This window comes from Gobius niger, assembly GCF_951799975.1.
Source record: "Gobius niger genome assembly, chromosome: 9".
Classification (NCBI taxonomy): Eukaryota; Metazoa; Chordata; class Actinopteri; order Gobiiformes; family Gobiidae; genus Gobius; species Gobius niger.
The window spans coordinates 35,296,422-35,368,510 of record NC_136860.1 but is presented as its reverse complement, the minus strand read 5'-3'; the positions used below and the strand labels follow the sequence as shown (position 1 = coordinate 35,368,510).

The window sequence follows — 72,089 nt, the reverse complement described above, 5'->3', positions numbered from 1 at the left end:
GAAAAAGTGGCAAAAATGTCACAAAAATGTCAAAAAGAAATTGACAAAAAAATTACAAAAAATTACCAAAATGTGATAAAAAATTGACCAAAAAAAAGACAAATATGTGACAAAAAATGTCAAAAAAATGTCAAAAAAATGGATGAAAAAATGGATGAAAAAATTACAAAAAATTACAAAAATGTGATAAAAATTGACAAAAAAATGACAAACATGTGACAAAAAAGGTCAAAAAATGGATGGAAAAATTGACGAAAAAATTACAAAAAAGTGATGAAAAATTGATGAAAAAGTGGCAAAAATATCACAAAAATGTCAAAAAGAAATTGACAAAAAAAATTACAAAAAATTACAAAAATGTGACAAAAAAATGGTCAAAAACTTGATTAAAAAAATGACGAAAAAATGAAAAAAAGAATGACAAAAATCTGATTAAAAAATGACCAAAAAAATACAAAAAAGGTGTTGAGAAGAGTTGAAAAGAGTTGAATACCCAACAAAAAAATGATGGAGAAAAAAAAATCTGATTCAGGCGGGAGTTAAGAGGTTAAAGATAAGAAAAAAACAGCTAAAATATTCTCTGCATATACCGTGTAAGGTCAGTATATTGTGCATCGTACTTTCCTGCATCTCAATCGCGTTTCCACATTATTCCAGTGCAAATATGCGCCGGGAGCGTGAACTTCAGAGCATGAACAGCTGAAGGAGTGATCTCAGGAGGCCTCACTCCCACTGGCTCTGATCTGCTGCCAAGAGAACAACACACAGACGCCATTTTGGGTCGGTTTCCTGAGCTCTGTATCATCAGGAGCCAGAAGGCAGAGCGTGTGAAAACCCCCCACTCGACCACACGGACCACGGTGAAAGTGATGGTGCTGATGAGAGGAGGTCAGTGCTTTTACCACAGGGGCAGATCTTTGAGTGGACACCAGGACTGCCCCCTGCATGTCGTTCATCGGTTTAACAAACTTTCACAATGGCCACTGTTTTCCCTGATGTGCTTTTTCTTCTGCAAATGGGAAATAAACTGTATCTGAATCAGTCTTTAGGGCTTAATGTAAGTTTATACTCGAAAAATAAGGCAATCAGTCCTGAGTGTTTCAAAGTAATTAACACTTACAAGATTTAACTCTATATTTGTTATAGTTTGGCAATATTTCTTGACTAAAATTGGTCCTCGCTCCCTTCTAGACATGTGCCTAGTTTTACACTTAACTCATTGACTGCCAATGACGCCTATAGACGTCAATTAGGTTTTTCAATGGGAACAGCTGCAGCAAAGCCTTGAGCATGTCTGGTGTTAAAATCTTAGATGTGGTGTCTTATGCTGCCACCTAGTGACTCAATAAAAGAACTACAACTCCTTTTATTGAGGCACTAGGTGGCAGCATTGCTCTTTCGTTTTCTCATCTTTTTGGTCAGAAAACAACATTTTGGGTGATTTCACCTGTTTTCTACGGACGATTACTTAAGAATGGAAAGAGGTACAAACTTTTTTGGGGGTGAAAGAAGAGAGTCTAATCTTTTTCTTTTGGTGGGTTTAATGTTGACATAGACTAGGGATGCACCGATACCAGTATCGGTATCACAACCACACAACCACATCGCTTGGGGGAAAATCTATAAAACTAATACACAACCTATTTTCTTATTACAAAAGAAAGCAATCAGAGTGATCAGCAGTGCAGAATACCTTTGCTCCAGCAAATCCACTTTTTATCAGATTAAATATCTTAAAATATGCAAAAATGTGCTGCAAACATCTTCATTTACATCACTCAAAAAGATAATTGCCCCGAACAGACACTTTCCACTTATTTTTTTTTTCTTCTTCTAAATTTTAGCCAATCTTAAAATATTTTTTTCTCTTTTTTTACCCAGTCTCCCCCCAAATTTTACTTAATTCTTTTAATTCTCCCCCTTTTTTTTTGTAGTTTTCCCCCCATTTTTTCCACTTGTTTCCCACATTTGTATTGTATATTATTGTACATTTTCTATCTTCCAAACAGCACTTTTGATATGATGATAGATGATATATGACCCCCCTCTGTTTGCCTCTCGATGTTCCCAGAGCCCCGCCCCCCCCCTCTCTCCTCGGGACAGTGCGGTCGGGACAGTGCGGTCGGGACAGTGCAGTCACACACTGCGGGTCTCTGAGTTCACTCTCCGTCCTGCAGCCTGATCTTCCGGTGTTTGCTCTCAGCTGTTTCCTCCCCCGTGATCCCTTCCTCCGTCCCCATTGTTTTGAGTCGGGTTCGTGGTGGATCTTTCTGGGCCAAAGCCATCTGGACTTCCTCTGAATCTGCATTACCAGGACTGTCCTCCTCCCAGAGCTGAGCCTGGACTTCCTCTGAATCTGCCTTACCAGGACTGTCCTCCTCCCAGAGCTGAGCCTGGACTTCCTCTGAATCTGCCTTACCAGGACCGTCCTCCTCCCAGTGCTGAGCCTGGACTTCCTCTGAATCTGCATTACCAGGACCGTCCTCCTCCCAGAGCTGAGCCTGATCTTCCTCTGAATCTGCCTTACCAGGACCGTCCTCCTCCCAGAGCTGAGCCTGATCTTCCTCTGAATCTGCCTTACCAGGACTGTCCTCCTCCCAGAGCTGAGCCTGATCTTCCTCTGAATCTGCCTTACCAGGACCGTCCTCCTCCCAGTGCTGAGCCTGATCTTCCTCTGAATCTGCATTACCAGGACCGTCCTCCTCCCAGAGCTGAGCCTGATCTTCCTCTGAATCTGCCTTACCAGGACTGTCCTCCTCCCAGAGCTGAGCCTGATCTTCCTCTGAATCTGCCTTACCAGGACTGTCCTCCTCCCAGTGCTGAGCCTGATCTTCCTCTGAATCTGCATTACCAGGACTGTCCTCCTCCCAGTGCTGAGCCTGATCTTCCTCTGAATCTGCATTACCAGGACTGTCCTCCTCCCAGAGCTGAGCCTGGACTTCCTCTGAATCTGCATTACCACAGGACTGTCCTCCTCCCAGAGCTGAGCCTGGACTTCCTCTGAATCTGCGTTACCAGGACCGTCCTCCTCCCAGAGCTGAGCCTGGACTTCCTCTGAATCTGCATTACCAGGACTGTCCTCCTCCCAGAGCTGAGCCTGGACTTCCTCTGAATCTGCATTACCAGGGCTGTCCTCCTCCCAGAGCTGAGCCTGATCAGTGAAGTTATAATAAAACTCATTAAGTGTTTCTGATCCTTCGAGCGAATACCAGTTTTTTAGTAGATTTTTTTGTCAGACAGACCACATTTCAGATCTCATTTAAAGTAGAATGAATCACCCGCCTTCAATACACTTTTCTTTCTTTAATATCGCTCCATGTGAGAAGATGGATCCTGTTTCACCATTTACTGAGCAACATTACACCTAAGCATCCTGTGGTCATTCATATATTCCATTTTAACTGTACTGTAATTTTATGTTATGTCAGGACCCCAGGAAGACACTGCAAAAAGTGCCCTACTGAAAACAAGGAAAAAAATTCTGCCAATGGGGTGAGCATTTTTTTCTTGCTAAGAATTCTTATTTCAATAATGTTTTTCTTACCATAAAACAAGAAAGAAACACTAAATTTAAGCAAATAAATAACTAGAATTAAGCAAAATGTCCTCAGGAAATGGAATAATTTAAGGAAAACATTCTTATTTAGTGAAAAATGGTGGATATTTGACTTAAATGTTGCTTGATTTAAGCAAAATGTTCTTAATAAATACTAATATTTAAGGAAAGTATTGCCGGCGCCCGGATCTTCATGATGTGGAGCCAGGCTGATGGTCAGAATCACCTGCTGGAGAATTCACCTATTGTACATGTTTTTAGTGGTAGACACAGGGAGAACATGCTCCACACAGAAAGGCCCCGTCCTGGTGGGAATCGAACCCAGGACCTTCGAGCTGTGAAGCTGAGGCTCTAACCGCTGTGCCACCGAGCCGCCCACTTTAAAGAATGGAATGTTTTATCATCTGTGAGAAGCAGGTCTTACATTAACCCCCAGATTCCACATTCTCCGTGCTCGCCCCGCTCCGCTCCGTTCCACTCCGCCCCGACCTCCGCAGCAAATGCGTTGCAATGTTGAACGTTCAGAAACATTCCACATCGTCCACTCCGCTCCGAGGGGCCTACGTCGCCTCTCCGCCTCTCCGCCTCGCCACGATAAAAATACGGATCAACCCTATTTTCAGGTCCGTCTGCGCCGCGTCAGCTCCGGCCGGATCAAGCTCCACAGTTCAGACCGCACCAAACGGGAAAGAGAACGACAACAATATCCGTATTTTCAAAGTAATTACCCTCCGAGCGGACTTTATTTTAACGAAAATGTCACTATTTCACACAAAGTGACCTCGATAATTCCCTCTGGGGAGTTTGTTATCACAAAAACAATCACACGACCCGATTAAGCTTCTGTTGCTTTCGTTCACGTAACTTTTTTTCTGCCTCTCTCTCCCTCGCGCATGAGGGCGGCACAGGCTTCATGCTTCAACGCGGTATAGCTCGCATGCTCATTAATAGTTGTTTATTTTTTTATTGGGAGTTTTATTTCTCAAAGTCGTTGCTTTGTGCGCGTGCTCCTCGTGGAGCTGGAGCACTGGCGGAGAGGACCGGGGCGGACTGAAGCGGAGACAGTGGGCGTTGATGTCGCAGCCGTTCGGAGTCGGGGCGGAGCGGAGTGGAGCTGAGCGCACAGGCGGATGATGTGGAATCCCGGGGTAAGAGTTGTTGATCTTAGAATATTTTTTCTTATTTTAGGAAAAACTTTGTCTAAAACTGAAGAAGATTCAAAAAGTTTTTCTTTCTTGTTACAAGAAAAATGATCATGTTTTTAGCAAATTTATCTGAACAAGAAATGGCCAGATTTTATTTCCTAAAACAAGATTTTTTTTCTCAAGAAAACTTTGCTCGGCAAAACATTATTACTTTTTAGGGGAAAAAAAGGAACTTATTTCTTAAAGTAAGACATTTTTTACTTGCTTAGAATCCACTTTTTGCAGTGCACTAGTACAAGCCAATCCCCTCACTTTTATATTCAACCTGCTGCCAAAACAATAAACGCTGCTGACGAAGCCTCCTACACTTCGACTGCAGAGTACAGACGACAGCTCAAAAACCTTCCTCTTCAAACCACTTAAAGGAAACACATGTGTTAAAGAAGAACCACACAACACGGTACATCAGGGAAATGCAACTTTAATGAACTCAAAACTATTTACATCAACAGCATCGTCCAAACAAACACAAAATTCAGCTTTTTAAAAAGTACAAAATAAAATATACATGGCTTGTAATTACAGGTTTGTACAGCGGCAGCTACAGTTTAGAAAAGCAAAGGCACTTTATCGAGAGCGAGCCGACGACGTGAGGAACATTGTGAATGATTCTGAGGATTTTGAAGACGTTTTTATTTGGCGTAGGAGATTTCAGTAGCTTTCTGTGCTTCTCGGCAATCTTGCAAAATAAATAACAAGCTGGTGTTGAAATAAAACAGCCTAAATGCTCATTATTAGGCAGTGTTTATAATCTCAGGATAAAATTGGCGATGAAAACAAAATCGTAGTGAAGAAAACGCAGCTCTGTCTCATATCGGCCATGTGCTTATAAAGGGTTAAAGTGGACACGTCAGGCAAAACTAATCCTCGGACAAAGCTTCAATTAAGCTGTTTCTTCTTCTACAGTTTCAGCGCCTCGTTCTGTACACTGCAAAAAGTATTTAACTAGATCAGTATAAACATCTCAATTTGAGCATAATAATCCAAATTTTAGTTGTTTTGACTGGTTAAGAAGTTCTTGGTCATTTGTCCCAGATTATTTCACTTGTTCTGAGATGTTTCTGACTCGTTTCAATACATTTCGTCCTTATTTCAGGTCATTTTCTTTGCCAATGGGGTAAGAAAATTGGTCTTATCTCATTGGCAATTTGACTTTCTTATTTCAAGCGAGATTTACCCTAGAACTGGTCTGAAATGTCCTCAAACAAGCAAAGCAAACTTGGTCCGATCAGGAAAAGTGTCTAAATGAGTGAAAACCGCTCAAGATACAAAAGAAGAAGAAGAACAAGATACATTTCCTCAATTCAAGTCATTTAAGCCAATGCTTGATATTCACTTTTTGCAGTGTACTTCCTGTTTACACTCGCCTCATTGTTGTTCAAACCCAAAAATCCCATATAATCGATTCTGAGCCGCTCTGTGCTCGAAGTGTGTTTATCTCTTACTGCTGCTTATTTATAAAGAAAACCATTTAATTCTTACAGAGACATATTTTCAAATTCTAAAACGTAAAAATCAAAGCTGAGACTCCAAAATGAATCCATATTTATGACATGTCCACTTTAAATGTTGCTTTCGCTTTAGACGAACGCGGAAACTCACACAGAGGCCTCGCGTTTGACTGGACAACTTTATGCTTTTACTTTTTTTGGAAACAAAGCTTTTGAAAATGATCAGAGTTGGATGTTACGCATTTGTCGCAGCCTCGTTCTTTTACAAAGCTGATGTCATGTGTTTTTGTTGGATGTAACTGCAGATCTTGAGTATCTGCAGTTTCAGTTTAGTGGTAAGTGATGATGACGCATGTTTGGGTGAGGCACACGTATGACACACGCCACTGAGGCCGCGCTGTTTTGGGGATTTAGCTGTAGAGCGTCAACAATCCAGACCATTTTTCATGATATTTGTATCACCACAGCGTATTCTCTGTTATAGCTGTGGACACAGGCTGTGGCTCGTTTGAAAGGTGAGAATCTCAGCTTTCTGTGGGAGAAAACAGTTTAATTCTTCGTGCCTCGGTTCCTGAGAAATCCAAAGCTAAACAGAGGCTAGTTTTGATCACAATCGCTGATTTTTTTTCTAGATTCGGAGATAATTAGTGTTTTATGCCAGTGGTTCTCAACCTTCTGCAGCTGCGACCCCCATTACAACAGTTGATTAGGATCGTGACCCCCGCCTGGGTCAGACCATGGGAAAAACAGGGACATTAACCTATATAATTCTTAAAAAAACAATGGCTAAAAAATAAATAAATCAAATTTAGAACATATAATAGCACCCTGGTAAAATAGCATGTATGCTACAATACCATAATAGATACAGACGGCATCTCGTCATAGAAGGGGGCGTGGCTTCGCCGAGGGGGAAAATAGAATCTTTTGGGAAACACATTTTTCCCTCTTTTTAGCCATTTTCTGGTGTAATATAAACATAATTATCACATAAATAAAGTCAAGTGTAAATCGGGCCCAAAGGTTTATCTTATCTTATATGGATATTTTCTCACAGCAGATTGTTCAGTAGAAGTGAAAAAATGGCAGTTGTAGCTAGCGCTAGCTAACCATTAGCATTAGCCCGATGCTAACATGTAGCATCAAGTTAGCATTCTCCGTTATTTATGTATTTATGGGCTGTTGAACCACTTCGCTCCTCCCCATGTCTTTGTACACTGCAAAAAGTAATTACTAGATCAGTATAAACATCTCAATTTGAGCATAATAATTCAAATTTTAGTTGTTTTGACTAGTTAAATTGTTCTTGGGCATTTGTCCTAGATTATTTCACTTGTTCTGAGATGTTTCTGACTCGTTTCGATACATTTCGTCCTTATTTCAGGTCATTTTCTTTGCCAATGGGGTAAGAAAATTGGTCTTATCTCATTGGCAATTTGACTTTCTTATTTCAAGCGAGATTTACCCTAGAACTGGTCTGAAATGTCCTCAAACAAGCAAAGCAAACTTGGTCCGATCAGGAAAAGTGTCTAAATGAGTGAAAAACGCTCAAAACAAGAAACATTTCCTCAATTCAAGTCATTTAAGACAATGCTTGATATTTACTTTTTGTAGTGTATCTTTATTCAGTAGAAACTATATTCATAATTCAGCGTTTGTTACAGTCGTTTTTGAATAATTAGAGAAAGATTACATTTCTTCAAAATTGTTTTCCCCCCTAACTGTTTTCAAACATGACCATATATGGGTGATTCCAGAGATGCCGTCTGTATCTATAATAATATATATTTTTATCTATATGCTGGCGACCCCCCAAATCTGTCTCGCGACCCCCAGGTTGAGAACCCCTGTATTATGCAACACTCTCCTTTCGGATTAACTCCTCTCTCCTCTCTGGACTGACACTAACGTTGTGTGAAAAGGCAAATGCCTAAATATCTCAGTTTCAAGTCCATTTTCAAATTGTTTTTTGTTTTGAAACAGCTCATGATCGCGTGTGCGTTTAAACAGCCTGGCTCTCGGATTGAAGACTTTAACAGGATGTTTCTCGTCCTTGGACCGATTTTAACCTTTTAAAAACTCAGAGAAATGTTAAAATCTCAACAGTTTCCATGTGAAGCCGCTCTGCTTTGTCAAACACGTCCAGACAGTGAGACAGAAGTGTCGGGTTTACAGCTGCAACACCACGCCTCCTCAGACTAAAAAATAAAATTCAAAATTGACCAAAATGTGACCAAATCTTGAGGCTCTTACAGCGTGAACATAAAGTATTTACCAAAATTAACAAAAACATACATTAGTTTTGCAGCTTAAGGCGAGACACTGCAGGTGAACAGGGAAAAAAACATAAATGTAGAGATTTCAATGTGAAACTTTTGCTGAACATCACAGATATGAATATGAGAAAAAAATGTGTTGCATTTTTTCTGTCATTTTATGTTTTCACAAAAAAATAAGGCATTTTGAGCATTAACGAAAATCAAAATAATGAATTGGCTTGTTGCACAATGTGGCTACGCTAGTTCCTCTGAGCTGAAGCTGTGGGCGCTAGCACTTCCTGTTCGTGTTCATCTCCATTAAGATTAGCTTAAAAGATTGAATTCCTGGTAGACGATCACTTACTGCAGGTTCACGAGTTGCTGTGCAGCGTAAATATTTCCGTAGAGGAGACGTTTATGTTCATAAGGATCAGTGAGTTTGTCTTGAAGATAAACGCTAACATTAATTTCATGCATTATAGTGCCTTTAATCCATTTTTTATAGCATGTTAGCCTTTAGCTTCAAGACAAACTATCAATCCCACAACATAATCTTTAGAAAATATGATTATTATTCCAGGAAAAGAAAACAGACAGGAAGTACAGGTGCTCACAAGTTCAGGTCAGAGGAACTAGCGTAGCCACACAGTGCAACAAGACAATTTGGCTTGTTGCACAATGTGGCTACGCTAGTTCCTCTAACCTGAAGTTGTGGGCGCTAGCACTTCCTGTTCGTGTTCATTTCCATTAAGATTAGCTTAAAAGATTGAACTCCTGATAGACGATCACTTACTGCAGGTTCACGAGTTGCTGTACAGTGTAAATATTTCCGTAGAGGAGACGTTTATGTTTATAGGGATCTGTGAGTTTGTCTTGAAGCTAAAGGCTAACATTAATTTCATGCATTATACAGTTTGAAATAGTGCCTTTAATCCATTTTTTATAGCATGTTAGCCTTTAGCTTCAAGACAAACTATCAATCCCACAACATAATCTTTAGAAAATATGATTATTATTCCAGGAAAAGAAAACAGACAGGAAGTACAGGTGCTCACAAGTTCAGGTCAGAGGAACTTGGCTTGTTGCACGGTGTGGCTACGCTAGTTCCTCTAACCTGAAGTTGTGGGCGCTAGCACTTCCTGTTCTTATTAATTTCCATTCAAATTAGCTTAGACTTGTTCGAATCATCGTAATTCCTAAAGATTCTGTGGTGGACCGTGAGTTCCTGGTAGACGATCACCTCCTGCAGGTGAACGAGTCGCTGTACAGTGTAAATATTTCCGTAGAGGAGACGTCTATGTTTATAAGGATCTGTGAGTTTGTCTTGAAGCTAAAGGCTAACATTCATTTCATGTATTATACAATTTAAAATAGTGCCTTTTATTCATTTTTTTAATAGCATGTTAGCCTTTAGCTTCAAGACAAACTATCAATCCCACAACATAATCTTTAGAAAATATGATTATTATTCCAGGAAAAGAAAACAGACAGGAAGTACAGGTGCTCACAAGTTCAGGTCAGAGGAACTAGCGTAGCCACACCGTGCAACAAGACAATAGAGTTCGGGAATGTCCACAGTTACCATGGAGATCCGCCATCTTTGCAGCTGTTAGCATACATTTCCATAGACTAACATTAGCTAAAAACAGTATAAAAAGTGGACAAAAAAACAATGGAACGACTCCGTTAGCTGCTGAGATACTGCTGGTAAATACATCTAACACACTGTGGTCTCCAAGTGTTTTAATGTGAACAATAACTCCAGTATTTTAACTTTTAAAAACTAAACATTAGTTTACAATGGCTGCTAATCCCATAATGCTTAGCGATATGACGTCACATTCCCGAACTCTATTGAGCCAGATTAAATGTTATGGTTTTATTTTACTGACATATTAGTAACTATGTTTTTTTCAGAGGGGATTTTGGATATTTGGTTTAGTTTTTCAATGAACATAAAGCGTTTTCCAAAATTTAACAAAAAACATAAATAACAATAAAAGATAAAACTCTATTGGCATAAGTTACATTGACTTCAATATCAAGTTGTCAAGGCAACGAGCACCTGAAACCATCTCAAATAAATGGTTCTTTTATGTAAAAAATCATAAAAACTTGGCGCCTACGAACAATTACAGGCCTTGTACCAAATGTTTCCAATTTTCAAACTAAAAGAACTGGAGCTCGATCACTTCAAATCACTAGCTGTGGTTGAAACGTGTTGCTAATTCATTCCTTATATCTTTTATCGAGCAAAGTGTCTTTTTCTGGTTTGTTGTCTGCGTAAACAATACAGCACCTTTCACTTTAGAACGAGAATACGATTCGATTTGTAATTCAGTGAAAAGACAGAACATGAAAGCAAACATGAACAGAAGATGATGACGTTGACTCTCATGCAGCCCTGCTTTGTTTGCTCCGAGTACAGACTTTAAAACGTTTCTTTCATCCCTGTTTGACTCCAGCTTCAGAGACACTGTGACATTTAGATGTTGAAGTGCGCGGAAAGGTCCCTGGTTCAGTCTGAGCCACAACATTATGACCATCTGCTGATAATGAACCCGTCAAACAAAGATCTTATAATGATAAAACTCTGGATAGGACATGGGTAAAGTAAGATGCTGGCGGCCATCTTGTGACTGGCCCTTCTAACCCAGTGTGATCAAACTGGAAACGCCACTTATTCCCTCGATACTGTTTTGTATCTATTTTGAGTAATTTCACGACTCTTTGATAAATGTGACTGATCTTAACTGACCATATCTCTAATTTGTGTCCATTTGTGAAACCCGGAAAACTAGAATATCGTTCACAAGTTCATTTTTTTCTGTAATTCAACTTAAAGCAGTACTAAGTAACGTGTTTACCTTAATAAATCCTTTTCCGTAGTCCCTGTGGGGGTAATACAAGTGTTTATGGGATGATTGGAGGGTCTTTCATCTCCCCCTGGTGTCTCTGGCCCTAAAACAATTGCAACTTGACTGCCACCGGACCGGAGCCACCAATACACACTAATGGAATCCCGAAGAAGAAGAGCAGGCAAAGCTAACTGCGGGCTAGTGTCACTTAAACAGTATTTGCAGCAAAGTTTGGGTGAAAAATTATCTCAAATGTGTGATTGGATGAACAATATCCCTCTGTCCCTTTGTCTTTTCTGTCAGCGTAGGATTTACTCTCACGGACGATTAATAAGTAAAAAAATCGCAACTTGCTACGACACCTGCAGTCGCGTTTATGGCCTCTAGGGGCAAGAATTACTTAGTTCTGCTTTAAACTGTGAAACTAATATATGATATAGACTCATTACATGCAAAGTAACATATGCCAAGCCTTTGTTTGTTATAATTTTGATGATTATGGCTAACAGTGCCCTTGATTTCTAATTGAGTTTTTCAAGCTGAGCCATAATAATCAAAATGATAACAAATACAGGCTATACATATCTCACTTTGCTTGTAATGAGTCCATCATATATTAATTTCACAGTTTAAGTTTAATTACAGAAATGAATGCACTTTTTAACGATATTCAAATTTTCCGAGTCTCACCTGGATTTTCCTTTGTCAAACACTTCAAATCATTCAGTTCCACTTATATCAAATATAACGTTTGTTTCCTGCTATTTGAGTATTTGAGCAAACGTAATTGACTCCAAATCAAAACGGCGCCGGCCAAGACGTGACTTCCTGTTTCGATCCAGCACGCCAAAATAAAAGCACACAGCTCGTCTCATTGATCAGTTCAGCAGGTACTTACAACACTACAAGAATATAATTAAAGGGGGGTATTATGCAAAATGGACTTTTTCAAGCTTTACATCATGTTATTCTGTCACTCCCTCATTAAAAACATGGCTGAAGTGTTGCCTTGGCACATTCACGTATTTCTGAGTAATCTGTAAAAACTCTGATGGCGGCCATTTTAGGGATAGGTTTGCCTGAGTCCTCCTAGGAACGCCCCCACCTCCTGGAGACGCCTCCGAGCTTTCGTCACCAGCCGAGTAACCAACCACTGCTCCTCAGCAGAACCCCCTCCCCACTGATGCCACAGACAGCGTGTGGAGGGGGCGTGTCGGAAAGGGTCAGAGGTTTTGTCCCATTTCGTCATTTTTTCTTCAATTTTTTAATCCATTTTTTTGTCAATTTTTTATCAAATTTTTGTCATATTTGTGTAAATTTTTTGTCACATTTTGTCAGATTTTTTTGTCATTTTTTGTCAATTTTTTATCAATTTTTTGTCATATTTTCGTTATTTTTTTGTCAATTTTTTATCAAATTTTTGTCATATTTTTGTAATTTTTTTTGTCACATTTTGTCACATTTTTGCCACTTTTTCATACATTTTTCGTCACTTTTTTGTCACATTTCCATCATTGTTTTTGTCTCAGTTTTGTTGCTCTTTTTGCATCTTTTTTTCCAGAATGATTGGGGTAAAGCCAAACTGAAGAAAATGTGCTCGGTTCAGGTGGGAGTTAAGGGGTTAAAGAGACAGAGGCCTATTTCAAGACATTCACGGCAGCCATTTTGAGAGAGACATTTTATACAAGGCAGTTATTCTAATTTACTGCATTTACAGACCAACAGAAGGTTTGTCATCCTTGTAGTGAGATATAGACTGGTGCTGTGGGACTGAAAAAAGCAGAACACCCCCTCTTTAAATAAACACATTTGAAGTGTTTTGTCTGTTAATAGTTAGGCAGAAAGAAAGTTGAACTAATGAATAAGATAGTGCTTTTATTTTGGCTTTTGTGCTGGATTGAAACAGGAAGCCACTTCTCGGGCGGCGTTGAGTCAATTGAGAACAAGCTCAGCAATGTTCATTATGTTTTCTATCTTGATGTGTGGCAAAGGTAAAGAACACATTACACATTCAGTGATCGATACCGCTTTATCCAGCCCACCAGTTGCACTTTAAAAATCTCTCCCCACCACGTGCATCATACCTCACCAATCCTCTCCTACACCTACTTTCACATTCACTCCGCTCGATCACATCGAGGCCGGAGCCAATTTGGCCCAACAAAACCTGGCCGCCTTTTACGCAGAAGCTGAAATCCACTTAGTCGAGCTTTTGGTTTGCACGCCTTTTCTCTATCACCAAATGTAGGGCGGCTCGATGTTCGTGTCAGGCTTCGAAAGAGGTCATCGTAATGCGCTTCCTTTGCAAAGTCTTGAAAGCTGGATCTTGTTTATAAAGAAAATGGGAAACAATGAACGAATGTAGCCCCCGGAGAGTAATGAGATAAAATGGTCACGCCGCCAAAGTGATGTTTTGAAGAGATATAAGAAAGCCGTGATGTCAGAATTTCTTGCTTGAATCCAAGGCATCGACGTCCTTTAGTGGAAAAAGCCACTCGCCCGCCTGTGGAGAGAAGAAAAAAACATTATATGGTTTTGGGGAGGAGTATGCTTTACTTTTAGGCACTTCTAATAAATACATTTACTTTTTAGGAAAACTAAACATGATCAGTGGATTGAAAAATAGATGTTCAGTATGTTCAAAGCCATACTGTATTATTTTGCCTAAACCCCTTAACTCCCACCTGAACCGAGCACATTTTCTCCAGTTTGGCTTTACCCCCAGTCCAAAAGCTTCTGGAAAAAAGGTGTGAAAATAGTGACAAAACTGAGACGAAAACAAGGATGAAGATGTGACAAAAATGTCACAAGAAATTGACGAAAAAATGACAAAAATGTGATATAAATTTGACCAGAAAATTAAAAAAAATTGACGAAAAAAAGGCAAAAAAATGACAAATATGTGATAAAAATATGACAAAAAATTGACAAGAAAATGACAAAAATTTGACGTAAAAAAAAATGACAAAAATGTGATAAAAAATGAGTTGAATACCCACAAAAAAATGATGGAAAAAAAATGTGATGACGTGAGGAAAAAGATCCTCTTGGTTCAGGCGGGAGTTAAGAGGTTAAACACTCGATGTAAAATGTGCTATATTTAGCTCATATCTTGAAAAATGTCGAAAGATAAAACCTCAAATCCACAGCCTTCAGAGCTGCTCGTTTAGTGAGAGGGAGAAGGGGCTGTATTTTATGTCCAATACATTAGAAATTCCAGTTCTGTCATATTTCAGCCAGTTTTGTGCGAGTTTGACTGTTGATGCCTGAAATCTATATCACGATATAAAAAAGAAATATCACGATAACGACATATTTGACGATATAATTGACAATGGACAAATTACTTCCCAGCCTTACGTCTATTAGGAAGATTAATTCAGTGATATTATGATTTTTTAAGGGCAGTGTTGTTTTTGGCCCTTTTAGTTTTAGTCTTTTGGACGAAAATGCTTTTAGGTTTAGTCACATTTTAGTCATTTCAAAATGTGACAGTTTTAGTCACGTTTTAGTCAGACGAAAATTAAAAAGGTTTTTGTCAAGTTTTCGTCTGTTTCCTTATAAGAAGTTATAATTAATTTCGATAAGTCTTGGAAATTGGGATAAATAATAGCTGCTATTGGCTTTTGACAAACAGATGACACCACGATCGGCACTGGCAGAAGTGTCGGCCGACTGTGAACAGGACTTTTCCCAAAGCGCCCGCTCTCCTTGTCCTCTGATCGTCGCTTCCAGATTTTTATTTTATTTTTTTACCAACAGCGCTGTCTGCACACACGTAGCCGACCTCAACGTGCTTTCTGCGCTCAGACACCCCGGTATTGAAAACTGTTCTGAGAAACAATAAAGTCCCTGTGACCTGGATGTCAGATGCTCTGAGGAGGATGTGGGCGAGCAGTGACCGCACGCCACGGGGAGAGAGAGAGAAAGAAAGAGGCGCCGCTGCCCGGGCGCATCATGAGCAGCACGGCGCCGCTCCGTGTCACGTTTACCGTGTGTTCTCTCACTCTGCGATCTGACCAAAAACTTTCTCCCATTTTTGTCTCGTCTCATTAACGTAAACTCGCAAACGTCTCGTCATGTTCTCGTCCCCAAAGAGCTACTTTTAGCTCGTCATCGTTACGTTATCGTCATTAAAAAAAGGGGCGTCAACGAAAAGATATCGTTTTCATCTTAGTTGACGAAAACAACACTGTTTAAGGGCATATTAATTTCCTCGCAAATATAATTTACTCAAGCAGTTTGCACCCTTCATTTCAGTATTTTCTTCCCCCTACATGTTCCAGCCATGTCCTAATGTGTAGAATGAGCTCAGACCTGTTCACCACAACTGCCTCTAAAATCCTGTGGCCCAGCCCTACTGGTAACCATGACAATAGGGTGACCAGTGAGGCTGGGTACTGAAAGAAAAAGTTTATATTTGCGGTCTGCATGGCGCCTTTACTTTCGAGCACAGTGGCCTCGAGGACGCCACAGGATCAATCGTTTTCTAGGATTCCTGGTGAGAGGGTCCGTCAGCCGTGAAAACCTTCAGAGCAATTGATCCTGAATCATCTGAGGAGGCCACAGGGACAAAGTAAACGCTCCATACTGACCACCTACAGCAGGGGGGGGCAGGTTTGCATGGTGGACGGCTGATTTTCTTCATTTTAAAAAGACCAAGGGCCGGACCTGCCAATTTTAGCCCCATTTTCTACAAATGCCAGCGTTGTAAATATTCTTCGTCTAAAGCTGAAGAAGATTCAAAAAGTTTTTCTTTCTTGTTACAAGAAAAATGAGCATGTTTTTAGCAAATATATCTGAACAAGAAATGGCCAGATTTTATTTCCTAAAATAAGATTTTTTTTCTCAAGAAAACTTTGCTCAGTGAGACATTATTACTTTTTAGGGAAAAAAGGAACTTATTTCTTAAAGTAAGACATTTTTTACTTGCGTAGAATCCACTGTTTGCAGTGTGAGTGTACCTCCTCACCTGCTCCTCGGTCATAGCGGCGTCTCCCTCTTGTACAGCGCCGCACTGGTGGGACCCTCGAACTGCAGCTTGATGGCCTGCTTCAGATTCAGCTGCGGGTCTTTCGTCGAAATCGTGAACAGCGAGTCGTCCGGGAAGGCACTGTGGGGGCTGAAGCTGTAGCGGGACGGGCTCATGATGTCCTTCTCCGGCACGCTCTCCCACGCATTGCTATACGGGTATCCTATGGGAGGGTTGTCTATGTTTGTAGTGGGACTATCCTGCCCTGGCGTCATCCCCAAAGAGGCCATGACTGAGTTCCACTTCCCCCCAGTGTAGGGCATCTTCATCTCTTGGGGCAGCTTTTGATAATCCACGCTCTTTTTGGGCTGGTCCGACTGATGGACTATCGCCGTGACTTTGCACATAGAAGACGGAGGGCTGCCTTTCTGCCTCCTCTTGGTGCTTCCCTGTATGCTCCCCAAAGTGGAAGCGGGATAGGGTAAGGTAGAGGGGCGGCTCCGTGCCCTGGGGAGCGAGTGCTGCTGGATCTGCTGGATGAAGCTAATGCTGTCGGCCGGGACGGTTTGAACGGTGGCGAGGGAGTGGCAGGTCGAGGACGTCTGCGAGCTTTGGATGGAGTGAAAGCGCTCCGCCGTCGACCCGGGGGAGGACAGGGAGGAGGAGGAGGTCGCGCCGCCGCCTACATCGACGCGACTGTCCGCCCCGTTGAATTCCGGGATCGCCGAGAAGCCGGCGGACGGCAGCTTGATCGGGGAGACCGTCCGAGAGCGGAGCACGAGTCCGACGTACGGTTTCGCGCCGTAGCTTTCGAGCAGCCGGATGATGTTGGCGTGTCCGTGCTTGGCGGCGACTTTCATCGGAGTCCTGTTGTATTTGTCCGCGTGCTCCGGGTTCGCGCCTTTCTCCAGGAGCATAGCCACGATGTTGACGTGCCCCTCTTGCGCCGCTATGCTCAGCGCCGTCGCCCTCTGGTTGCAACACAAGTCTTTGACGAGTCCTTGGGTGTCTAAAAGCCTGCGCCCCACTTGAGCGTGTCCGGTCCAGGCTACGGAGTGAAGCGGCGGTCTCCCCTCCGAATCTTGGGCGTTCGGATTGGCGGAGTGTTGCAGTAGCAGGTTCACCATGTCCGCGGAGCCTTGCCAAGACGCCACATGCAAGGCAGTTCTCCCCTCGGCGTCCCGCGACTCTAACGGGACCCCTCCTTTCTCTAGCAGTAGCGTGGCCATGTCCAGTCGCGCCTCTAAAGCTAGCAGGTACAGCAGCGGACGCCCCTCTGCGTCCCGCACGTCCGTGTCTGCCCCGCGGCGCATGAGCAGCTCCGCCACCTCCGTCTGTTCCTCCAGCAGGGCGGCGCTCAACGCGGAGTGCCCGTCGTACGCCCGTTGATCGATGGGGCAGCGTCTGTCCAAGAGCAGGCGAACCGTCGAAACGTGCCCCTCTTGCGCCGCCAAAATCAAAGCGGTCCGCCCTTCGATGTCCATCTCCCCGACCCGCACCATGCTCCCCTGCTCGATCAGGACCCCGCAGACCGCTTTGTGCCCCTCGCAGGCCGCGGCGTGGAGCGGCGTCCAGCCCAGGTCGTCCTTGTGGTTCTCGTCCAGCCCCCGGTCCAAAAGCGCCCGCACGACCTCGACGCTGCCCCGCGCGGCCGCCAGACACAGCGCCGTCCGGCCCTCGCTGTCGATCGCGTCCACGTCGGCGCCCCAGAACAGCAGCTTGGACACCGTGCCCATGTGGCCCATCGCCGCCGCGGCCAGCAGGGGCGTGACGGCGGCGGCGAACTGCACCTCGCCGTCCGGGCCCGCGGTTTCGTCGACGTCCGCGCCCGCCTCTAGCAGCAGCTCCACCACGTCCTCGTTCCCTTCGTACGCCGCGAGCAGCAAAGGCGTCATCCCGTCTCGATCCCTGTGCCCCGGATTGGCGCCTCTTTCCAGCAGCAAACTCGCCACTTCGCTGTAACCCCTTCCCTCCGCCGACTTCGGGACGCACAACGCCGCCACGGAAAGCGCCGTTCTGCCGTCTCCGTCCGCGGAATTCACCTGCGCGTCCTGATCCAGAAGCATCTCCACGGTCTCCTGGTGGCCCATGTAGGCGGCTGCGATCAGCGGCGTCCTCCCGTTGCTGTCGGCTCTGTCCACGCCGGCCCCGTACTCCAGCAGCGTGCGCACGATTTCCTCATGGCCGCCCCACGCCGCGGCTCGCAGCGCGGTCCTCCCCTCGCCGTCGCACCCGTCCGCGTCCGCCCCGGCGTCCAGAAGCGCCTTCACCACGCCGATGTGCCCGCCCCACGCCGCGGACCTCAGGGCGGTCCAGCCTTCCATGTCGACGTGCTCCGTCATCCTCGCGCTCACGCCCGTCTCTCGGCAAGACGCCCAATCCAGCAAGACCTTCACGACGTCGACGTGGCCCTGTCTCGAAGCGAGGGTCAGCGGGGTTTGCCCCTGCTGGTCGCTGACGAGAGGGTCGGCGCCGCGGTTTAGCAGGAACTCCGCCATGTGGTCGGATCCTTCCACGGCGGCGTTGGCGAGCAGCGTCCGTCCGTCCGCGGAGCTACGCTGGTTCACCGCCACGCCGCTGTCCAGCATTTTCTTTACGGACAACTCCCTTTCGAAAGCCCTTTTAAGATCGGCGATTTCTTCCCCGATGTTTTCCACGCCTACATCGTCATCCAAGTTCAAAAGCCCGCTCATGTTCAGCAGATGCTTGACGTCGTCGTCGATCACGCTCGTGGCAAGAAGACTCGCCGTCGCGTCAAGGCTCGGCACGTCCGCCCACAGCATCCACAGCGCGAGCAGCGACGGGTTGTTACTGTGCTGCCCAGAGCGGACTAAATGCGCGGCCAATTCGCAGACGCCTTCGCTCGTCAAACGCGCTCTTCGCAGAGTCAACGCCATCGCCAGCATCGTGTGTCCCTCCTTTTGGCGACACAAGTACTTCTGAGTGCAGTATTTCACGTCCAGGAGCCACTCGGCGAAGCTGGCGTGGAAAAGCAGCTTCGCGCCGCCCGGCCCGTCGATGAGAAGCGGCGATAGAGTCCGCAGCTTGTTTTGGAAATCCTGAAAGCTCATCGAGGTGTCTTGCGTCCACATCGCGGCGTAGATTTGCTGAGGGGCGAGCGGGTTCGTGGCGGCCAACAGGACGTTTAGGACGGGCTTGATGTAGGCGAAGAGCCCGCGCGGGAACAGCCTCTGACAGAGCCACAGGTAGAGGCCGTTCAGGGTCCCGGGGATGTCTCGGATCTCGCGCAGGCCGATGAGGTTGGCGGCCACGCCGTCCAGGACGCGCTGGAGGAAGAGGAAGCAGCCGCCGCTCTTGATGTGGAGGAGGTTCAGCATGTCCGCCGTGTCGGGGGTGAGCTGGCGACGCACCGCCGGGTCTTCGTCCAAGCGGCACAGGATGTACTGCTGCACGTCGTGGACCGGGGACGGCTTTCGCAGGTCGTCCAGGCACAGGCGACGGAAACCTGAGGAGAGGGAAGAGATGAATGTGAGGGCAGTACTTCCCCAAAACATTTACTGGTGAATTTTCTAGTTTTATAATGAACCTTTTGAAAATGTCTGTAAGTAGTTCTTTGGGACCAAGGACCCTCAATCAATCAATGCGACAATATGATAAAATTGTGGTGTCAGGCACCCAACTTTGAGAATGGTAGGTTCATCAAACACAGTGGATATTCTTGGGGCACTTTCCAGCAAAAATATGAACAAGATTAATTTGAATTCTCTGATTTTTTAAAAGGAACAGGCCACCGTTTTTCTAGCCTGATAAACCACACCCACCTTCTTTCAGCACGAAAGAAAGTGGGTGTGGCCACGGTAAACTAGTTGTTGATTGGCGGCTAAGGCCGAACCAATCACGACCGTCACAGAGAAATGAGAAGGTTACGTCACTCGCTGCACCGCTATGTTGTTAGTTCAATTAACGTTAACATTAGCAAAACTTACCAAAACTAATCATTGGATGAAGTAGTGAAGGATTTTGCCTCGTGTTCTCCGCGTGAGTTTATATTCACTTCATATTTTTTTAATTGGACACAGCTGTCGTCACGTCCGCTAATCGCTAATTGGTTTATTTCACTGACAATCTGTGCACGTTAGGCCCCGCCCCTTCAAACTGCTCCAATTGCTCCGTGACCAGACTGATTCCCTGCGTGGAATGGACAGGGAAGAGCATGGCAGAGCCAGGCAACCGTTTGTCCATACTGTGATATGTTCTTGCCTGAGCTTAGACGAGTTGATTCGTATCTGTCTAGTCCAGGGGTCGGCAAGTTTGCTCAGTGACCCTCCAATTGAAGCAATTAAAGTAAAGCGTCACTTTCTACATATGCCAGTGTTGTACATCATATACACTGGAAAAATGTCCATATTAAAGAGGGGGTATTCTGCTTTTTTCAGTCCCATAGCACCAGTCTATATCACACTACAATGATGACAAACCTTCTGCTGGTCTGTAAATGCAGTAAATTAGAATAACTGCCTTGTATAAAATGTCTCTCTCAAAATGTCTGTAGTGAATGTCTTGAAATCGGCCTATGTCTCTTTAAGAACCTAAATTCTTAAAATGTTTGCTTGAATAAAGTTTTTTTATGTTAAATTTGAGTCGGTTTGAACTAATCTAAGGTCAGATAAAAACACCTGCCAATGGAGCAAAGAGAAATCCCACTGGAAATCAGACAAGTTAACTTTTACTGTAAAAATTATTGATTTTTCCCTTGAAATTATACAAAGTAAGAAAAAACTTGTGCTTGTTCCATCGGCAGGAATAGGTTTTATCTGCTTTAAGGCCAGACCACCTCTTAATTCAAGAAGTAGAAGAAGTAGTAGAAGAAGAAGTAGAAGAAGAAGTAGAAGTAGAAGTAGAAGAAGAAGTAGAAGAAGAAGTAGAAGTAGAAGAAGAAGTAGAAGTAGAAGTAGAAGAAGAAGTAGAAGTAGAAGTAGTAGAAGTAGTAGAAAGAAGAAGAAAGAAGAAAGAAGAAAGAAGAAAAAGAAAGAAGAAAGAAGAAAAAGAAAGAAGTAGAAGTAGAAGTAGAAGAGGTAGAAGAAGAAGTAGAAGAAGAAGTAGAAGTAGAAGAAGAAGTAGAAGTAGAAGTAGAAGTAGAAGAAGAAGTAGAAGAAGAAGTAGAAGTAGAAGAAGAAGTAGAAGTAGAAGAAGTAGAAGTAGAAGTAGTAGAAGTAGTAGAAAGAAGAAGAAAGAAGAAAGAAGAAAAAGAAAGAAGAAAAAGAAAGAAGTAGAAGAGGTAGAAGAAGAAGTAGTAGAAGTAGTAGAAGTAGAAGTAGAAGTAGAAGTAGAAGTAGAAGTAGAAGTAGAAGTAGAAGAAGAAGAAGAAGAAGAAGAAGAAGAAGAAGAAGAAGAAGAAGAAGAAGAAGAAGAAGAAGAAGAAGAAGAAGAAGAAGAAGAAGAAGAAGAAGAAGAAGAAGAAGAAGAAGAAGAAGAAGAAGAAGATCTTTATTTATATAGCGCCTTTCACAGACATGGTCAAGTAGATGGTGTAATGGTCTGGTCTTTGTGGAAGATCGTGGTCGCTTCCAACTTCACCCCCGTTTGGAGCCATAGGAATATGCTGGAAGAGGCCAAATGCCAACAACATCTTTGGTCTTTTTTGCGTGACTGAGGGCACGCACAAAGACCAGACGGATACGTTTCAACTCGTCCAAGCTCAGGTAAGAACATATCTCAGTATGGAAAAACGGTGGCCTGTTCTTTTAACATTATAATGAAACTAATGGACTTGTCTTTTAACAAGAAGCAAATGTCAGCTTCTCATTTGTGTGCAAGTCCAGCTGTTCCGTTTCAAAGTGGACACATTTTTTTAAATACTTCTATAAGACACGAATAGTCTCAATGAAGTACAGAGCTGGTGAAGACTTTGTGACTCCTCCACTGTAGGAATAACTGTTTAAGGCCCTATACCTGATTTTTTTTTCATTTCAATGAATAAAGAGAGAAAACCACTACATTAAAATGTTGATTAAGGTGCAAACTCATCAATAAACCACCTAACATATTTGTAGCATCCCCAAGTCTTCACAGGCACATGTTTATAGGCACATTTCACAGCTTTTCAGGGTCACATTCATAAAAAAGTGCTAGAAAACTTTCCTGCGAGTTCATGAAACTGATACAAATGCTTTTTTAATTTGATCTACAGTGTTTTCCCCACAAACGTCTGAGTTTACAATGTAATAAAAGGAAGACGAAACCAATTCCAATTCAACTTTCAGTGTGGATTTACGGCGCGGTTTAGAGAGTGCAGGACGGCTCAGAGCCAATATACGGTTGGATTATGGGCTTCAAACATGTGGACGGTTTCAGGTTCCAACAATGACACAGTCGTACCCGGGAAGTATCGAGCGACGTGCTGCCACCGTAGAAGAAAAAACAGGTGAGTTAAATAGGATTAACTTGAGGATTAAGGGAACAATGTATAAGATGATTCATGGCTTAAGAAATGATGCGTTCACTTGAATGTAAAGGATTTTAGGGTTCATTTTGTCAGACACGAGGGCAGGGGGAGGCGATTTTCATCATTATCAAAACACCCAAGGGCCGAACCTCAACATCGTAGCCCAAAGTAAAGAACTATTCTCTGCAAATACCACTGTTTTACATCAGTGGCTCCCAAGTGTCAGGGCTTTGGGACCCACCATTACCCTCGGATGATGAGCGGAGGACCCAAATAAAGCTGTAATTTGTCATATATCGTATAAAATATTGTTTTCCACACAAGTTTTTGTTGAACAAGCAGTTGATTTCCCATTAAGACTGAAATTATGATCAAAACTACCCAATAACATCCATTTTAACAGACAGTTAGTGTTTCCATGCAGTTTCAGATGGAAAAATTGAATAAAAGTTCCCTATAGACTCATGACCAGGCCCCCAGAACCCCACTAGCAAAAGATACAGGCAAGAAATAGCATTAATAAACTGAAATAATAATAGCAGTTGGCTTTCCCCAAATCTATATGTTTTGCTCCTCCTCTTACTTTTGTATTAAAGGAATAAATAAATGGATTATAAATAAATGTGATTGTGATTAGAATGTAAGAGGAGGAGGGGGGTCGGTTTGTCAGGGGTCGCGGGGGGAGGGGTTGGATGTAGTGCCCTTTTGAGCCCCTGCCCTCTGTAGCTCTCTGCACGGCCCTGCTCATGACCCACTGAAAATGGTTCCGTGACCCACTTTAGGGTCCCGACCCACCAGCAGAGAATCACTGTTTAACATTATATGACCAAGCGGGATGTTCTGACAGGACATTTTTTAAATACTGACACTATTTCTCGCATTTTTAAACTACATTTTCAGACTATGATCTTTCATTTGCATAATAATAATTCTCAAAATCATCTCGGGGGCCAGAGGTTCTGTGCTGGAGGGCCTGACGTCGCCTCCTCCTGCACTCGGGTTAGAGATGTTAAAATCCGACAGACTGGTCACGCCTTGGAAGTAAGAACAGCTGATGAGTGAAGCATCACCACACGCCGGTGATGCTTCTGAGGACGGCCTGCAGTCGGCGGCTGAAACATGTAAAGGTAAAATATATTCTATTCTTATGAGTTAAAGGAATAGGCCACCGTTTTTCCATACTGAGATATGTTCTTACCTGAGCTTTGACGAGTTCTTTAGGACCTGTCTGATCTTCAGTCACGTAAACACAGCGCAGACGGCGTTAGCATTTAGCCTCTCCCTCTCTCCTCTATAGCTCCAAAACAGGTCAAGATAGAAGCTACCAAGCTCTTCCACGTTTTCCCTATTTAAATACGGTTACGTGAAGTGTTCCACTACAGGAGTAGTTCGAAATCCGCGCAGTAATCTTCACTTTACTGCACGGCGGCACGGTAGCGCAGCGGTTAGTGCTTGTGCTTCACAGCTAGAAGGTCCGGGTTCGATTCCCACCAAGGACGGGACCTTTCTGTGTGGAGTTTGCATGTTCTCCCCGTGTCTGCGTAGGTTTCCTCCGGGTACTCTGGTTTCCCCTACCACTAAAAACATGCGCAATAGGACAGGATGTATGAGAGTGTGTTTGAGAGTGCGCATGGGGGACGACGGATGAAAATTAGCCTAAGGCTACAATCCGGTGCGGCTTGTTCATTAACTTGCACTGTCCCTACCAAATAAACCATAAATTACTGTGCAGTAATCTTCACTTTACTGTGCAGATGCCAAACTCCTCCTGGTATTATTACGCCTTACAATATAGTTCCCCCTTTTATCCGCTTAGAAAATGCACATTGTTTAATTTTGTGTAATTATACTTTGTAGTGGAACACTTCACGTAACCATATTTAAATCGGGAAAACGTGGAAGAGCTTGGTAGCTTCTATCTTGACCTGTTTTGGAGCTATAGAGGAGAGAGGGAGAGGCTAAATGCTAACGCCGTCTGCGCTGTGTTTACGTGACTGAAGATCAGACAGGTCCTAAAGAACTCGTCAAAGCTCAGGTAAGAACATATCTCAGTATGGAAAAACTGTGGCCTATTGCTTTAAAGCTGCACTTCCTGAATCACTGCATTTTCAAACCGTGAAAGTTGGAGGTAGTTTAGTCAAATCTCTCAGCTGTTGCCTAAATGTGCTTCTCGCTCTCACAGACCCTCCACACTGAGTTAATTAAAGCACGTCTCAGCCACAGTTCATTGCGAGTCGGGTCCTACGAGCATCAACACATTCTGGAACAAACGTCCCACCTGAGAACATCTTGCAGAGGGCCTTGTTCTGCCGCCGCACGGAGCAGACGAGCAGCAGCCAGTCCGGGAGCAGGTGCAGGTGCGAGGCCAGCATCTGTGCGATGGAGGCGCCCCGGGCCCCGCGGTCCACAGGGGGGCTGAGGTCCAGGGCGTCCACCAGCAGCAGGAGGGGCTGGGGGGGCGCGGGCAGCTCCAACAGCGGCGCCAGGACGGCCCTGGGGAGAGAGGCGGGACGGGGTTTAACTTTACTCACACAAACTCAGGGACTGGAGAGACTTTCTGCAAACGTCTGTGCCACGAGTCAGACCCGCGACGCTGAGGACGGCACAGACGATCGGCAGCCTGTGTCCCGGCTTTTACGATTTTTCTCTTCTCTTTTGGAACCATTACATAAGGATTATAGAAGGCGTTGGAATGATGAGGACTTGGACACAATAGGGAACATTAAGAACTGACTATTACGATGCAAGAGCTTTGTAAAGATCATTTTTCTTCATGGGAGTCACATGTCAAAATAAACAAAGCCCAAACAAACAGAAACCGTTCCCTTTCCCCCTTTTAAGTTCATTAGGAATAACAGCTTTTTCACTTTCAAATCCAGTCAATACCAAACTACCATCAGTGATTCCAAACTGATTTTAACATCAGAATTACAAGCTTTGTTTTTCTGGTGTATATTTATTAATATGATGAATTCTTTGAGCATCAACATGTCGCCTTTTAAAGCCACTGGAGCAGCAGAACAGGAAACACTGATACCACAGTCTGATTGTTCTACAGTTCACACAAGTGGATCACAACAATTAGGGAACTTAACCTTGAACGTGTGAAAAAAACAGACATATAATATACAAGAGACAGTCAGACATTCAGCCCCATCATGGTAATGAGGCCCATGTGGCTCCTCCCACAGAGGATGTTCCTTAAAAGGGCAGAGCAGCTACAAGCCTCCACAGAGCTCCAGAGCCTGGCTTAGACTTAGGCTTAATGTTTGTTTGTAAATCAATGAATGGACTTGCACCTTCTTATTTGTGTGACCTGCTTGTTGCACATCAGCCCAGTAGAGGCTGCGTCTGCAGGACCTGCTGGAGGTCCAGGACCAGAAGTAAGCAGTGGGTGATGGTTCCTTTTCAGTGGCTGGTCCGAGGCTCTGGAACTCTCTGCCTGAGTTACGAGCCGTCACTGACCTGACACTGTTTAAAGCGAGGCTGAAAACACACTTGTTTAAAGCCGTGCTAATTGCACATGTGTAATGTATATGTATTTTCTTAAATATTTTGTGCTAAAATTGTTTTTATTATATTGCACTTATGGAAAGCACTTTGGTTCAGCGGGTGCTGTTGTAAAGCGCTCTACAAATAAAGGTTGATTGATTGATTGATTGATAGGCTTAAACTTTTTAATTCTGCAGCACAAAACCCAGCGTGGTTAAAAACATGACTCCCAGCCCAGCGGTGTCACCTGGGTCACAGCTTTTTTCTCTCTTGGAGCCGGGCGTTAGAGCAGGGTCAGGCTGGTGCAAAGTGTCCATTGGATCCTGTTTCCAAAGTTTCTTTGGGAGTCGCCACCAGGGGGTGGTATTACACCAATGTCCACTCTCTGCCATGAGGACCAAAGAGAAGCGCTTTCATCGGCCATTGGAGAACCAGGGCCGGGTCTTTTTTAGATTCATTCTGATTAATTATTAACATTAGGTTTAGTGCGGTTCAAAATATGAATCGAAATGAATCACACTTTACTTGAGTTAGGGGGCGCTGAGGGACAACATTTACCCCCAAAATACTTTTTCTGTGCATAAATCCTATTGATTAACCTCTTAACTCCCGCCTGAACCGAGAGCATTTTCTCCAGTTCAGCTTTACCCAAATCCTGTAGGCCAGTGTAACGCCTCATTTGAAAGACCTACAAAACTAAATTGATCTTTTTCCTCACGGCAGATTTTTTTTCATCACTTTTTTTGTCGGGCAGTCGTCTCATTTTTGTCAAATTTTCGGGACTTTTGTGTCACTTTTTTGTCAAATTATTTGCATTTTTTTGTGAAATTCTTATCACCTTTTCGTCCTTTTTTCCGCACATTTTCGTCAATTTTTTCTCACTTTTTTGTCAATTTTTTGTCACTTTTTGTCACTTTTTGTCACTTTTTCGTCCAATTATTCATCCATTTTTTCTCTGATTAATTATTAACATTAGGTTTAGTGCGGTTCAAAACATTAATCAAAATGAATCACACTTTACTTGAGCAGATTCTTTTTCAGTTTCCTTTTTCCTGCAAGACGGGAGGAACACCATGCAAAGAAAAAACTATTTATTCACAGTTTAGCCGACATGAACTACATCCTCCAAAATAAATCAAATAAATCAAACCACTACTGTCTTTGAAGTGTCTCATATCTCCATCTAAACTAAGTTAAAATGTAGAAAAAATACAAATACGTTGCAACAAAATAGATTTTTGAGGTTGGTCAAAGTAGAAGAAACTCCAGACACAGTGAAAATGTGCAAACTCACAGATGTAACTGAACCAGGACCTTCATGCAGTGTCTCTATGATTAACATTGCACCAATTCATTTCCTATAAACTGTTCAGATTTACAACCCACGAGCCCTGAAACACACGTCATCTAAAACTTAACAAACACAAGCATCTGCTGTGAACACATTCGCTCAGGCTCGACTCACAGGAAAATCGTTAATTAAAAGTACGTAAAGTATTTGATCTAGTGATTGCGTATTTGAGCTCTCCCACTCGGATTAAACGCGGGGAGGAGGCGGCGGCTCCGGGCACGGCTTCAAACGGAGTAATTATTCTTTACAATGCGCACTCAGCACCACTCCCCGCTCCTGAGTGACTAAGAGCCCAGGCAGCTCGAGCTCGCACTCACGCTCCCGGGACGAGTCCGCGCACAAGTCACCAAACACTCAGAGCTTTTAACTCCCGCCTGAACCGAGAGCATTTTCTCCAGCTCAGCTTTACCCAAATCCTGTAGGCCAGTGTAACGCCTCGTTTGAAAGACCTGCAAAATTAAATGGATCTTTTTCCTCACGTCAGGTTTTTTTTCATCACTTTTTTTGTTGGGCAGTCGTCTCATTTTTGTCAAATTTTCCGGACTTTTTTGACACTTTTTTGTCAAATTATTCAAATTTTTTTGTCAAATTCTTATCACTTTATCGTCCATTTTTTCTCAATTTTTTGTCAAATTTGTCTCACTTTTTTGTAAATTTTTTGTCAATTTTTGTCACTTTTTCGTCAAATTATTCACATTTTTTTTGTCAAATTCTTATCACTTTTTCGTTCATTTTTTCTCCATTTTTTGTCAAATTTGTCTCACTTTTTTGTAAATTTTTTGTCCATTTTTGTCATTTTTTGGTCACTTTTTTGTCAAATTATTCACATTTTTTTGTCAAATTCTTAGCACTTTTTCGTCCTTTTTTTTGGTAAATTTTTTCTCACTTTGTCAAATTTTTGTCCATTTTTGTCATTTTTTCGTCAAATTATTCGCATTTTTTTGTCAAATTCTTATCACTTTTTCGTCTATTTTTTGTCAATTTTTTGTCCAATTTTTCTCACTTTTTTGACATTTTTTGTGAATTTTTTGTCACTTTTGTCACTTTTTCGTCAAATTATTCACATTTTTTTTGTCAAATTCTTATCACTTTTTCGTCCATTTTTTCTCCATTTTTCGTCAAATTTTTCTCACTTTTTTTGTGAATTTTTTGTCACTTTTTCGTCGAATTATTCACATTTTTTTGTCAAATTCTTATCACTTTTTCGTCCATTTTTTTGTAATTTTTTGTAAATTTTTTCTCACTTTTTGGTCAATGTTTTCTCACTTTTTTCACATTTTCATCCTTGTTTTCGTCTCAGTTTTGTTGCTATTTTTTGTCCATTTTTGTCATTTTTTGTCACTTTTTCGTCCATTTTTTCTCAATTTTTTCTCACATTTTTGTCAAATTTTTGTCAATTTTTCTTAAAATTTTTCTCACTTTTTTGTAAATTTTTTGTCCATTTTCGTCAAATTATTTGCATTTTTTTTGTCAAATTCTTAGCGCTTTTTCGTCCATTTTTTCTCAATTTTTCGTAAATTTTTTGTCATATTTTTGTCAATTTTTTATCAATTTTTCTTAAATTTTTTCTCACTTTTTTGTAAATTTTTTGTCCATTTTCGTCAAACTATTCACATTTTTTTGTCAAATTCTTATCACTTTTTCGTCCATTTTTTCCTCCATTTTTCGTCACATTTTTCTCCCTTTTTTGTCAATTTTTTGTCAATTTTTTGTAAATTTTTTCCCACTTTTTCGTCAATGTTTTCTCACTTTTTTTCACATTTTCATCCTTGTTTTCGTCTCAGTTTTGTCACTATTTTCTCACCTTTTTTCCAGAAGCTTTTGGACTGGGGTAAAGCTGGTTCATGTGCTCGGTTCAGGTGGGAGTTAAGGGGTTAACATTGCCTGCAGTTCCTCATCAGGACTAGCTTAACCTCATCCAGACGCCGGCATCTTACCTGGAGTTCCTGCCAGAGCGACACGGCGGCGTTGACATTTCTAATCAGATTGTCTTGATTACTAAACCGCGGTGATTCACGTGGATCCAGCCCCGGTCTGTGTGGGTGATCCGGGAGATTGGGGTCATAAACTGTTATTTAAATCTCACGTTAGTCATGGGATTACGAGAGACACGCCTGGATTTGAGAGCCGGAGGAAGTGACCTGGTATTTTTATGTGTTTTAAGTGTTTAAGGCGAGACATTAAAGGCACAAGTCAATGTTTCGCAATAGATGTTTTGTATAATTTCAAAGGGAATTCACTCAAAATGCATTTCTCTCACACTGGATTTTGCCTGAGGGAGGCCTTGAGCTGAAACGTTGTAATAAAACCTCACTTTTTGCAAGTTTCACAGTGTGCGGGAGTTTACACTACACTTTAGTACCTCCTGTATAGACTTCACATTTTCCAGACTTGGACTGAACAATATTTTTTTGTTTCTTGCAGAGGGATTTCTTAAAGGGACTATACGGCAGGGGCTGGACTGGGACTGAAAAACAGCCCTGGTACTCTGGTCAGCCTGGTCCAAATTAGTGGAAATGTGAGACTTCCACAAATACATATGTTAACCTCTGACCCCCCGCCTTAACCGAGAGCATTTTCTCCAGTTCGGCTTTACCCAAATCTAGAGACTTCCTGACTGGAGAGCAACACTGTAACGCCTCATTTGAAAGCTAAAATCTAGAAAAGTGACGTCAACTTTTTGTCATGTTTTTGTTGCTTTTTCACATTTTTTGTCATTTTTGGTCACATTTTTGTCACATTTTTTGTCATTTTTTGTCATTTTTTGTCACATTTTTTGTCATTTTTTTAAATCATTTTTTGTCATTTTTTGTCACATTTTTGTCATTTTTTTAAAATCATTTTTTGTCATTTTTTGTCATTTTTTGTCATTTTTTTGGTCACATTTTTGTCACATTTTTTGTGACATTTCCATCATTGTTTTTGTCTCAGTTCTGTCGCTATTTTCACACCTTTTTTCCCGAAGCTTTTGGATTGGGGTAAATTGGATTTTTGTCATGTTTTTGTTGCTTTTTCATTACTTTTTTGTGGCTTTTTGGTGTGTTTTCGTCTCTTGTTTTTCGTTGGTTTTTTTGTCATGTTTTTGTTGTTTTTTCATCGCTTTGTCGTCATTTTTTTGTCACATTTTGTCTTGTTTTTGTTGCTTTTCCGGCACATTTTTGTTTTTGGATGCTTTTCTTTTAAGCTTTTAGATTTGGGTAAAGCTCGGTTTCGCCTGGGGGTAAGGGTAAGATAAAGTGAGAGGCCAGACCGATGGCCCTAGAGCCGGTGGCCCTTCTGTGCTCTTACAGAATACAGGACATATGGCCAGTCCGCCCCTGCTATACGGAGTTTAAAAATGGTTAAATTATCTATTTTCCTCCCCCTAAATGTTCCTCCATGTCCTAATGTGTAGAATGAGCTCAGACCTGTTCACCACAACTGCCTCTGAAATCCTGCTCTGTCACTCAGAAAGGTGTTCAAAGTGCCGTCATGCACGAGCTTAACTTAGAAGCTGCAGTTACACGTATGACCTGAGGTGGCAGTAGTGATCTTAAAATGGCTAACTTGCCTCTAGCCCCTTTAATATTGAATTCGTAGCCCGATTTATAGAGTTTTGATTTTCCAAAAGTAACTCATGCCCCTGGAGGCCATGAGCGCAACTGCAGGTGTCGTAGCATGGTACGTTTTCTTTTACTCATTAATTGTCCGTGAGAGTAAATACTACGCTGACAGAAACGACAAAGGGACAGAGGGATATTGTTCATCCAATTACACAATTGAGATCATTTTTTTCACTCAAACTTGGCTGTAAATACTGTTTAAGTGACGCTAGGCCGCAGTTAGCTTTGCCCGTTAGCCTGTTAGCTTCTTCTTCGTGATTCCATTAGTGTGTGTTGGTGACTCTGACCCAGTGGCAGCAAAGTTGCAATTGTGGTTTTCTGGCCAGAGACACCAGGGGGCGATGAAAGACCCTCCAATCATCCCATTAACACTTATTACCCCCACAGGAACTACGGAAAGGATGTATTAAGGTAAACAAGTTACTTAGTACTGCTTTAAGGTGGGGATTATTAGAAGGTAAATAAACCAAAAAGTCTTTCCAACTAATACGTCACAAAATAATTCCATACATTTAAATTTGTCTCGATTCATTATTCAGATTTTGTCACCAGAACAGTGTTGTTTTTGGCCCTTTTAGTTTTAGTCTTTTGGACGAAAATGCTTTTAGGTTCAGTCACATTTTAGTCATTTCAAAATGTGATCGTTTTAGTCAGACTGTTAGAGGATAACATTAAATCGCTATTTATCATACTGGGTCAGGCTGTACAGTCGTACTATCTCTGTCATAGCCTTGACTGTGGTGCTCAGGCGCCCACTCTCTGCCACTGAATGCTTGCGTATCAGTATGACGCTCTGAGAGGGTATTTATCCCTCTTCTGTGGAAGCATAGACAGACTTGAATGGTAGGACTAGCGCAATGTCTCGAGTTCATGTCTCCGGGTCCCGCACCGATGGTAAATAAACTTCTCCTGCATAAGACATCCAGACTGCTGCCTGTCATTCATCTATCCTCTCGAACACCATTGTTATTTCTCTAACACAGACGAAAATTAAAAAGGTTTTTGTCAAGTTTTCGTCTGTTTCATTATAAGAAGTTATAATTAATTTCAATAAGTCTTGGAAATTGGGATAAATAACAGCTTCTATTGGCTTTTGACAAACAGATGACACCACGATCTGGCAGAAGTGGTCGGCCGACTGTGAACAGGACTTTTCCCACAAGCGCCCGCTCTCCTCGTCCTCTGATCGTCGCTTCCAGATTCTTTTATTTTTTTTTACCAACAGCGCTGTCTGCACATACGGAGCCGACCTCAATGTGCTTTCTGTGTTCATACGCCACGGTATTGAAAACTGTCCTGAGAAACAATAAAGTCCTTGTGACCTGGATGCTCATTTTAGCTCGTCATCGTTACGTTATCGTCATTAAAAAAAGGGCCGCCAACGAAAAGATATCGTTATCGTCTTCGTTGACAAAAACAACACTGCACCAGAAACAACATTTAGGCACAAAACGACAGACACTTGCAATAATTTTTTTCCTCATATAAATGTCAGTAATGTCAGGATCTGCAGCAAAAGTTTCAAACTGACCTCTCTACATAAGTTTCCTCTCTGACCTGCAGTGGCTTAAACACTTCCTGTGCCTGAAGGAGCCGCATGAGGCTCTCGAGGTGGTGTTCATCATGTTGATTTGACGTTGACATTACTAAGTTACGAAACATGGCAGCATAACCATGGAGACACACATGGACCGGCGGCACGTTTTACAGAGTGTGAGAACAGTCTCCATAGAAACATGAGGGATTATCTGTGTAAATATACACTCTGTACGTATGCAGACGTACATGCTGCGTGTATGTGTCTGTCTGTTTCCCACCCGTCTGTTCGCAATGGTGCCGCACAACGATACTCCCACCTGCTTTCATTTGTTCTTCCAACTTTGTATTGTGTGTTTCAAGTGTGGTAAGATGAAGCTAATAAGCCATTTGAATTATGCGTTTGTAAAAGAAAAGCCTTTATTGATCTCACAGTGAGGGGGCAAAGAGTCAGGACATTGTGCAATCAAGGAACAGGGTAATGTGCAAACAAGTGATAGGAAATGTGAGTGTCTTATGGATGAACATTTATTGTCATTTTTTAAAAATCATTTTATGTCATTTTTTGTCATTTTTTGGTCAAATTTTTGCCACATTTTTTGTCATTTTTTTGTCACATTTTTGTCACATTTTTTGGTCACATTTTTGTCCAATTTTTTTTATCATTTTTTAAATCATTTTTAATCATTTTTTTGTCATTTTTTTGTCACATTTTTTGTAATTTTTTTGTCAAATTTTTTGTCAAATTTTTTGTCATTTTTTGTCATTTTTAAAAAAATCATTTTTGTCATTTTTTGTCATTTTTTGTCCATCCATCCATCCATTTTCTTCCTCTTTATCCGGGGCCGGGTCGCGGGGGCAGCAGTCTCAGCAGAGATGCCCAAACTTCCCGATCCGCACACACCTCCTCCAGCTGTTCTGACCCCGAGGCCACACCTCCTCCAGCTGTTCTGACCCCGAGGCCACACCTCCTCCAGCTGTTCTGGGGGGACCCCGAGGCGACACCAGGCCAGCTCGGAGACATAGTCCCACCACCGTGTCCTGGGTCTTCCACGAGGCCTTGTCCCACTAGGACACGCCTGGAACACCTCCCGCGGGAGGCGACCAGGAGGTATCCGGAACAGATGCCCGAGCCACCCCAACTGCTCCTTTCGACGTGGAGGAGCAGCGACTCTACTCCGAGCTCCTCCCGGGTAACTGAGCTCCTCACCCAATCATTTTTTGTCATTTAAAAAAAATCATTTTTGTCATTTTTGTCCCATTTTTTTTGTCCCTTTTTTTTTTTGTCATTTTATGTAATTTTTTGGTCAATTTTTTTGTAATTTTTTGTCACATTTTTTAAAAATCATTTTTGTCATTTTTGGTCATTTTTTTGTCACATTTTTGTCATTTTTTAAAATCATTTTTTGTCATTTTTTGTCACATTTTTGTCCCATTTCTTGTCACATCTTCATCATTGTTTTCGTCTCATTTCTGTCGCTATTTTCCCACCTTTTTCCCAGAAGCTTTTGGATTGGGGTAAAGCCAAACTGGAGAAAACGCGCTTGGTTCAGGCGGGAGTTAAGGGGTTAAAGCAAACATGGCGGCTGAAGCGCAGAAGCCTGAGAAATACAGCCACTTAAACCCATTTTCAGGTTTGTTCTGAATGATGAGCGGCTTTTCTGCCTTTGAGTGACAAGTTACACATCTGCCTCTGTGACGGGATCGATAAAAACCGCAGAAAGAGAGACTAGCGGCTCACGAGATCCAAGATATTTACATATTTTTGCGTCTACGCCGAGAGAATGACAATACAAGCCGATGAATAACGCATAAAAGTAAACTTTGCATGATTGGTTTGAGGATGAATTAGTCTGCAGAAATGCGAGCGCGGCGCATTTTCTCATTAATCCGCCGCTCGCTTTTTGTAGTTTCCGTCGGATCCTTTGGCGAACATAAATATTAATGGCGCGGCTCTTTCGGGAAGCAGATGGGCAGTCGGGGCGCGAGACCGAGCGCCGCTCCCGTCCTCGGCTCCAGCGTCCCGGAGCCAAAAAGGTGCGAATCCAAATTATCTCGGCGATCCGGAGATCTGGAAACCCCGTCGCCATGGCTACGGGATTATTCACACGCGCCTGCCCCAGAAACGGCCGAGAGAGAGACACCTCCACCGTCTGGACCCCGCGGAGAAGGAGAGACGGAAATAACCTGCAGTCCAATACCAGTTGTTCTATTTAGTCAAAATATAGAGAATGATGAACCCATTGTGATGATAATCTTTAAAACTCTTAAAGGGGGGGTATTATGCAAAATGGACTTTTTCAAGCTTTCCATCATGTTATTCTGTCACTCCCTCATTAAAAACATGGCTGAAGTGTTGCCTTGGCACGTTCACGTATTTTTGAGTAATCTGTAAAAACTCTGATGGCGGCCATTTTAGGGATAGGTTTGCCTGAGTCCTCCTAGGAACGCCCCCACCTCCTGGAGACGCCTCCGAGCTTTCGTCACCAGCCGAGTAACCAACCACTGCTCCTCAGCAGAACCCCCTCCCCACTGATGCCACAGACAGCGTGTGGAGGGGGCGTGTCGGAAAGGCTCAGAGGTTCCCCTTAACTCCCACCTGAACCGAAAGGATCTTTTTCCTCACGTCAACATCATTTTTTTTGTTGGGTATTCAACTCATTTTTGTAACTTTTTTGTCATTTTTTGTCACATTTTCGTCTTTTTTTTCAATTTTTTTAAACAATTTTTTTTGTAAAAATTTTATCAAATTTTTGTCATATTTTCGTAATTTTTTTGTCACATTTTGTCATTTTTTGTCACATTTTTATCAAATTTTTGTCATTTTTTTTGGTCATTTTTTCATCAATTTCTTGTCAATTTCTTGTGACATTTTTGTGACATTTTTGCCTCTTTTTCATCAATTTTTTGTCCCTTTTTTGTCAATGTTTTCTCACTTTTTTGTCACATTTCCATCATTGTTTTCGTCTCACTTTTGTTGCTCTTTTCGCAGCTTTTTTCCAGAAGCTTTTGGATTGGGGTAAAGCCAAACCGGAGAAAATGTGCTCGGTTCAGGTGGGAGTTAAGGGGTTAAAGAGACAGAGGCCGATTTCAAGACATTCACTACAGCCATTTTGAGAGAGACATTTTATACAAGGCAGTTATTCTAATTTACTGCATTTACAGACCAACAGAAGGTTTGTCATCATTGTAGTGTGATATAGACTGGTGCTATGGGACTGAAAAAAGCAGAATACCCCCTCTTTAAGCCACACCTGAATCGAGCACATTTTCTGAAGTTTGCCATTGCCCCCAGGTACAAACGGAACAAAACAGTGTAAAAAAAAAAAAAAAAAAGAAAACGACAAAAAAGCAATGAATAAACATGTGACTGAAATGCAGCAAAAAAGTCACAAAAATACAACAAAAAGTGAAGAAACTGCAACATAAAAGTGAAAGGCACTAAAGAGCGACATTAAAGGGACTATACAGAGTTTAAAAATGTTTAAATTAAGTATTTTCCTCCCTCTACATGTTCCAGCCATGTCCTAATGAGCTCAGACCTGTTCACCACAACTGCCTCTAAAATCCTGCACTGTCGCTCAGAAAGGTGTTACTTCTGGTCTGAAGTGCCGTCATGCATGAGTTTAATATAGAAGGTGCAGTTACACACAAGACCTGAGGTGGCAGTAGTGAGTATAAAATGACTAACTTGCATCTAGTCTCTTTAAGCGATGAAAAAGTGGCAAAAAAGCAATGAAAAGAAAGGAAAAAAAACCCGCAAAAAGTGACGACAACATGGCAACAATGCAATGAAAAAGACAGGTTAATATGAGTTTTGTAGGTCTTGGCTTTCAAATAAGGTGTATGTATAGGTTGTAAGCTCTGCAGTCAAGATTTCAGATAGAAATGCGCTCGGTTAAAGGAACAGGCCACTGTTTTTCCATACTGAGATATGTTCTTACCTGAGCTTAGACGAGTTGATGTGTAACTGATACAAAAAATTATACATGTCGATTTTCTAAGCGGATAAAAAGGGGAACTATATTGTAATAGAGCACTTCGACGTCAGCGCAGTAAAGTGAAGATATTACTGCTCCTAAGCTGTTATTACGCCTACAATATAGTAAGCTTAAATCGACATGTTTAATTTTGTCTAACTTTACTTTGATCGTGTAACTACTCACTTACTATTTTTGTCCCTATTTATTTAAATAGGGGAAACGTGAAAGAGCTTGGTCGCTTCTTACTTCACCCCTGTTTGGCCCCATAGAGGAGAGGAGGAGAGGCTAAATGCTAACAACATCTTTGACCAGACAGGTAGGCATCAACTCATCTAAGCTCAGGTAAGAACATATCTCAGTATGTAAAAACAGTGGCCTGTTCCTTTAAGAAGTTAAAGGAACAGGTTTGACCTGTCTGATCTTCCCCCGTGCCTTCAGTCACATAAACACAGCGCAGACGGCGTTAGCATTTAGCCTCTCCCTCTCTCCTCTATAGCTCCAAAACAGGTCAAGATAGAAGCTACCAAGCTCTTCCACGTTTTCCCTATTTAAATATGGTTACGTGAAGTGTTCCACTACAAAGTATAATTACACAAGATTAAACAATGTGGATTTTCTAAGCGGATAAAAGGGGGAACTATATTGTAAGGCGTAATAATACCAGGAGTAGTTTGAAATCTGCGCAGTAATCTTCACTTTACTGTGCGGATGTGTTTACTATAGTCCCCTTTTTATCCGCTTAGAAAATCCACATTGTTTAATTGTGTGTAATTATACTTTGTAGTGGAACACTTCACGTAACCATATTTAAATAGGGAAAACGTGGAAGAGCTTGGTAGCTTCTATCTTGACCTGTTTTGGAGCTATAGAGGAGAGAGGGAGAGGCTAAATGCTAACGCCGTCTGCGCTGTGTTTACGTGACTGAAGATCAGACAGGTCCTAAAGAACTCGTCACAGCTCAGGTAAGAACATATCTCAGTATGGAAAAACGGTGGCCTATTCCTTTAAAGAAGATGCTCAAAAAAATTGAAAAAAAAAATCATTACTTCTTAAAAGTATGAAAAGCAAAACAAAGTAAAACACGATACCTTTTTAATATCAGTAAACAACAAGGTAAGGTAATAATGGTCAATGTAAAAACAAACTCCTCCTGCTCACTTTTGAATGAGTCAGATAATCATGGGGAATAAGTTACTGTATATCTGGGAGTGTTTTGCTCGGCGAAAGTATGACCTGAGGGTAAACTACGAAGCTGGATTAGAGGTTTAAGCGAGGTGAGTTCAGTTCTTACAAAGCTGGATGACTTTCTGGCAGGGCAGATCTCCATGGTGACACGCCCTTAGAGCAAAAAGAGGAGGAACTTTTACACCTACACCTGTGGAGGATGCAGATAGAGTAGAAAAAGTTTATTGTCTACTGTGCACATTGATAACAGAAACTTGTTATGAAGACTGTTAACAATCTCCTTGTGCTGCTCAGTTCAGACTTGTGCCGTTCATGGCGCTGTTGAATATATTCGTCATGAGTTTAGTGATAGATTTTCATATTTCAGATGAACTGTGTCTCTGTCTCTGTCGTAATCCTCACAAATCCTCTGAGACACCCAGGGTAAACTAAACCGACTGAAAACACGCTTTGCAGTACGACTCATCCAGAGGCTCCATGTCCGGGTTTGTCGACCCGGGTTAGAGGAACTAATCCTAGACAAGTTCAACCAGTACAGCCCTCGGAGGAAGATCCACTGGGATTGAAACATTCATATAAATGCAGTAAAATGCAGGAAGGGTGTCATTTACAAAGTGCATATGCTAATCAAGTAGCACGTGCATAAGTGGTCAGCAGCAGAGTCATGTCTGTGTATTTTAATAATGCAGGATTCTTTTATTTTATTTTTATTTCTGTGTTTCTTATTTAGGACTTGTCTTGATAAATGACTCCCTAAGTTTAGGACTTGTCTTGATTAAAGACTCCCTAGGTTTAGGACTTGTCTTGATAAGATAAGATAAGATAAGATAAGATAAGATAAGATAAGATAAGATAAGATAAGATAAGATAAGATAAGATAAGATAAGATAAGATAAGATAAGATAAGATAAGATAAGATAAGATAAGATAAGATAAGATAAGATAAGATAAGATAAGATAAGATAAACCTTTATTGATCTCACAAAGGAGAAATTCACTCGTTACAGTCGGCGTTGAAGAAGATCACTCAGAGTTAATAAAGTGCAGCTGATACATAGATTATTGCACATGACTCCCTAAATGACTCCCTAAGTTTAAGACTTGTCTTGATAAATGACTCCCTAAGTTTAGGGCTTGTCTTGATAAATGACTCCCTAAGTTTAGGGCTTGTCTTGATAAATGACTCCCTAAGTTTAGGACGTGTCTTGATAAAGGACTCCCTAAGTTTAGGACTTGTCTTGATAAATGACTCCCTAAGTTTAAGACTTGTCTTGATAAATGACTCCCTAAGTTTAAGACTTGTCTTGATAAATGACTCCCTAAGTTTAAGACTTGTCTTGATAAATGACTCCCTAAGTTTAGGACTTGTCTTGATAAATGACTCCCTAAGTGTAAGACGTGTCTTGATAAACGACTCCCTAAGTTTAGGACTTGTCTTGATAAATGACTCCCTAAGTGTAAGACGTGTCTTGATAAACGACTCCCTAAGTTTAGGACTTGTCTTGATAAATGACTCCCTAAGTTTAAGACGTGTCTTGATAAATGACTCCCTAAGTTTAAGACTTGTCTTGATAAATGACTCCCTAAGTTTAAGACTTGTCTTGATAAATTACTCCCTAAATTTAGGACGTGTCTTGATAAATGACTCCCTAAGTTTAGGACATGTTTTGATAAATGACTCCCTAAGTTTAGGACATGTTTTGATAAATGACTCCCTAAGTTTAGGACATGTTTTGATAAATGACTCCCTAAGTTTAAGACTTGTCTTGATAAATGACTCCCTAAGTTTAAGACTTGTCTTGATAAATGACTCCCTAAGTTTAGGACTTGTCTTGATAAATGACTCCCTAAGTTTAAGACGTGTCTTGATAAATGACTCCCTAAGTTTAGGACTTGTCTTGATAAATGACTCCCTAAGTTTAGGACATGTTTTGATAAATGACTCCCTAAGTTTAAGACGTGTCTTGATAAATGACTCCCTAAGTTTAGGACGTGTCTTGATAAATTACTCCCTAAGTTTAAGAGTTGTCTTGATAAATGACTCCCTAAGTTTAGGGCTTGTCTTGATAAATGACTCCCTAAGTTTAAGACTTGTCTTGATAAATGACTCCCTAAGTTTAGGGCTTGTCTTGATAAATGACTCCCTAAGTTTAGGGCTTGTCTTGATAAATGACTCCCTAAGTTTAGGGCTTGTCTTGATAAATGACTCCCTAAGTTTAGGACGTGTCTTGATAAAGGACTCCCTAAGTTTAGGACTTGTCTTGATAAATGACTCCCTAAGTTTAAGACTTGTCTTGATAAATTACTCCCTAAATTTAGGACGTGTCTTGATAAATGACTCCCTAAGTTTAGGACATGTTTTGATAAATGACTCCCTAAGTTTAGGACATGTTTTGATAAATGACTCCCTAAGTTTAGGACTTGTCTTGATAAATGACTCCCTAAGTTTAAGACTTGTCTTGATAAATGACTCCCTAAGTTTAAGACTTGTCTTGATAAATGACTCCCTAAGTTTAGGACTTGTCTTGATAAATGACTCCCTAAGTTTAGGACGTGTCTTGATAAATGACTCCCTAAGTTTAGGACGTGTCTTGATAAATGACTCCCTAAGTTTAGGACTTGTCTTGATAAATGACTCCCTAAGTTTAAGACTTGTCTTGATAAATGACTCCCTAAGTTTAGGACTTGTCTTGATAAATGACTCCCTAAGTTTAAGACGTGTCTTGATAAATGACTCCCTAAGTTTAGGACTTGTCTTGATAAATGACTCCCTAAGTTTAGGACTTGTCTTGATAAATGACTCCCTAAGTTTAGGACATGTTTTGATAAATGACTCCCTAAGTTTAAGACGTGTCTTGATAAATGACTCCCTAAGTTTAAGAGTTGTCTTGATAAATTACTCCCTAAATTTAGGACGTGTCTTGATAAATGACTCCCTAAGTTTAAGACTTGTCTTGATAAATGACTCCCTAAGTTTAGGACTTGTCTTGATAAATGACTCCCTAAGTTTAGGACGTGTCTTGATAAATGACTCCCTAAGTTTAAGACTTGTCTTGATAAATGACTCCCTAAGTTTAGGACGTGTCTTGATAAATGACTCCCTAAGTTTAGGACGTGTCTCCATAAATGACTCCCTAAGTTTAGGACGTGTCTTGATAAATGACTCCCTAAGTTTAGGACGTGTCTTGATAAATGACTCCCTAAGTTTAGGACGTGTCTCCATAAATGACTCCCTAAGTGTGCAGGCTTTTCTCACTCCTCGTAATCCATTGAAAACAACCTGTTTAATTGTGTAAACACAGGCCTACAGTGCAGCAGGCTTAATATTTAAAGGCCCAATACCTGATTTTTTTGTTTACAAACTTAAAGCATGAATGAATTTTAACCTGTTAGTTATGGCCCAAACTCAATCCTGGCTTTCACAGATATTGTCACAGTAACGTAAACAAAAAACAAGTCGCTGCTAGTTCACAGTCAACACAATAATTAGATGCACTGTGTCTGTCTGCTGTCATCATGTACTAAAGGACAAAACAAATGTTATTCCACAGCGAGAAATGATCAGAATAGGACCTTTTAACAAAATGAACTGACTCAAATGTTCTTGGTTATACATGTTTTTTACCACCTCGTCCTCGCTCTCCCCCCCTCAGCGCTCTCTCGGTTGGGAGTACAGTGGAGGAGTCTCGCTGTAGCGCTTCACTCCTGCTCAGAGCAAACACACAGAAGTGCTTCAGACCCATCAGACCCCACTCCGCAGAGTAAACAGAGCGCCGGGTGCAGTGGGCGAGCTCTCTGACTGGCACAGACTGCGGAGCTGGAGGTATTTTGCACTCCTTTGTCCCATTTTTCCCTCCCTCAAAGGACGCCCTGTCGTAAATAACATCACAGCCCTCGCGCACAATGGAGCCCTGTTGCGCGGCATCTTCAATGGGAGTATTGTAAACCATAGTGATGGATGTAAATGAATTGAAATGTCCGCCAAATGCCCAGGTTGTTGCTGCAATTATCTGGGTCTATTCACGCTGTGTGGAAAGCAACACAAACAACTGATGTTATTTCGTACGTCAATCCACAGTCGGTGTATTTTAAAATTGACTTTCTTGACATTTAGTTCTAGTCGCAGAAGCAAAGTGTTTACCTGAGCGTGAGGACGTCTGCAGAACAGCTTTAAGTGTGATATAAATAAAGCTGTCACAGTCTATCGATGCCAAGATCGGATCAAAGCAGCGTCAAGGTGTAAAAATGAGCAACAGAGAAGGATTTTCTGTTAAATGCTAATGATATTATTGTAACGCTCGACTGGGTTAAGGTGAGGATCTGGATGTGGGATTGAAGCAGAAACAGGGAAGTCCAGTCCAGCTGTTTCCCAGAGAACAGTGGTACCGGTGTAGCAGACCAAGTCCCTGGCCCAGATAACCGTAAATTCTCTAATACTGGCCTGTATTCCATTAGCGGCCGGGTCTCCGACAGGGGCCGGGTCTCCGACAGGGGCCGGGTCTCTGACAGAGGCCGGGTTCGCGGCTGGCGGAGGCAAATTAAAGCCGGTCTCTAAAACAGGCCGGGGCTTTTATTAGAAACTATAGCAGTAGAAATATTCCCCATGTTAGGAATTTGTCTCATACTGGTGTAAATGAAAACTCACGTGCAGGAAGTAACGGGAACCCGGGCCGAGGGGGACGCTGCGGAGGAGCTGATCCGAGCGTAACTTTGACACAGATTTAGCCACTTTTCAAACCTCCTGTGACTGTATTTGGAAACAGGGAAAGCAACAAATGTTGTGTGACCCTCCAGGGTTTTAATAAAGTCTCCATCGCGTCTTCAAAGCACGTCCAGCTGCTCCGTGTGCAGGTCAGTCCCACGCCTCAAAATAACTCCTCCCATCAGCGCGAGCGTCTCGTCTTCTCTCGGGTCAGTCTCATGATCGATCACAAACACAAACGCTCCGTCTAAACTCGGCTTTTACACAAGATAACAACAAATAATCCGGTCCGCGGTAAAAACGAAACAGAAACCTGCAGTGACACTGATGTCAAAGCTCCGCTAACAGCAACGAAACACTTCCTGTTGTCCCGACAAAATAAAAGGCGTCAACGTTCCAGCCGCTGGGAGAGGGTTTGAAATGTTCATTAATAAATGAACCTAATATTTTAGGTGCAAATGGACACAAATCTCGTTTTTCTTCATTTTCCTCGTTGTCCGTTTTGCTCAAATAGAAATAAAGGCCTGTCTCTAATTGTGGCCTGGTTCCAATAAAGGCCTGGTCCTAGATGCGAGTAGAGTAAATAAAGGCCCCGGCCTGTATTAGAGCAGTCACGGTAAACCTATTGTTCAGCCCAGGCCAGAGAAACCGTCCCTCCAGGCCAGAAAACACCTATTTAAGGAAGTCAATCTGACAATGTGACTCTACTAATTACTGTATCAACAGAGTCATGACCTGTGACTTCATTTTAATTGTCAGTTGGTTGAAGATACAATCTGCGTAGAAGACACTCCTTGACACTATTTGTTTTACGTAACCTGTGAGATGTTTCTGTGACGTCCCTGCAATGTCTCAGAGACCTGCCGGATACCAAGGAGATCTCAGAGAGACGTGACAGTGATGTCGCAGGGATATGGAATTTGGTCGTCTCCTCCGATGAGAGGCTCTTTAGGCACAAGTCTTAAACATGGTGAAAAGCTCTGAAAAGAAGATTTTACAAAACCCTCCATCCTTTAAGGCGAGACATCACAGGTGAATAAGTCTTTAACTGTAGAGATATACATTTGAAACTTTAGTTGTAGTTTACTGACATAGATATAAGATAAAAATGCATTAAATGATGTCTTTCATCTCCCCCTGGTGTCTCTGGCCAGAAATCCACAATTGCAACTTCCCTGCCTCCGGGTCGGAGTCACCAATGCACACTAATGAGATCACAAAGAAGAAGCTAACAGGCTAACGGGCAAAGTTAACTGCAGGCTAGCGCCACTTAAACAGTATTTACAGCCAACTTTGAGTGAAACAATATCTCTTTTCTGTCAGCGTAGTATTTACTCTCACGGACAATTAATGAGTAAAAAAACGCGACATGCTCCGAGACCTGAAGAGGCTTATGTCCTCTAGGGGCACTTAGTACTGCTTTAAAAAAATCTGTTTATTAATGGGAAAAAGCTGGAAAAAAAAATTTGCCCTTATTTGAAATTCAAAACTATGAATCAGGTCAGGAATTAGGAATTACAAAATCCCTCGCACCAATGTGAGAAAAATGCATTTCGAGAAAATGGTTCTTGAAATTACAATTTCCCAAATAAATCTATGGAAAAAGATTGAATCACTGTAATAATCAAACATGTTTTTGTGAAGATATGGGATTTTTTTGTGTGTGTCCAGGTGAAAGAGAGAAAATTGACCCAAAAGTTTTTGTTTAGTTTATTTTGAACTTTTTTCTATACAAATGCAGATGCTCAGAATGGAGCAGCAGTAAAGCTTTTAACCAGGCCACAATTAGAGACAGGCCTTTATTTCTATTTGAGCAAAACGGACGACCAGGAAAACGAAGGAAAACGAGATTTGTGTCCATTTGCACCTAAAATATTAGGTTCATTTATTAATGAACATTTCAAACCCTCTCCCAGCGGCTGGAACATTGACACCTTTTATTTTGTCGGGACAACAGGAAGTGTTTCGTTGCTGTTAGCGGAGCTTTGACATCAATGTCACTGCAGGTTTCTGTTTCGATTTTACCTTGGACCGGATTATTTGTTGTTATCTCGTGTAAAAGGCGAGTTTAGACGGAGCGTTTGTGTTTGTGATCGATCATGAGACTGACCCGAGAGAAGACGAGACGCTCGCGCTGATGGGAGGAGTTATTTTGAGGCGTGGGACTGACCTGCACACGGAGCAGCTGGACGTGCTTTGAAGACGCGATGGAGACTTTATTAAAACCCTGGAGGGTCACAAACATTTGTTGCCCTGTTTCCACAAATAGTCACAGGAGGTTTGAAAAGTGTCTAAATCTGTGTCAAAGTTACGCTCGGATCAGCTCCTCCACAGCGTCCCCCTCGGCCCGGGTTCCCGTTTGTTACTTCCTGCACGTGAGTTTTCATTTACACCAGTATGAGACAAATTCCTAACATGGGGAATATTTCTACTGCTATAGTTTCTAATAAAAGCCCCGGCCTGTTTTAGAGACCGGCTTTAATTTGCCTCCGCCAGCCGCGAACCCGGCCTCTGTCGGAGACCCGGCTGCTAATGGAATACTGGCCAGTATGAGAGAATTTACGGTATTCAAAGCAAATTTACGGTATTCAAAGCAATGTTCCCAGAGAGAAGCCAAGCTGATCCACTAAAAATGGTTCTGTGACACACTTTTTGGTCCCGACTCACTGATCTAGACCAGGCCCCTTGACCCCGGGTGTCGTCCTGACAGGGGCCGTACTTCGGCCTGTTGCACCGGGGAACAAAGGAACACATGTAAACACAAAGCCCAGACTTTTGTTTAGCGTGAGTAAGCAGTGCTTCGGACAGTGCAGGAAGGTCAACCTGCCATAGCCTCGCAAGTAAGCGTCACCCTGGTGCTTTCGGGTGTTCTGACCTCCAAGAATGTGGCATGAAAACGATGTATTGTTACTCGTGTTATTGCAACGGCAGCTACTGTGCCTGGAGATGAACCACTGCTTATAGTTTACACAAACAGGAAGTGCGTATCGAGTGTCTCCTAATCCTCTGCACAGACGAGTAACAAGCGTCTGATGTTATTACTGCAAACATCTGAACAAGCACAAACACATTCACTCAACACCGAGAACTCGTGCAGCCAGTTTCCAATCGTTTCACTGCTGTTTATCTTGCGGCTTACCTCATCCACAGGCACTTATCAGCTCACAGAGAAAGAGGTGCGACGGCTGCTCAAATGAAAACAACTTCATACTCACTTCAGAAGAGTAAAAACACTCACAATAATGTACTCAAGTCTGCTGCTACTAACGTTATTGTAAGTAAAACCAAAGTACAAGGGAAAGTACTCAGTCGACAGTCAGAGTGTGGAGTTTGCATGTTCTCCCAGTGTCTGTGTAGGTTTCCTTTACCACTAAAAAAATGTACAATAGTCCAGGATAAATGGTGTGCACCCCATTTTGAAGCTCTGAACCTGGTGCTGAGGCAGTTTAAATTTCAGCAAATGTGTTCTTGATCGCCGTGCCAAGTGATTGTGTTTGTGAAATGCTCTTAAAGCAGCACTAAGTAACTTGTTTACATCCTTTCCTAGTCCCTCTGGGGGTCATACAAGTGTTAATGGGACGATTGGAGGGTCTTTTATCTCCCCCTGGTGTCTCTGTCCAGAAAACCACACTTAAAGCTTTCCCTGCCCCGACCCGGAGGCCCCAATACACACTAATAGAATCACGAAGAGGAAGCTAACAGGCTAACGGGGGAAGCTAACTGCGGGCTAGCGCCACTTAAACAGTATTTACAGCCAAGATTGAGGGGAAAACATGACATTAAATCATTGTGTAATTGGATGTACAATATCCCTCTGTCCCTTTGTCTTTTCTGTCAGTGTAGTGTTTACTCTCACGGACAATAATGAGTAAAAAAACACAACATGCTACGACACCTGCAGTGGCGATTATGGACTCTAGGGGCATGAGCACCTTAGTACTGCTTTAAAGGAGCTATCCTTGATTAAAGTTTGTTTTGTCCATTTCAACTAGGGCTGAAACGACCTAGTTGAAATGGTATAAAGTTTGTTTTGTCCTTTTCAACTAGGGCTGAAACAACTTATCGATTAATCGACGACTAATCGATTATTGAAATAGTCGACAACTGTTTTAGTAGTCGATTCATCATTTTCTGGTTCAAACAGACTCAAATAGAGCAAAAATGACATGAAAATGTAGTGTTATTGATGAAAACCTACTTTGTTTTTCATAGTAAGGGTCTGTAGTGTTTTGTACATTGTAAATTTCCTAAATATCCGTCTTTGTCTCGTCCAATCAGAAGCAGAATTAGCGCTAAGAGCCTCCAACAAACATTTACTTTAAGTTTCCTCCATCAACATGTCCCCAAGCGGCGCCACTTTAGCTTTATGTGCTAATTTTATTTTTTTTTAATCCAATTTTCCTACACCATTCACAGCCAAGCGATTAATTGTAAAAATATTCGATAGATTAATCGACTGCAAAATAATCGTTAGTTGCAGCCCTATTTTCAACCCCTGTGCCGTGGCTCACTAGTGCGCCGTGAGATATTGTCTGCTGTGCCTTGGAAAATTATCCAATCTCACCTAGTTTTTTTTTTTTTTTAAACAAATGCATTATTATCCACAAATAATGCACCGTTTTCGAGTATCTGTGCTGTCTAGTGATCGGCAGAGTAACCAAATAATACTCTTCCATATCAGGTAGTTCATTTCTTGGAGACAAGAGAATTAGTGATGTATTGAGGCATTGTGGCGAGTGAGACTATACAGTGTTTCTAGCCAAGACACTTTGATGAGAACATTTTCTGCTGGTGGTGCCTCGTGATTATTTCAATGAAAAAAATGTGCCTTGGCTCAACAAAGGTTGAAAAACACTGCTTTAGTACATGGTAAGAGCAGACATTTGTCCAAAAACACTGGTTTTAAAGCCTTTTAAACAGTCATAAAATGTCAGGCCAGTAGGCATTCTTTACAGTGAAGTGACAGTTTTCCCTGAAAGTTGTGAAACCTGGTTTAAACTCAGTCCCTGTGACGAATGTTGATGTTGTAAAAGCATTAGGAAAGTTTGAGTTGAGTTTGGACCAGATGGCAAAGAAAATGACCTGAAATAAGGACGAAATGTATCGAAACGAGTCAGAAACATCTCAGAACAAGTAAAATAATCCAGGACAAATGCCCAACAACTTCTTAACCAGTCAAAACAACTAAAATTTGGATTATTGTGCTCAAAATGAGATGTTTATCTGATCTAGTTAATTACTTTTTGCAGTGTAGCAAATTGAAATGTTAGTGACCCTGTTTCTCTGTACAATCAGGTAAAGCTCCTTTAAAGAATCATTCGTAATGTACAAGTTGTAATGATTAGATCACTTTATGTGAGTTGTTTAATTAATGTAACATTTAATGGCCTGTCATATCGGCCAAGCCAAGGATATTTATTTTAGAAAGTCCAGTGATCCTTGTGTAATGCTTTTCCATTAGTGTATTAATAGATAGTGTTGTTATGCAACGTCTCGTTGGCACAGAAAGATAAGACTGTATTGATCTCACACTGGAGAAAAGAGAATCATTCACTTTTTTCATTCACAGCAGAAAAAAGAGAGTTACCACTTTTAAGCAACTCTCTTGGTATCCGTGGATATCGGCAGATACTCAAACCCCTGTATCGTTATCGGATCGGAAGTAATAAAACTGGATCGATAACTCAAAAGTAACTCAATGAAAATAACTGTTTTGTACAGAGGGACAAGCGCCTGGAACTCGCTTCCTTTTAAAGTTAGAAACACAAAAAATAACCACACTTCAAGCTGAAAGTAAAAGGTCAATCAGCTCAGTACATGTGAGCAGCTGTATAACATGTCCTATGGTTGTATGATGTATATGGACTACTGCTTTGTAATTTTATATTATGTCAGGACCAGGGCCGTAGCCAGGATGTAAAAAACAGTGAGGTCCGGATAATTGTTTAAACCAGGGTGTCTGGGGCTCCTCCCCCAGGAATTTTTTAAAGATTCAGATGTAATTTCCTATATTTTAAGTGATCAAAAACACTTTTGTCTCATCCTGAAGCTGTTTTCAAAAATGTCTTTTTGTTGCACCGTTTGGGACCAGGAGCCTGAGTGAATGTAGTGAGTGAGTGGATGGTGGTCGGACATGCAGATGGAGCAGACTGGCCTCGCTTCCATCAGTCTGCCCCAGGGCAGTGGGTGCAGCCGTGCACGAGTCACGAACCCCCTACTTTGACATGATGAATATCACAATATAAAATACCTATTTAACATCTATTTCATCCATTATTACTGTGAAGCAGGTTTTCCAAACAGTTTTGCTCGCCTGAGTGAGAGGCAATAAGAATGTCTTGTCCTAAATAAACACTAAAATATTAAATGAAAATGTCAGTTTTTAATTGTTTTGAAAACGAGGCTGTGGCTGTGAATGGGTAAAGAGGTTCATTCTGAACATCAGACTCTGGTTTGGACTCTGCGCTGTGGCCCCGCCCCCTCTGCGTCGCCCTCACTGTCAAGCGAAGATCATTTATACGCAGGACAATCTCTGCATGAGACAGAAACAAAGTGAGCAGCAGAGGAGGAGGCGATGATGAGGCACAGACGCTTCTCCTTCTCCTCTCGCTCCTCAGATCAGAATGAGGAAAACTCCTGTTAGAAATGAAGTCACCGTCAGTCTGAGGCACTGGCTCCTCTCTCTTTATGAAAGAGAGCAAAGAAACTGCATCTCGATCAAACTTAGCCGCGCCCCCGCCGAGTTTTACGCACTCGGGTCCAAAGCAGCTCATGAGGTTCGGTTTTAGAGTGGACACATTTAGGTTCATAACAAGCTGATCCACGTCTGAATTAGAGACTCTTTCGCCTGTAGAAGCGCGTGTTTACAACATTCATTTGCGCAGGATTCAATGTGTAAAAAAAAATAAAACAAAAAAAAAAGCTAAAATTTTACCGAGGTCCGGACCTCGGTGACCTCAATGGTAGATACGGCCATGGTCAGGACCCAGGAAGACTAGCAACCCCTTGTGGGAGCTAATGGGAATCCAAAAAAAGAATGACCCCACACAGCTGGGAATCGAACCCGGGACCTTCGCACACGCACTACCGCTGCTCCACTGAGGTGTCGGGCGTCTCTCCTGAAGGAATGATGAACTTGCTGCAGTGAAAAGCATCCTAACTTCAGGGAGAAGTGTCTGGGGCAGAAGCCTGACTGCAGAGGATAAAGGGATGTTGAGCAGGATTACACGATCAGCATCAGGAATCAGGATTAAAGGAGCGCGAGTGCACATTCATGAACTCCATCACGACCGACTCAACGGGAAACGTCTCAAGATTTTAAACGACCGGTTTCATCCCGTGAACTGTTTGTTTAGTCTCCTGCCTTAACGGCTGAGGAGCATTAAAACAAGAAAATCCCAGTTCCACACAAGTACTTACTCCAGTTCTTTTCACCTCTTGAACATCACTGAACTTTAGCACTAACTGTACAATACAGATCTCTAATGGGAGAATTGACTTGAACAGTTTGTAATAATAACATGTGTGGATTTAAAAGGATATTTCAGGATGTTTGACATAGGGCCTCATTTCCTAGTTATCCAGAGTGTTGCTGATTTCTGGAGATATTTTTTTTTGTAATTCATGCAGTTCTTATATTTGAAGAGTTTCGTGGTGCTAGGCTAATGCAAGGCTAGCACATTTCTATGGTATCAGCTAGCCTGCATTAAAAACAGTGTGACCCGCCCCCCACAGCACTCCGCTGTGGCGTCGCCATAGCAACGCATGACACAGCTGAATCAGATAAGGCGTAATTAGTGACTGACAGGAACGTATGAGATGGATTTAGTGTTTGCTAAATGTTTGTAGAGGAGAGTGAGCAGCTAGGTTAGCTACTGTTAATAACATATGAGCTTTACATTTCTATTGGAAACGGTTAAGGCTATTCATCATTTTCAGACGTACATAAAATGATCCTGCATTGAAGCATCTTTGTCTGGATTAGTAAAGTCAAACATAAAAGTTTGAGTTGGGGGGGCCCAGGTGTGAGCGAATCCACCGCAGCTGTTTCCATAAACAGTTGAGCTGGTTGAGCTAGCTAGCTTTAGCTTCAGGTTAAACCTTGTAAAAGGTAAATAACTCCTGCCCACGAGTGCCGCATATCGGTGTTTCCTTCCAGGGAAAAGTGTTTCCGGGTTAGTCCTGTTGTGTTGTGATTCTGTGCTGATGTTGTGTCGTTGAGCCTGACTGAGATCCTCGTAATAGCTGCGGAGAATGACTCGCTCTGAGACCAGCCTTCAGTGACCGGCTAATAACCCACAATAAATAGTCCCGTAGTCTGGCAGATTTAGTGACTTTAGTCAATGAAAAACACATTTATTATAAATGTTAGGTTTGTGGGACCCTGGTATAAGCGGATTAAACAACGAGGAGCCGCGTTAGACGTTATAATGCAGGAGGAACAACACTGTGTCGTGGTGTTCGCGACTCCGCATCGTGCATTATAACCGTCTAATGCACGACTCCGACTTGTTTAATCCTTACTTATATTTGAGCAGCATCAGCTTCGTGGTTGTATAAGCTACGCAGCGGCGGAGTGATCTGCTAGAAAATAGTCCCTCAAAATGCGATCATTCATGTGATGCAGGTCAGTTATATTCCAAACATGACTCTATGGACACAGACATTTATATGGTTAGTCTGGTGTTATAAGTGATTTGCCTCAGGTGCTCTGTGGAGCGGGTCACACTGTTTTTAATGCAGGCTAGCTGATACCATAGACATGCACTAGCCTAGCGCCACGAAACTGTTCAAATATCAAATATATAATAATATCATCTCCAGAAATCAGCAACACTCTGGATAACTTGGAAATGAGGCCCTATGTCAAACATCCTGAAACATCCCTTTAATGCCAACACTATGCACTTCACTTCCCAAGTTTTTCCTCAACCTCTCGCTCCAGCTCGGGGTAAGCTTTGATACCCAAGGCTTCTCTGCCTCTCGCTCTCGGGCCGTGAATGAGAAACGCCTCCGAACGTGCACGCACAGGCAGCGGCGCGGGCGAGTTTCAAGCGCTTTTGGCACTTCTCGTCTCTTCCCTCTCACACGATGACGGCTAAAACGATGCCCTCTGAATAGCAATCTCACCGAAAACGGGCAACAGTTTTCAGAAACCGTTTGGAAACAAGTGGCAGATCGGGACGGCAATTCTTAAAAAGAAGCTGTTTGGCGGCCGATGTGAAATCTCTCAGAGGATAATGACTGTTTCAGAGATATTATGGGCTAAAGCATAAAGCGCAGACGAAAGGATTGATGGTTTATTTCAAAAGCGAGAGTGAGAGAGTGAGAACGTCACACTCGAGAGCTGCGTAGCATTGCAGATAGGGCTGTGCAATTAATCGAAATTCGATTACGATTTCGATTACAACAGTAAACGATTACAAAATTAGCATAATCGCAAAAAATTGATTATTAAAAAAAAATATTATTATTATTTTTTTTTTTCAAATTATTTTTTTTAATGGATTTTTTCACTTTTTTTGCTGTTTTTTTGTCTTTTTTCTGCTGGATTTTTGTCTTTTTTTGCTGAATTTTTTGTCTTTTTTTGCTGGATTTTTGTCATTTTTTGCTGGATTTTTGTCACTTTTTTGATGGATTTTTGTCACTTTTTTGATGGATTTTTGTCTTTTTTCTGCTGGATTTTTGTCTTTTTTCTGCTGGATTTTTGTCTTTTTTTTGATGGATTTTTGTCACTTTTTTGATGGATTTTTGTCTTTTTTCTGCTGGATTTTTGTCTTTTTTCTGCTGGATTTTTGTCTTTTTTCTGCTGGATTTTTGTCTTTTTTCTGCTGGATTTTTGTCTTTTTTTTTGCTGGATTTTTGTCCTTTTTTTGCTGGATTTTTGTCTTTTTTTGCTGGATTTTTGTCACTTTTTTTAAGGATTTTTGTCACTTTTTTGATGGATTTTTGTCCTTTTTTTGATGGATTTTTGTCACTTTTTTGGTGGATTTTTGTCCTTTTTTTGATGGATTTTTGTCCTTTTTCTGCTGGATTTTTGTCACTTTTTTGATGGATTTTTGTCTTTTTTCTGCTGGATTTTTGTCACTTTTTTAATGGATTTTTGTCCTTTTTTTGATGGATTTTTGTCACTTTTTTGATGGATTTTTGTCTTTTTTCTGCTGGATTTTTGTCTTTTTTGCTGGATTTTTGTCACTTTTTTGATGGATTTTTGTCACTTTTTTGATGGATTTTTGTCACTTTTCTGCTGGATTTTTGTCTTTTTTTGCTGGATTTTAGTCTTTTTTCTGCTGGATTTTTGTCTTTTTTCTGCTGGATTTTTGTCTTTTTTTTGCTGGATTTTTGTCATTTTTCTGCTGGATTTTTGTCTTTTTTTGCTGGATTTTTGTCTTTTTTGCTGGATTTTTGTCTTTTTTTGCTGGATTTTTGTCTTTTTTGCTGGATTTTTGTCACTTTTTTGATGGATTTTTTTAAAGGCAACAAATAATCGTTTGAATAATCGTGATTTCAATTATGACAAAAATAATCGTGATTATTATTTTTTCAATAATCGAGCAGCCCTAATTGCAGATACCTAATTCTGTAAAGCACGCTGAAAAGTGACCTGCTTTCTCTCCCTCCGACGAGCGAAAATGCAAACTCAACCACAGTCTGAGTCAGATCCCTCAGGAGGCCCATTCGGGATGTCCTGGTTTTCGCGCACCTGTCTGGCCTCGTGTCCCGGGACGACGGGAAGACGGAAATTAAGCTAAAATCCTCCGCAGTAATTACAGGCTGGGATCACCATCTGCTCGCTGTCAAAGTCACCCCGTTAGTGTCTGCATCTGCGTGGAGGAAACATTTATGCTAATAACGAGTGGAAGTGTTCGGGTCGGTGTTTTACGGTTTCGTTTTGACCCTGTTCTCCATTATCCTCGCTGTCAATGCCAAAAAACTCAACGCCCTGAGCTGCACATGCTCTTCTACGACCCGCGTGACACTGTGAATCGCATTAAACAAGTCTCTCTGCAGATGCATCGACTGCAGTTACAAACAGTCACTTTAAAGGGATGTTTCAGGATGTTTGACATAGGGCCTCATTTCCTCGTTATCCAGAGTGTTGCTGATTTCTGGAGATATTTTTTTTTGTAATTCATGCAGTTCTTATATTTGAGGAGTTTCGTGGCGCTAGGCTAATGCAAGGCTAGTGCATTTCTATGGTATCAGCTAGCCTGCATTAAAAACAGTGTGACCCGCTCCACAGAGCACCTGAGGCAAATCACTTATAACACCAGACTAACCATATAAATGTCTGTGTCCATAGAGTCATGTTTGGAATAAAACTGACTCACATGAATGACCGCATTTTGAGGGACTATTTTCTAGCAGATCACTCCGCCGCTGTGTGGCTTATACAACCACGAAGCTGATGCTGCTCAAATATAAGTAAGGGATAATGTATAGAACGCTGGTCATTATCGGGAAAATAAGCACCTTCAGGGCGAACCGTCTTGTTTTGCCCTGAAGGTGCTTATTTTCCAGATAATGACCAGCGTTCTATACGTTATCTCGCTTATTATTCGGCCATTTGCAACTGAACACACACAACATAAACTTCGTACACTTTTATGAAGGTCGAAAGGTTTATTTAATGACTTCCGCGACAAATAGTTCCCAAACGTTTGCGCGTTGCTCGGCAACGTTTTGCTAGGCTAGAAGCAGCTAGGCTAGCAGCTAGCCTAGCTACTTAGCTGAAGGTGCAGGTGGAGGAATGGTGGTGAATCTCTGGGTAAGTTGAAAGTCAGACTCACGCTAACTTCACGAGCGATTCCCCGACTTCTCTCTCAGTGACGGGACAGATAGTGTCGCTGCTACGTACGTGCGGAGTGATATGAAAGCACCAACTCTGTTAACATTGGCAGCGGAGTTATAATCCTCAGAGGTCCTTTATCAGAAAATAATGACCGGGAGAACGTTGGGAAATCCCATTCAAATCAACCGAGCTTCTGCTTACGTTGTGAAGAGCCGGATAATAAGTTATTTTAAATGTAAAATGGTTAAAATGACTCTATGGACACAGACATTTATATGGTTAGTCTGGTGTTATAAGTGATTTGCCTCAGGTGCTCTGTGGAGCGGGTCACACTGTTTTTAATGCAGGCTAGCTGATACCATAGAAACCATGCCTAGCACCGCCTAACTCCTCAAATACAAGAACTGCATGAATTACAAAAATGTGTCAGCAAAAATCAGCAACACTCTGGATAACTAGGAAATGAGGCCCTGTGTCAAACATCCTGAAATATCCCTTTAACAGCACTGTTGAAGCTGCTGTTTAAGTGCTGTGACCATACGACATGGCCTGACATTCGGGACGGCTGTTGCCAAACGTCCACACATACTGAGAAGCGTCACGGCTAAAGGCTTTAACACAAGCAGTGTTTTAAGTGTTATTTCCACAGATTACCAGTATAATTGAGCACAGGGATAAGTGCGTGATGCCACAAGGGGAGAAAATGAGGCCGTGCAGCTGTTTTATAAGAGAGGAAAAGTTGCCGCATCTGGAGTTCATTCTTGCCTCTTTCCTGCTGCTCTCGTCTCTGTCCTCAAAGTTTACAGCGACCCCTGTGTCAGCACAGTCCCAGATGTAGAAACTGATGAACTATCTGCAGGAACATTGTAATACTGTACGTTTGTTCTGCTCTGGAGCAATTGCCCCATGTTGGATAAATAAAGTTCACTCTATTGAATCAGGGTAAACTTACTTCTCACTTTAAAATCTGTATGAGTCTGTGCAAAATCAGGGTTGGCCCAACTTTCTGCCTCCACAATAAGCTTCTGCATTTCAAAAGATCCAGGGCCAGATCTTGTGGCGGCGCACGGGGCGGCGCTATATGTGCCATTCGCCTCCGCCACCTGTGAGGGGGCGTCACAAGAGGAGGCGACTGCACTGATGGAAACACGGCTGACATTCACTTCCTGGTTTACATTGCGCTGTCTTGCGTTCTTTCTTAAGCCTTAGGCTCTCACAGGTCAAACTAAAAACTTTATTTACCCCATCGTGAGCTAAACCATGTTCACGTCTCCAGAGAAAAAGAGCTACAGCGTCCGCTGTGGCGAAGGATCGGCCGCGCTCGGCGTGAACACGAAGCAAAACAAAAGCACATGTTCACCCCCCACTCCCACATAACCACTCTCCTGGAGGCGGAGTCGATCTGGTTGGAGGAAAATGTGTGTCTCCACCCACTTAAATGCACTAAGTCTGGAGTGGCAAGATCACAAAGTGCTGCTACTGAGGCAAAATGTCACGCTATCGTCTGCATTTTGATGCACAAGATCGGGCCCCCAGAGTGGCATTTATTTTTCACCAAAGTCTTGTATAATGATGGGAGAAAGTGGCCACAGCACAAAGCCTTTTCCAGCACATATCAAAGATCTGGACTCTGTGGCCAATGCATCTCCTGCTCCCTGAACCGCTCTTTCACAATGTTTGGCTTGTCTTGGTTTTGCTGGAGTCGGCGAGATTCAAATCGCACAATACAACATCTCAATCCTAACACTCACCTTTTAAAGACGTCCTCCGGGTCTCTCTGACAGACCAGCGGCTCCAGCACCGCGGACACGGCCGGCGTCCTCAGGATCTCCTCGTATCTCGGGCCCAGCAGATCCGAGCTCCTCATCTGCTCCACCAAGCCCAGCACGAACCTCCAGGCCGCCGCGCTGCTCTGCTCCTCCCGGTGGCAGAAGTGGAACGCCAGGCATCTCTGCGCCAGCCCCGACGCCAGCCCCGCCTTGGAGGTGGGCCAGGCGATCTCCGTGCACAGGGCCGTCTTCCCCGCCCCGGGCCCTCCCGTCACGAGCACCCCGGGGGCGTGTCCCGGGGCCGAGCGGGCGTCCAGGCAGCGTCGCAGCTTCTCCACGGCCCATTCCCGGCAGTAGAAACGCCGGCCTCGGAGCAAGCTGGAGCTGGTGGAGCGAGCGCCGCTGCTCGTCATTGGGATCCGGGAAACGGCTTCTTCGGGTGAACTACAGCTCCCATAATCCTTTGCACCTCCATCTGTAGTCCATGCTGGTTGTGTCCTCGAGATGTCAGTTCTAATGTGTGTCTTGCGTCAGGGGATTTTTGTCAGCAGTCCCTGGAAGCTGTGAGAAAGCAGAAATAGGTCGGCGAGAGGTTAGAAACTAAAACTTCAACATCTTCCCACACAAACGCAGCCAACAAAAAAATAAAGTTTGTTTCTGCGGAAAACTGTCTCCATCATGAAGCTTTTTAAAGTGGATATATTAGAACTTATAACTCCAACTTTCTCCTATGACATAAGCATGTGGAGGAGAGTTTTGTGTTTCTGTGGGACATCGGGAAGCAGTGAAAGTCATTAATCTTACACTTTGTTGGTTAGAAAATGCAATATTGATCTAAAACAGCTAAAACATCATATCCAGCAGTGTCGGTTAGATGTTTTAAGATTGTAATACAGTCTTTATTAGTAGTTACAGCTTTAAACATGTAATATTGCATTACTGTGTCAAAAGTGTAACTACTTCCAGTCACTTTTGGCCAAATATTACTGAAAATAGTGATGATGCCACCGAGCAAAAGTACAGTCAAACATTTCCTTTTCCTTCGCTTTCCCAAGTCTCTCGTGTTTTGTTTTGACGACACACAAATCCAGATTTGATCAACGTCCAACTTGATTTGGCGCTGCATTTGATTTGGGGGGAGTTTGGCATCGACTAATATAATACCATGTTTTGTTTAAAGGGACTAAACGGAGTTTAAAGGGGGGTATTATGCAAAATGGACTTTTTCAAGCTTTCCATCATGTTATTCTGCCATTCCCTCATTAAAAACATGGCTGAAGTGTTGCCTTGGCACATTCACGTGTTTTTGAGTAATCTGTAAAAACTCTGATGGCGGCCATTTTAGGGATAGGTTTGCCTGAGTCCTCCTAGGAACGCCCCCACCTCCTGGAGACGCCTCCGAGCTTTGGTCACCAGCCGAGTAACCAACCACTGCTCCTCAGCAGAACCCCCTCCCCACTGATGCCACAGACAGCGTGTGGAGGGGGCGTGTCTAAAGGCTCAGAGGTTCTTAAAGAGACAGAGGCCTATTTCAAGACATTCACTACAGCCATTTTGAGAGAGACATTTTATACAAGGCAGTTATTCTAATTTACTGCATTTACAGACCAACAGAAGGTTTGTCATCATTGTAGTGTGATATAGACTGGTGCTATGGGGCTGACAAAAGCAGAATACCCCCTCTTTAAAAATGTTAAAATGAAGTATTTTCCTCTCATGTTCCAGCCATGTCCTAATTCGTAACGTTCATTGTGTCTACTTGTGTTAAAGTATCACTTTTTCACATGTTTCAGCCGCCATCCAACATGTAAAGGTAAAAGATTTTCAACATCTTTAACCCTAGTGTCTGACAAAATGAACCCAAAAAGTGATGAGCTCTGACCTGTTCACCACAACTGCCTCTAAAATCCTGCACTGTCGCTCAAAACACTGAAGTGACGTCATGCACGAGCTTCATATAGAAGCTGCAGTTATGCGGAAGAAAGAAACCTGCGCAGTGGAAATAACATCTCGGAGCACAAGTACCACACAGGAAGATTTGGACAATCTGTGGTTGTACATTAAGGACTTGAAAGGATGATCTTGTCCTATGTAAATTCTACAAAAGTGTTTTTATTACAAATTTTTTCCTTGTCATTTCTTGCTGATATTCAGTCTTTGCGCTACAAAAAGTAAATATCAAGCATTGGCTTAAATGACTTGAATTGAGGAAATGTTTCTTGTTTTGAGCGGTTTTCACTCATTTAGACACTTTTCCTGATCGGACCGAGTTTCCTTTGCTTGTTTGAGGACATTTCAGACCAGTTCTAGGGTAAATCTCGCTTGAAATAAGAAAGTCAAATTGCCAATGAGATAAGACCAATTTTCTTTCCCCATTGGCAAAGAAAATGACCTGAAATAAGGACGAAATGTATCGAAACGAGTCAGAAACATCTCAGAACAAGTGAAATAATCCAGGACAAATGCCCAACAACTTCTTAACTAGTCAAAACAATTAAAGTTTGGATTATTGTGCTCAGATTGAGATGTTTATAATGATCTAGTTAAATACTTTTTGTAGTGTGACTCCAAGCATACATTTATGAAATAAACTTGAAACTTGAAAGACCTAAGGTGGCAGTAGTGAGTATAAAAATAACCAACTTGCATCTAGTCTAGGGATCTCCAACCAGTAGCTCACCAAAGACTTTCTACATTTCTACACGCTTGATAACTCAAATTTCAGATGCATTTTCTGTTTGTCCTGAACCTGCTGAACACAATCTGCAAACAGTTTGGTCAATATTGTAAAGTATAAGGACTAAACTCAAGTCATTTTTGTTTTAAATACTATTTCTCCAGGGTGAACTCCACCTAAGTCGCGTTTTACATAAGCGTTTTTGAAGCATAAGCAGCTCTTGTTGTGTAAAAGTAGCTCGCCAGGTGAAAAAGGTTGGAGACCCCCTGATCTAGTCCCTTTAAGTAATAAATTACATCGTAACTAGGGCTGAAACGACTAATCGATTAATCGACGACTAATCGATTATTGAAAGAGTCGACAACTATTTTAGTAATCGATTAATCGTTTTCTGGCTCACACAGACTAAAATGGAGCAAAAATGACCCAAAAAAATGTAGTATTTTTGATGAAAGCCTACTTTGATTTTATATTTCAGGTCTGTAGTGGTTTGTACAATGTAAATTTCATGAATAAAAAAACATTTCCCTTTGGTTTACTCCATCGGCACTTCCTTAACCCCTTAACTCCCGCCTGAACCGAGAGGATCTTTTTCCTCACGTCATCCGATTTTTTTTCCATCATTTTTTTGTTGGGTAATCAACTCATTCTTGCAGCTTTTTTGTAATTTTTTTGTCACATTTTTGTCATTTTTTGGTCAATTTTTTATCACATTTTTGTCAATTTTTTATCACATTTTTGTCAATTTTTTTGTCATTTTTTGGTCAATTGTTTTATCATATTTTTGTCATTTTTTTGTCACATTTTTGTCATTTTTTTGTAATTTTTTTTTATCAAATTTTGGTAATTTTTTTGTCATATTTTTGTGACATTTTTGCCACTTTTTCATCCATTTTTCATCACTTTTTGTCACATTTCCTTCATTGTTTTCATCTCAGTTTTGTCGCTATTTTCGCACCTTTTTTCCAGAAGCTTTTGGATTGGGGTAAAGCCAAACTGGAGAAACTGTGCTCGGTTCAGGTGGGAGTTAAGGGGTTAAACAGCGCGACTTAAGCTATAATGTGATTTTTTTTTAAATTGAAAAAATAGAACTTTACTACACCATTCACAGCCAAGCGATTAATCGATTAATCGTAAAAATGATCGTTAGACTAATCGATTACAAAATAATCGTTAGTTGCCGCCCTAATCGTAACTGAAAAAAGTAATATATTTTTGTAACTCGAAACCTTCGTAATAAGTTAGCCCCAACCCTGCTTCCTGGTTATTCAAGCGAACTAACTCTAAGCTCCTCTCGACCCCCAACCCTTCACCTCTTTGCTGCACAGCTGTTTCAATAGAGGGAGGAAAAATACGGGGAAATAGGAGAAAATGTAAACTCAGATATTTGCAGCACTTTTTTTTTTACATATTTCTGCAAAAATATCACTTTGAGAGAGTCCACAAAAGTATTCATTTTTGTCAATATCGCCCACCCCACACTGGTGAAGATCTAAAGATTACTCAAACATGCGCAAACACAGCCCCAGATCTTTTCTTAATGAGAGAACAACATGGTAACAATGTAAAAGTCTCTTTGATGTTCCCTCTATGATGCAATAACTGTGTTTCTACAGAGGATTAAAAAGCCATTATAACAGTAATGTGCCAAAACTAATGGCTTAAATGTCATTAAGACGTATTACACTGGATTCCAACCGGCATTAAATCCACATTTCCTGGAAAATAACGATGCCGCTCAACTATTTCTACGCGAGTTTGTCAAAAAGGCACAAACCCATTTAACATGAACAACCCCAGTGAGCGGAATCCATTAAAACTGTGTGACTGAAGCACAATGTGACTGTTTTTTGACGAGGGAATAATACGGCTAAAAGCTCAATAAAGTGGATTCTGCAAATGTGTCGCTCGTACTTTCTGACTCTTCATGCTGTTCGTCTTTTCTCGTGAGTTCTTGCGAAAACGCTTTGTGAGGGAGGACGTCCGTGGCGGCGGGCTCTCATGGCTCCGCTCCTGGAGATCTGTCGGAAAAGAGAAAAAAAAGCACCAAAGAGTGAGTGAACGGAACAGACGTGGAGAGACGCGAGACTCCCGTTTCTACGACGACGACGGCTGCTTTCATTGTTATATCGTGGAGCTTTTTCCCTTCTTACATCTGGGAAACGCTCGTTTTTGTGCCGGATGCTTCACAGTCAGCCATGATGCAAATACTGATAATCCATGTAGTGAACAAAAGTCACCTACGACGCATTTTCTTCAGACTTACTCACAGAGCCGTGGGAAGATGTTTTAGTTAGGGGGCGCTGAGGGACAAAATGTACCCCCAAAATACTTTTTCTGTGCGTAAATCCTATTTATTAACCTCTTAACTCCCGCCTGAACCGAGAGTGTTTTCTCCAGTTCAGCTTTACCCGAATCCTGTAGGCCAGTGTAACGCCTCATTTGAAAGACCTACAAAACTAAATGGATCTTTTTCCTCACGTCAGATTTTTTTTCATCACTTTTTTTGTCGGGCAGTCGTCTCATTTTTGTCAAATTTTTGTGACTTTTTTGTGACTTTTTTGTCAAATTATTCGCATTTTTTTAAAATAAAATTCTTATCACTTTTTCGTCCATTTTTTCCTCAATTTTTCGTCATTTTTCTCTCACTTTTTTGTCAATTTTTTGTCAGTTTTTTGTCAGTTTTTGTAATTTTTTGTCACTTTTTCGTCAAATTATTCCCATTTTTTTTGTCACTTTTTCGTCAATTTTTTGTCAATTTGTTGTCCATTTTTTCTCACTTTTTTGTCAATTTTTTCTCACTTTTTTGTCCATTTTTTGTCCATTTTTTGTCCATTTTTTGTCCATTTTTTGTCACTTTTTCGTCAAATTATTCGCATTTTTTTGGTCAAATTTTTTGTCACTTTTTCGTCCATTTTTTCTCAATTTTTCGTCATTTTTTTCTCACTTTTTTGTCAAATTTTTCTCACTTTTTTGTCAATTTTTTGTCAAATTATTCGCATTTTTTTTGTCACTTTTTCGTCAATTTTTTCTCAATTTTTCATCAATTTTTTTTCACTTTTTTGTCAAATTTTTGTCCATTTTTGTAATTTTTTGTCAATTTTTTGTCACTTTTTCGTCAAATTATTCGCATTTTTTTGGTCAAATTTTTCTCACTTTTTCGTCAATTTTTTCTCACTTTTTTTGTAAATTTTTTCTCACTTTTTTCACATTTCCATCCTTGTTTTCGTCTCAGTTTTGTTGCTATTTTCACGCCTTTTTTCCAGAAGCTTTTGGATTGGGGTAAAGCTGGAGAAAATGTGCTCGGTTCAGGTGGGAGTTAAGGGGTTAATATTGCCTGCAGTTCACAAACTATCCACCGGGGGTGCTGCCGCGCCCTCAGCACCCTGGGTTCCCACGGCCTTGCTCACTCACATCTCAAAGGTTACAGCCTCTAGGCCAGTGCGACGGCTCGGATTTGAAAGCTAAGACCATCCAAACTCATGCTTTTGTTGTCGCGTTTAAGTCGTTTGTTGCGTTTGTTGCGTTTTTACACCGCGTTCTAAATGATTATGCAAATTGTATTTCAGGGTCAAAAAAGGTATTAAAAAAAATAGATTTTCAATGAAACTCATGGATGGTATCGTGTCTCAGGTTCTTTGAATCACTGACATTAATCTCAGAGACCTGGGATGATTAATTGTCTGGTTAAGGGGGCTAGATGTAGGGATGCACCGATACCACTTTTTCTAAAACCAATACGAGTACTTTGATTTAAGTACTCGCCGATACCGAATACCGATACGAGTACAAGGCATTTTCTTCAACATTCTTACTTTTTCACAGCAGATTGGTTTGTAATTAGTAAATTTACTCATGTACATTTCCTTAAGTAAAGTCGGCGACACATTTAAGAGCAGTTATATTAGAATTGTGCTGATGCCATTTATTTATTTATTTTATTTTCATTCAATATATTTTATATTTTTATGTCTCTGTCCATCATAGACAGAAAAGCCCATGTCCTAAAGCTCCCAATGCCTGAGCTTTATTCATTTATGTGTTTTTATTTAACAATAGTATTGAGATGTTCCTTAAATGGTCTCTTTTCGTCTTTACTTCAGCTCCTGTAGATTTTCTCGTGTGTTTGTAGTAACTTAGCGAGAAGCTACAGCGTTTTCTGCAGCTCATTTTCCCTCAATATAAACATGCTGTATGTCTTTAATTTGGATTTTCTGAGGACTTTTTAGTCGCTGGGTTAGTTTTTCAGATGAATAAACCCCTGGGCTTAAAACGGCGTCAGAATGGCCCAAACTGTTAGCCGCGAGTTAGCATCGTTAGCCTGTATGTTGTAAACACTGCAGACGCTGCAGCGCTAACAACATTAAGCTCTGGTTAAATCCAGCTCAGACTCTGGTTTAGAGAGCGCAGTCTGTAATAAAGTCAGCTCCATGTGGATTATTGTGTTTACACTAAACTATTCTCCAGTTTGTTGCTTCTTCTCTCCTCAGCCGAGAGCTGCGCCTCGTCGCCGCGCCTCGTAGCTGCGCCTCGTAGCTGCGCCTCGTAGCAGCGCTGGCCGCACGTCAAATGGTATCGGTTTCTGGTATCGGGACCTCATGAATGAGTATGAGTACAAGCATGTGGTATCGGCCCGATACCCGATACTGGTATCGGTGCATCCCTAGTACAGACGACAAATATCGAGCCCAAAATGCATAGTTTATCCGTCATTTATTGAACGATAAGTCGATATGGTAATTATCGTGACAGTCCTACCTTGGCTTATTATTATTCCTTCATTGAAAACAGTTTTGTATTTTCCAAATCAAAACATATTTTACTGGAACCTTTGATTATGGACCCTGGCAATGCACTCCTGATTGATTTTGCCCCCCTGGGAAATTGCCTTGGAGACCCTGCTCTCTATCCTATGGGCTGTAATATTTTAGATTTGGGTAATGTTTGGAGAATATGCGCTCGGCTAAGGCGGAGGGTAAGAGCCATTGATTTTGGCTGATTCCAGACAACGATGCCTCCGCTCCGTGTCTGACAATGCATTCTTTTCAAAAACACAACTTCCTACACACCGAACGGCCCGAGCCGGCGCAGGAAGGAAGTGGAGCCAACTGGCCGGGCTTCGACAAAACCATTCTGATGCTCAGCTCATCAGAATGCGAGAAACAAAGGACTCTGAAGGACCGAAGAAAAGTCCGTCGATCAGAGACAATACGAGAATGTTTCAGCGCGGCGGCAGCAGCTGGAGGAAACTCGGCCAGACTCGGGGAGAACATGCACTCACTCCACACAGGAAGGTTCACAAACAGGCGAGAGAAAGGGATGATGGGTGCAGAAAAAGCGACAAAAACATGACAGAACAGAACCAAAAATCCAATTAAAGGTGGCAACATTGCGAGAAAACCCCCCGTCAAAATAGTGACAAAAATGAGTCATGAAGATGAAAACGAAGCATCAAAAGAGCGACAAAAACGCAGCAAAACAAGTGACAAAAAGTGATGAAAAAAACGATAAAACAGTGATGAAAACAGGCAACAGAAAAGCAACAAAAACTTTACAAAAACATGACAAATCGTGACAAAATAGCACTAAAAACACAACAAAAAAGTGAAGACAATGCAGCCACAATGCAAAGGAAAAATCTCAGATGACGAATAACGTCATCTGAGATAACAAATCATCGATAACGAATTAGAAGTTCAATATACAGAGGCAGGAAAGTATCGTGATAAACGATGTTATTGACTCTGACGATACTGGATACTGTCAACTCTCAGGCATGAAAGTGTATTAAAAGTGCATCATCACATCCTATAATAGGGGGAAATGCTAATACATGTACAGACGATAAATATCGAGCCCAAAAATATATTGTTTTGTTTATGGTTTTATGTTATTGACATATTAGTAACTCAGAGGGGATTTTGGATATTTTGTAACTAATCAGTGAATAAATCTGTAAAAACTCAAATTCCGCCTGTTTTTTTGGTTTCAAAGCTGAATAAATCAGGCTAGGAATTAGATATTAAAAAATCCCTCTGAAAAAACCTTCAAAACCTTGTTGTGTCTCAGCCTGTAAAGTTTGGAGTCTGTGGGAGCTTCTATAAGGGCTCAGGCTCTGCCCGAGTGCGGCTTCTCTCATTCAGAGAAAACCAGCCCTGAAGTTTTGTAGCGAGTGCGCATGCTCGGCCCGTTCTTCCACTTTTCCGCTCCAGCGTCTCGTAGGAGGAAAAACACCATATTTGGGTGAAAGCGTCATCACGGGGCCCCTTAGCAGGACACGTGGATGTCAAATCTGTCAATATTTATGAATGAAAACCCGCGGGAAAGACGGCCTTTCTACTTCCGGGTCGCCCCCACCTCGCAGACAAAACATCATCAAATAAACATCATCATTTTTATATCTGACATGAAAACTAAGATGTAAAGGGAGGAAAATAGATACAAATCTCCACTTCGACCACTGCTTGAAAAATCCATACTTTCACCTGCCGGGTCTCGCCTTACGTGACTGAGGACACGCGTGAAGACCAGACAGGTACGCATGAACTCCTCTAAGCTCAGGTAAGAACATATCTCAGTAAGTAAAAACGGTGGCCTGTTCCTTTAAGGCGGGGGTTAGTATTATTCCCTTCCATCGCGTCCAAGAAGAGCTCAAAACTCTGCCTTTGCAAATGGCGGTAAAACACTATTAAACACGTTCTCTTCATGGCTCGTACAGCCTGAACCACAGACTCTTATTCAAACTCGTTACTTGCCTCTGTTGTGTCGTTGTTCTTGGAGCTGAATGTTGCATCGTCTGCAGTGAAACGTCATAATACTGTCTATTACACTTAAATGACTTTACTGCCCGCTCTTGTAAAAACCCAAGCCGACAAAGGAAGCACAGCCCGGTCTCATAAAACCTGATCATATTTTCAAATTACAAAACTAAATACGTTTAACAGAACTGCTGATGTCGAAGAGAGTTAAGGCTTTGAACGGAAACTGCAACCTGACAATGCTTTCTCTGTAAGACCAACATCTGGCATTCCCATAAACCCTTAATTAAACAAAGCATTACAAGACAAACTGCTTATATATGCAGGAAAGGACAGACTTAAACTATAAACTGCAACCTGGCAATGCCTTTTCTTGCAAACAAAAGACCCGCACGACTTCGCAATTAATTCACATTGCAATTTGACATTTGAAAATAATGAAAAGCTTTGTTTAAGAAAGTTTGACCTAAAATTTAATAACTGCTTTCGCTTACAACAAAAAGACCCATATTTCACCTTTAGCAGCATTCCAGATGAAAAAGTACCCATGAAATTAAATTATAAAGCCTTAAAGAGGGGGTATTCTGCTTTTTTCAGTCCCATAGCACCAGTCTATATCACACTACAATGATGACAAACCTTCTGTTGGTCTGTAAATGCAGTAAATTAGAATAACTGCCTTGTATAAAATGTCTCTCTCAAAATGGCTGTAGTGAATGTCTTGAAATAGGCCTCTGTCTCTTTAAGAACCTCTGAGCCTTTAGACACGCCCCCTCCACACGCTGTCTGTGGCATCAGTGGGGAGGGGGTTCTGCTGAGGAGCAGTGGTCGGTTACTCGGCTGGTGACGAAAGCTCGGAGGCGTCTCCAGGAGGTGGGGGCGTTCCTAGGAGGACTCAGGCAAACCTATCCCTAAAATGGCCGCCATCAGAGTTTTGACAGATTACTCAGAAATACGTGAATGTGCCAAGGCAACACTTCAGCCATGTTTTTAATGAGGGAGTGACATAATAACATGATGGAAAGCTTGAAAAAGTCCATTTTGCATAATACCCCCCCTTTAAGATTCATTCAAGACGATAAAACTTCATATATCCTTATGAAAGTTAAAGGGATATTTCAGGATTTTCGACATAGGGCCTCATTGTTGCTGATTTCTGGAGATACATATTTTTTTCGTAATTCATGCAGTTCTTTTGTTTAAAGAGTTTTGTGTCGCTAGGCTAATGCAAGGCTAGCGCATTTCTATGGTATCAGCTAGCCTGCATTAAAAACAGTGTGACCCACAGAGCACCTGAGGCAAATCACTGATAACACCAGACTAACCATATAAAAGTCTGTGTCCATAGAGTCATGTTTGGAATATAACTGACCTGCATCACATGAATGATCGCATTTTGAGGGACTATTTTCTTGCAGATCACTCCGCCGCCGCGTAGCTTATACAACCACAAAGCTGTAGCTGCTCAAATATAAGGTACATATATAGATTCATCCACAAGCTTAACACTACATGTAAACTACTCTAACAACGTCTGCACGATACAAGAACAGAAACCGAGTCAACCATTTACACATGTGTTCCATTAAATTCACACAGAACATGTTTTTCTTCAGCAAACTGTGTCAGAACAAGAGTCAAGACTGAAGAAGAAAATCAGGACCAAAAAAAAACAAGGATTAGACGGAACTAAATGAGGAAAATCGGGGCTTAGACCGAGTTTTTGAACGTTTTCGTCAAAGGCTTTGTTTGTAAGGAATGTCTATATCTCTTTCATGATTTTGCAATAAATTCTCGCTTTTTTTTTTTTTTTTCATTTTATTTATTTATTTCATTCAAAAGTGATGTTATGCAATCACAATAAAACCGCCAAGCCAACACAGTATGAATGAAACGGAGCAGAGGAGAAGAACAAGTCTTATGATATCTGCCCCGTTTGTTACTTCACACTTCGGTCAAAAAGAAACAAACCGTCGTATTCATGTTTGTTCAAATCAAATATCCCACATTATTCATGTCCAAATACTTCATACTTTTTTAACATTGTGGCTTTTATGTGTTTTTTAAGCTCCAGGAGAGTTTCTGACTTTTTCACTTCTTTCTGGAGTTTATTCCATAAACTGATTCCTGTCACTGTAACAGTTCGTTCCGTTGCTTTAGAATTGAACCTGGGTTTGTTAAAGACCTTTCAGTTCCTTTCAGATTATACTGACTTTCTCTTTTCTCAAACATTCCTTGGATGTTCACTGGCAATATTTTTCTATTTGCTTTATACAAAACCTGGAGGATATTATAGTCGACTATATCCTCACATTTTAGTAAATGACATTAAATAAAGAGTGGATTCGATGGATCTCTGTATCTAACATTATGTATTGTTTTCAGAGCCTGTTTTTGTACAGTGAACAGCGGCTGTTTATGAGTTTTACAGGTTGAGCCCCACATTTCCACACAGTAAGTTAAATATGGTATAATCATTGTGTTGTATAAAGTGAGTAAAGCGGATTGATTTAGAGAGTATTTGACTTTATGCAACACCGCGATGGATTTTGCTATTTTTCCTCTTGTGTAGTTTATATGTGACTTCCCCGTATATTGTAAGGTTCTATCAGCGTTCTGAGAAGCTCCGAGGCATCCAAGTATAAAGTTGGGCAGAGGATGCTTGGCCGGGACTGGTTATTAGATTATTTATGCAATTTCGCTGTAATTTGTTCCTCATTCGTTAATTCGTATCACATGGTAACATTCATTTTGCCGCCATCTCAAACTTTGTGTCTGAAAACATAAATAACCCAAACGTTCCCAATATCCCTAAGCCTCATTCTGGTCATGAAATCTCCAGTTTTCACAGCAGGTCGTCCCAACTGAGCAGAAAACAGGAAGATGCTGAAATCATGTGATACAAATTGGGAGCAAGTCATAGCCTAATACATTATGAATATTTCTATATTTGTTATTCTGTTTTTTAATTCTACTATTTATATGTTTATATATTTGCTCTTTAAAGGGATAATCCAGGATGTTTGACACAGGGCCTCATTTCCTCGTTATCCAGAGTGTTGCTGATTTATGGAGATATTTTCTTCTTATATTTGAAGAGTTTCGTGGCGCTAGGCTAGTGCAAGGCTAGTGCATGTCTATGGTATCAGCTAGCCTGCATTAAAAACAGTCTGACCCGCTCCACAGAGCACCTGAGGCAAATCACTCATAACTTTTTAAGTAATTTTAACCATTTTGCGATTAAAACAACTTATATCTGAGCAGCATCAGCTTCGTGGTTGTATAAGCTACGCGGTGGCGGAGTGATCTGCTAGAAAATAGTCCCTCAAAACGCGATCATTCATGTGATGAAGGTCAGTTATATTCCAAAGATTATTCGTTTTTTTTAACTATTTATTCATTTTTTTCCCTTCTTAACAATAAACAACAGAGAAACAGAACAGAGAAGGAGAAAACAACGGCAAAATAGATAAATAAATAGTTAGATAAATAAATAACGTAAAATAAAAAATTAAATAATACAATTCTTCATTTCTGTCAGCAGTGGGAACCTCCTGTATAAGCAGATATTACACACATATACGTTTCTATACATATATATATATACACACATTCCCACTATTTTTTGTTTTATACAAGAAAGCACGGGTACGTTGTATCTGCACATAGACAGATTATTATAACTATTATTTTGTCAAGGTTTAACTTTAGCAAAACTATTCATTTAGTTTTATATGAAACTCCAGTTGATTTCATGATTTTTATTTTATTTTTTATGTTACTTTATTTCTTTATTTTAAAATGACTCTATTGACACAGACATTTATAGTCTGGCGTTGTAAGTGTTAAGTTATATTTGCCTCAGGTGCTCTGTGGAGCGGGTCACACTGTTTTTAATGCAGGCTAGCTGATACCATAGACATGCACTAGCCTTGCATTAGCCTAGCGCCACAAGAACTGCATGAATTACACACAAAAAACCTCCATAAATCAGCAACACTCTGGATAACGAGGAAATGAGGCCTTATGTCAAACATCCTGAAACATCCCTTTAACCTCCCGCCTTAACCGAGAGTATTTTCTCCAGTTCAGCTTTACCCAAATCCATAAGGTCACAGCCTATAGGCCAGTGTAACGCCTCATTTCAACCCTAAGACCAACCACATTTTTGACACTCTTTTGTCTTGTTTTCATCTTGTTTTTGTCGCTCTTTTTAACACTTTTTTCAAGAAGCTTTTAGATCATGTGCCCGGTCCAGGCGGGGGTTAAGAGGATAAAGCCTTTATTCATCGTACACGAGCTACCTCTAGTTACTTGTACTTACTTCCACATTTACTTCCACAACGCTGCACCCCTGAGTGCTTCTTGAGAGCTGATGTAACAAGTGAGTTTCTCCATCGTGACATCAATAAAGTCATATCTTATCTCAAACTAAAAGCCAGTCCAGACTAAACATGAACTACCTTAAAGCTTTGAGCGCTCGTATGACAAAATGGAAATGTGTTTTTGCTCAGGAAATCCACAACATGCCCCAAACTCTGCAGAAACTATGACACACGAGAGCATGGTGGATAAAGGGGATAGTGCCTGAACTAATAATCCAACAATGAGATCCACTACGCAGACTCAACTAATATAAACAATCCTCTTTGCTGATCAATAGGGTTTAGTTTAGGGGTAAAAAGCCCAACACTGCTCCATAATAAAGCCCGTTTCCGCCGCCCATAGCCTTTTAAAGAGCCGAAGCCGGCAAAGGAAGGAAGTGCTGCCTCCCATTCATGTCCACAACAGCCTCTGAGTTAATCCCCGGGTCAAACATTAAGCCGTTTTGAAATCATTTACCTCGTCTGTGGCGCCGTCCTCTCCCGTTTCGCGCATTGGTAAAAAAGCTAAATGTTGTTCCCACGTCCTGTTACTGCTCCTCCCGTGCACCCTCTCCTCTCACACCTCTCCGTCTCGCACGCAGCTCCAGTTTTTCCTGTTTCTTTTTCGAGTCTCCTCCCTCTTCGCCAACACGTTAGGACTCGCACACACGCACACGGGGCGAATCCCACCCTCTCCAAAAGATCCTCGATTCCTGCGCCGCGAAATCCCGCCCACGGAGGAAGGAAAGGACTAAGGACGAACTCGAGACAACAAGAGGCTGTGGACATGTAAACAGGACCGGTTTTAGGGCGATTTTGTTTGATGTAGAAAGTGAGATGACAAAAACACACACAAACTCTGTGCAGGTTTCATTTCTTAACATTTGCAAACATCCCATCAAACAGAGGAATGAGGGAAGATTTCATTGTTTAACCCTAAAACACTATTCCCGGGTGGTTTTCGCCTGAGCAAATACATCTATGTGAGTTTCACTATGCTCCGTTTATCTGTCCTGGGTCTCTGGGCTTCAGCTTTGTCTTTTCCTCCAAAACACACTTTTTCCTACAGGCACACAGTGATAGAAGGCAGGGGCTGGACTGGGACTGAAAAACAGCCCTGGACTCGGACCAGCCTGGCCCAAATTAGCGTAATTGTGACACTTCCACAAATACATATTTTAACCTTTTACCACCCGCCAAAACCAAATGCATTCTGTCCTCTTTTGGCTGTGTAACACCTCATTTGAAAGCTAAGACCCACAAAACTGACCTATTTCCTCGCGTTGTTGCTGTGTTCTTTTTGTGTGTTTTTTTTGTATGTTTTTTTTTTCTTTTCTTTTTTTAATTTCCATTTTTGTTGAATTTTTGTTGAATTTTTGTTGAATTTTCGTCACTTTTTGTTGAATTTTTGTCACTTTTTGTTGAATTTTTGTCACATTTTTGTTGAATTTTTGTCACTTTTTGTTGAATTTTTGTCACATTTTTGTCACATTTTTTGTCACATTTTGTTGAATTTTTGTCACATTTTTGTCACATTTTTTGTCACATTTTGTTGAATTTTTGTCACATTTTTTGTCACATTTTGTTGAATTTTTGTCACATTTTTGTTGAATTTTTGTCACATTGTTGGTGCTTTTTTCCCAAGAAGCTTTTTGATTAGGGTAAAGCCAAACTGGAGAAAATGGGATCCGTTCAGGTGGGAGACTCTTACCTCCCGCCTTAACATTAACGAGTGCATTTTCCCCAGTTCGGCTTTTTATTATTATTTTTTTGATCGGCATCATCAGCAAAAAGAACAGGAAAGGTGGTCGCAGAAACAGAAGCAAAATCATTCATATAAATAATAAATAAAAATGGTCCCAAAACTGCGGTGCACCATACTCCACGGAATTCCTTTTAGATTCATGTTTTTTTTATACTGGGCTTTACCCAAATCTAAAAGCTTCTCGACTGGAGAGCAACAATGTAACGCCTCATTTGAAAGCTAAGACCTACAAAAGTGATTTTTTTTCTATCATTTTTGTTGTTGTGTTTTTCTCATGTTTTCATCCTCTTTTTCGCGCTATTTTGATGCTTTTCTTTATAGCTTTTAGATTTGGGTAAAGCTCGGTTGAGGCGGGACTGGTGGCCCTTCTGTGCTCTTCCAGAATGGACATATGGCCAGTCCGCCCCT

General features: G+C 41.6%; 1 protein-coding gene across 1 annotated transcript; it reads right to left on the bottom strand.

Moving 5' to 3' along the window:
- Positions 1–13,729: 13,729 nt before the first annotated feature.
- Positions 13,730–60,818, bottom strand: ankrd50l (ankyrin repeat domain 50-like). The gene is made up of 5 exons (XM_079563353.1): positions 60,709–60,818; positions 56,100–56,678; positions 24,985–25,199; positions 16,301–19,766; positions 13,730–13,831 (listed from the first exon to the last, which is right to left on the bottom strand). The coding sequence occupies exons 2-4, from the start codon at positions 56,528–56,530 to the stop codon at positions 16,312–16,314; spliced, it is 4,101 nt and encodes a 1,366-aa protein (XP_079419479.1). The 5' UTR covers positions 56,531–56,678; positions 60,709–60,818; the 3' UTR covers positions 13,730–13,831; positions 16,301–16,311.
- Between the last annotated feature and the right edge of the window lie 11,271 nt (positions 60,819–72,089).

Excerpts from the sequence above, each read along its gene's own strand:
- ankrd50l (XM_079563353.1), bottom strand. The coding sequence starts at position 56,530 with ATGACGAGCAGCGGCGCTCGCTCCACCAGCTCCAGCTTGCTCCGAGGC. Across the intron at positions 25,200-56,099 it reads CCGGAGGACGTCTTTAAAAG|GGCCGTCCTGGCGCCGCTGT; the intron begins GTGAGTGTTAGG and ends CTCTCTCCCCAG. Across the intron at positions 19,767-24,984 it reads CCTCTGCAAGATGTTCTCAG|GTTTCCGTCGCCTGTGCCTG; the intron begins GTGGGACGTTTG and ends CCCTCTCCTCAG.